We start from the raw sequence: 72,089 nt of genomic DNA, 5'->3' as shown, positions 1-72,089 counted from the left end.
AGTATGTTCTCATCTTTTAAAGAAAATGGAGGATCACATGAAAACATCATTTTTGGTGATAATGGAAAAGGTGAGGTAATGGGTCTAGGTAAAATTGCTATCTCAAGTGATCATTCTATCTCTAATATTTTGTTAGTTAAATCACTTAGTTACAATTTGTTATCTGTGTCATAATTATATGAGATGAGTTATAATTGCATTTTTACTAATGAGGGTGTGACCGTCTCTAGAAGGGATGACGCTTCAATAGCTTTCACCGGTAAGTTAAAGGGTAAACTTTATCTTGTTGATTTTTCAATGACTGAAGTGAGGTCTAAAACTTGCTTGATTGCTAAGTCTAGCATGGGTTGGTTATGACATCGCCGACTAGCCCATGTTGACATGAGGAATTTGTCTAAACTCCTAAAGGGGGAGCACATCCTAGGACTAACAAATGTTTCTTTTGAGAAAGATAGGATTTGCAGTGCTTGTCAAGTGGGAAAATAAATTGGAGCTCCTTACCCCGCCAAAATGTGATGACGACAACTAGGCCATTAGAACTCCTTCACATGGATCTATTTGGACCAATCGTCTACATAAGCATTGACGGTAACAAATATGGCTTAGTAATTGTTGATGATTATTCTTGTTTCACTTGGGTATTCTTTTTGCATGACAAAAGTGAAACACAAGCCATATTCAAGAAGTTTGTGAGGAGAACACAAAATGAATTCGATGTGAAGATCAAGAGAGTGAGAACTGACAATGGAAGCGAACTCAAGAATAGTCAAATTGAGGAATTTCTCGATGAAGAAGGAATAAAGTATGAGTTCTCGGCACCCTACTCGCCTCAACAAAATGGGGTTGTCGAGAGGAAGAATAGGACTCTCATAGAGTCGGCAAGAACCATGCTTGATGAATACAAGATATCATATCAATTTTGGGCGGAGGCCATCAACACCGCTTGCCATGCAATCAATCGTTTGTATCTCCACAAGATCTTGAAGAAGACCGTCTACGAACTCCTAACCAGTAACAAACCAAATGTATCCTACTTTAGAGTTTTTGGTAGCAAATGTTTTATTCTTAATAAGAAGACAAAAAAGTTCTAAATTTGTTCCAAAAGTAGATGAAGGTTTTATGTTTGATTATGGATCAAATTCCTACGCCTATCATGTTTTAGGTGATGATGAAATTCCAAGTGAAGCAATTAAGAAGATGGCAATTGGAGAAACCAAGCCTCAAGAATCACAAGAGCAACATTTGGCAATAATGACCCAAGTCAACCGTCTTCATCAATTCAAGTGAGCCATCGACATCAACTCCTATACAAGATCAAAATCAAGAACAAGGTCAAGATCAAGCTCATAATGATTACAACAAGATTCTTGATGATGAAGGAGAAGACATTCAACCCCAATCACAGGTGCCACACCCAAGAGTTCATCAAAGCATCCAAACACATCACCCTGTGGACAACATACTTTGTGATGTACAAAAGGGGGTAACCACTCATTCTAGAATTGCAAATTTTTATGAATGTTACTCTTTTGTTTCCTCTTTGGAACCATTGAAGGTGGAAGACGCACATGGAGATCCGGATTGGGTGATGGCTATGCAAGAAGAATTAAACAATTTCAAGAGGAATGAAGTTTGGACATTGGTAGAAAGACCAAACCAAAATGTAATTGGCACTAAATGGGTCTTCCGCAACAAACAAGATGAGAACGGGATCGTGACAAGAAACAAAGCAAGGTTGGTTGCTCAAGTCTTCACGCAAATAGAAGGTTTGGATTTTGGTGAGACTTTTGCTCCAATAGCTAGGCTTGAATCAATTCGTATATTACTTACCAATGCTACTCACCATGATTTCAAGCTATATCAAATTGACGTGACAAGCATTTTCCTAAATGGACCAATCTCTGAATTGGTGTACGTAGAGCAACCTGTCGGATTTGAAGATTCCAAATGTCCTCATCATGTGTATAAACTCCATAAGGCGCTCTATAGGCTTAAGCAAGCACCTAGAGTATGGTATGAATGCCTTAGGGATTTTCTCATTAAGAAAGGCTTTGAAATAGGGAAAGCCAATTCTACCCTTTTCACTACAAATGTTGATAATGATTTATTTGTTTACCAAATATATGTCGATGATATTATATTTGGTTCTACTTAAAAGATGTTTTGTGAAGAGTTTAGTAGGATTATGACCAAGAGGTTCAAGATGTCAATGATGGGTGAATTAAAGTTCTTCCTAGGATTTCAAATCAAACAACTCAAGGAAGGAACTTTTATTTGTCAAACGAAGTATATCAAGGATATGCTTAAGAAGTTTGATATGGAAAATGCAAATCCGATCAAGACTCCAATGCAATCAAATGAGCATCTCAACCTAAATGAAGAAGGCAAGGCCGTGGATCAAAAGGTATATCATTCTGTGATTGGTTCTTTACTTTACCTTTGTGCATCTAGGCCCGATATTATGCTTAGTGTCTGCATGTGTGCAAGATTTCAAGCCGCTCCTAAGGAATGCCATTTAATGGCCGTTAAAAAAATTCTTAGATATTTAGCTCATACTCCATACCTTGGCTTATGGTACCCCAAAGGTTCATCCTTCGAACTTATCGGCTATTCGGACTCCGATTATGCCGGTTGTAAATTGGATAGGAAGAGTACATCCGGGACTTGTCGATGCTTGGGTAGATCCTTGGTGTCTTGGTCATTCAAGAAACAAAATTCCGTAGCCCTATCCACCGCCGAAGCCGAGTATGTTGTTGCGGGCGCTAGTTGTGCTCAACTACTTTGGATGAGGCAAACATTGAGAGATTACGGCTACAACATGACCAAAGTCCCACTTTTGTGTGACAATGAGAGTGCCGTCAAAATAGCCAATAACTCCGTACAACACTCAAGAACTAAACACATAGATATACATCACCACTTCTTGAGAGACCACTCAACCAAAGGGGATATCGATATTCGCTATGTGAGAACCGAAAAACAACTAGCCGATATCCTCACAAAGCCATTAGATGAGCAGAGGTTTTGCGAGTTGAGATGTGAGCTCAATATCCTAGATTCTCGCAACGTGGCTTGACATATTGCATACAATTGATTGTTGTAGAATTGTAGTTTTATAGATAGTGTTTTTCAAAACTCTTGTGTGCAATATTTGAAAATTTTGGATTTTTGATCTTTGGATCATAATTTGCTACTTGTGATCATAGTTATGTAGTGATATTTGTTGGCTGATCACAAGTGGTAAATATATATGTCTCAATTGTTCAATAATCTTCCTCCCGTCGAATCTCAGCTCCTAGCTCAATCTGCAAAATCTATAGATCCTGGAATGTCCGAGCTATGCCGGTGTCATACCCGGTTTTAACGGGCAAAACCAAGTGCGGCTTATGTGTGCCTAGGAAGTTCACCACACATAAGGATGTCATAGGTGCCGTAACAAAAGCAATACTTTAACTTACAATCATTAAACTCTTACACAAAATCTTCACCTAAACAACTCTACTAACCAATCTATAACTATTAAACGACGGCAGCGGAATGAAATCATCGGCGACCAAGCACTCCACAGGTACCGACCGGAAGACACACTCCTAGAACATCAGGTCGTCATCTTGAAAGTCTTGAAAGTCTTCCACTGAGCAGCATATGTATTGTGGGAGATAGCAAGGGTGAACACATGGAGTACTCAGCAAGTGTGGGAAAATAATGATATGCAGGCTTTCAACCAGAATAGGCTATCACATGGTATTTTTGCGTAAATGCAAGTAAAGAAAAGATATTTGAACTCAAAAGCATTAAACAGTTATTAAGTGAATGTATCCCATATAACCAACTAACCAACCTACAAAGCTCCCCACCTTGCAAACCACAACCTCCTAGTACTTCTTGCACTAGAACCATAACTATAACCAAACTCATAACCATACCATAACCATTCCACCACCAATTAATCATATGAGGATCCAAATCTCTCATGACCGTGAGCATGGAAAATATATCATATTTTACACTCTACATAGGTTCTACAACTTTCCCACCAGTCATGATTTCATCACCTGCAAGCAGATGACTAAAGTCTCCATGTTGCAATGCCGGCCAAGCACTATACACATGCCAGTGGTGTGTTTCCAGGAGATCACTACGAAGCCTTTACAAAGAATTCTCCCAGTATGTGTCACCAACACTCCAGGTTTCACCGCTAGGTGCTACCACCTAGAAGCCCCCTCTTGTGCCATGTGGTTTCCTGAGAATTTCCTTCCCTCATCCACGCCTCCCATCTGGCCCACACAACACTGGAAGAACCCTAATTAATTGGCTAAGCCTACCCATATCAGTCTCATGTTTGTACGGAACATCTTTGGTTGTCGCTCCACGAACCGGTCCTTACTTAGGTTACTTGAGCAAACACTAAACCAACATCATAACCATGACCACTATCACCAACATCCCTATGCTCAAGGCCTAAGGTTCCATGCTGCTAGACCATTAACACATTAACCACCATTGTTTCATATGTTCATTAGACAAGATTATGACACTTTCCAGTATCCCAAAAGCATGACTAAGCAATCTACCCAACAAAAATACCTAACCATAAACCATCTAGGTTCCAAGGGATGAAAAGGGAAAATCTAGGGAAAACCCTAAAATAGGTGGCTACCCATCATATTGACAGACACTGCATGCATTTTATAAAACAAAACATTTGAAAACATAGGTTCAAGATGATCAAGGATACTTGCCTTCTCCTTGTTGCTGCTCAGTATACTCTAGCTCCTGGTCTTGATGTTCTTCAAACTGATCCAAGAAGTTGACGACTAATCACATAATTATCGGCAAAGTACACAAACAAACATACTAAAAATAGAGCACAAACCATAGAAACAACAAGACAAAACCTATTTAGAAAGATAGAGCTTGGAGAAACGAATCTAACGGTGCAAGAATCACTTAAAACGGAGCTACGATGAAAAAGATATGCTAAAAACAAGATTAGAGTTAATTTTTTAAAAACAACTTAATTGTAATTATCAGAAAGTTTTAGGGACCTTTTTGTAAAAACATAGGACATATTTGTAATTTTCAAAAAAATTAGGGACCTAACTGTAAAAAGACAGGGCTCTTTTGTTATTATAGAAAAGTCTAGGGGTCTTTCTGCAAAATTACCAATTAAATGAATTATTTGGAATTATTTTTGTATTGCAAAACATCTTTTATTGCATGGCAGCTGACTGGGCTCTGACTGGGCATGACACGTGGGAAAAAAGGTGACATGACGGCTGAGGTGGCATGGCTAAGGTGGCGTGGGTGCTGATTGGTTAAGCATATGACACGTGGCGAGTTCTGATTGGACACCGAAGGGGTAAATAGGCGATTTAATCTGGACCGCTCGGCTCGCATCTAATGGCGCAAGGAGATCGGGCGGTCGGGGAAGGAAGAGAGCGGCGGCGCCGAGGGATTCATGGCGGTGCTCCACGACAACGAGTGGCAGAACACGAAGAGATGCTCACGGGAACTCGATTGCGGGCTTACCGAGGTTGATTCGGCACTGGAGAAGCTCGGCGATGACGAGGGGCGGCGGAGGGCTCGGATCTTCGTCGAAGAGGGTGCTTTGGCGATCTATCAGTGACGGTGAGGGTCGGAGAAGCTTCGGGTAGGTCACGCGGCTCCGATGGTGGGCTTCGGAAGGCTCCAGGATGCTCGGGACCGGCGGGGCGGCGAGCTCGAACAGCGGTGGCAGGTATGGCGTCGGCGGCGAGATGAATCTCGGTGAGAGGGCTCGGTTTTGACAAGTTGGCGATGGGAACGGGTCGAGGAGGATCAGGGCTAGATATATAGGTCGGTTCGGGAAGGCAGGGTGCGCTAGGACTCCAGGGCGACGGCGGATCAATTCGGACACGGCGGCGATCGGCCGAGTTCGAGTCGAGGACGACGGGTCTGACAGGTGGGCTCCACACGTCGGCGGCAGAGCGCGAAGGAGGAAACGACCAGGGTGTCTTTAGCGGCGGGCGACAGCATAGCGTGCAGACTGGGTCGGCTCAGCGCACGGGAGTGGCCAGCGTAGAGGAGCTAGACCGAAAGGAGTAGGAGGCGGCCCAGGTAAGATTTTAATCTTTTTCTTTTTTTTTCCTTTTTATACCTATCCTTTCAAATTCTATTTTCTATTTTTTCTGAACATTTGCTAAATCTATTCTCAAGCAAGCAATTCAAACAAGCCAAACAAAAACTGTCACACCCGGTTTTAACGGCCAAAACCAAGTGCGGCTTATGTGTGCCTAGGAAGTTTAACACACATAAGGACGTCATAGGTGAAGTAACAAAAGCAATACTTTATTTAATTAAATGTTCACCTCTTACAGTAAAAGACTTTACCTAAGGAAAAACTCAAAATTTAATCTAAACGACAGCAGCGGAACGAAAGCATTGGCGACCAAAACTCCACAGGCACCGACTGGAAGATACGCTCCTTAGAACACCAGGTCGTCATCTTGGAAATCCTCAAAGTCTTCCACTGAGCAGCATATATTTTTGGTAGGAGAAAGCAAGGGTGAGCACATAATGTACTCAGCGAGTGTGGGAAAAATAATGACATGCAGGCTTATATCAAGGATAGGCTGACACAAGGTATTATTTGCGTAAATGCAAGTAATGAAAACACTTTTGGACTCAAAAATATTAGACATGTATTAAATGAATGTAACCCAATAATCCATCACCTAGTATACAAGGCTCTCCACCCTGCATACCACAACTGTCTTGTACTCCCCGTACCAAGACCAAGACCACAACATCTAATACTCCCTGTACCAGAACCAAAACCACAATCTAATCATGTGAGGATCCAAGTCTCTCATATCCGTGAGCACGGCTGTTATAACAGTTTTACACTCTGCAGAGGTTGTCCAACTTTACCCACGAGTCAGTGAATTTCATGTTGCCGTGTTTGCAAGACACTTAACACACGCCAATGGTGTGCCGCCAAGAATCACTGTATGACACTTTCCACTAACCAGATACTAATCCAGTGCATGTCTGCCCACTAGGTTTCACCGCCAGGTTTTACGCAAGCAAAGCTCCTACCCAGAAGCCCCCTTTTGTGCTGACCCAACGCACACTGGACAGACTCTAATCAGTATGTCACACTTTACCCATATCAGCCTCGTGGTTGGTACATTACTTCTGGGTTGTCGCTCCACGAACCGGTCCTTACTTAGGTTACTTGAGCATCACTAACCCAATGTCATAACCATGACAACCATCACCAACATCCCTATGCTCAAGACCTAAGGTTCCATGTTGCTAAAACATTATCATATTAACCGTCATTACTGCATATGTTCATTAGTCAAAATTATGACACTTCCCAATATCTCAAAAGCAAGGCTAAGCAATCTACCCATAAAAGACTCCTAACCATAAACCATCTAGGTTCCAAGGGATGATAAGGGAATATCTAGGGAAAAACCCTAACATAGGTGACTACCCATCATATTAACAGACATTGCATGCAGTTTTGTAAAACAAAACATTTAAAAATGTAGGTTCAATATGATCAAGGACCCTTGCCTTCTCCTTGCTGCTGCTCAGTGTACTCTTGCTCCTGGTCTTGATGTTCTTCAAATTGATCCGGGACGTTATCGGTTAATCGCACAATCACCGGCAAATAAACAAACAAGATACACTAAGAACAGAGCACAAAACAAAAGAACAATGATGTAAAAACTGGCTAAAAAGAAAGAGCACTGAAAAACGAATCTATCGGCGCAAGAATCGCTTAAATCGGAGTTACGATGAAAAAGTTAGGGCTAAAACAAGTCTAGGGTTAAATCTGGAAAAAGAAAAGGACTTAAATTGAATTATCAAAAAGTCCAGGGACCTTTCTGTAAAAACATAGGGACAAAAATGTAATTATGAAAAAGTATAAGGACCTAACTGTACAAAGACATGGCTCTTTTTGTTATTTCAGAAAAGTTCAGGGGCTAAATAGCAAAATTACCAATTAAAGGAATTATCAAAAATTATTTTTAGATTGAAAAACCTCTTTTATGACGTGGTTGCTGACTGGTTTGACACATAGGCAAGAAGGCTGAGATGGCAGCTGAGGTGGCAGGATGACGTGGCAAAACGGCTGACTGGGTTCAAGTATAAACACGTGGCGCTACGCTATTGGTTGCTGAAGGGGTATGCTCGGATCTAATCTCGGCCGCACAAATCAGATCCGGGGACTCAGAAGAGATCGGGTGGCCGGAGGGGAAGAACAAGGCGGCACCGAGGGGGTTCGCGGCGGCGTACGGCCGAATAACTCGCCGGAATCGGCTAGGGCTCGCCGGCGGCGACGACGAGCGGCGGAAAAGCATCAGGAGGGAGAGGGCATCCCATTTGATGGCTTACCGAGAGCAGATCGACTCTGGAGGAGCTTGGCGTTGACGAGGGGCGGCGGGAGGCTCGGGTCTTCGTCGGGGATGGTGCTCCGGCAGCGCAGGGGTCAAGGCGACGGCGGGGAGAGCTTCGGTGGTCGGCCGCGGCTCCGCTAGGCTGCTCGGGTGAAGCTCAAAGGCGCTAGGACTGCTCGGCGGCGTGCTCAACCGAAGGGCGGCGACAATGGCGACGGTGGGGCTCGAGATCGGCGAATTCGGCTCAGGACTCGGCGGGTTTGGGATGAGATGAGATCGTGGAGGGGGCGGGCACATATATAGGCAGCTCGGAGGGTCGTGGGGCGCTGCAGGACTCCAAGGCGGCGTCGGTTTCTTGCTCGGATTCGGCGGCGCGGCAGAGTCCGTCTCGGAGACGATAGATCTTACTGGCGGGTCCCACATGGCGGTGGCACAGGTGAAGGCGGCGTATGCGTAGGTGTCTTCGGCTGGCGCGCGGGTGCGCGGCGCTGGGCTGGCTCGGGCGCGCGGTGCGGGTGGCTGGGCCGGAACAGGGGCGCGGCCCAGGCGGGAAGGAAAAGCCGGGGCGGCTGGGCCGAGGCCAAGGTGTTGGGCCGAAAAGGAGAAAGACAGCCCAAGAGAGGTTTTAATCTTTTTCTTTTTCGTATGAATTCAAATCCAAATTCAAATTCAAAAACCAGGCAAAAATCTCTTCAAATAAATTCATCAAAAATTCAAATAAAATATTATTTGCCTAATTCAGCATGAATGCAAAATATTCACTTATATCCTATGTCATTTTCTTTTTCTTTCATACAAAATAGGGTTTTCTCTCTTTTAAAATAAAATATTTAAATTCATTTGAACTTTAACAAATATTGAGAAAAATTTTGGAATTAGAAAAATTAGGGTGTTACAAACCTACCCCCTTGGAATGAATCTCGCCCTCGAGATTCACCTGGAACAGAGAAGAGATGAGGAAACTCCGCTTTCAGATCTTCTTCCCTTTCCCAAGTTGGTTCGTCTTCCGAGTGGTGACTCCATTGTACTTTGCACATTGGGATTACCTTGGTTCTGGTTACTCTTTCCAATCTTTCAAGAATCTTCTCAGGGTATTCTATATAGGAGAGATCTTCCTGAACGTCTAATTCTCCCATAGGTAATTGCCCTTCTGGTACTCGAAGACACTTCTTCAACTGGGAGACATGAAAAATATCATGCACATCTGACAGCTGAGGTGGTAATTCTAACTGATAAGCCACTTCTCCCCTTTTATCCAATATCTTGAAAGGTCCGATGAATCTTGGTGACAACTTTTCTTTAACCTTAAATCTACGGAGGCCCCTCATTAGCGAGACCTTAAGATAGACGAAATCCCCAATTTCGAAAACCAATTATCTTCGTCTATTATCCACATAGCTTTTCTGTCTGGACTGTGCAATCCTCAGATTTTTCCCGAATCACCTGGACTTGTTTCTCTGCATCTCGTAGAACTTCTGGTCCAAAAACCTGAGTCTCTCCCGTCTCATTCCAAAACAGCGGTGTTCTACATTTCCTCCCATACAAAGCCTCAAAGGGAGACATTTGGAGGCTTGTCTGATAGCTGTTATTATACGAGAACTCGTCATAAGGTAAACTTTTGTCCCAACTTTTTCCATACTTAAGAGCACATGCTCTCAACATATCTTCTAGTATTTGATTTACCCTTTCGGTTTGTCCATCTGTTTGAGGGTGATAAGCAGAGCTAAAATTCAACTTCGTGTCCATAGACTCATGTAGCTTCTGCCAAAACTTAGAGGTAAACTGAGTTCCTCTATCCGAAACAATCTTCTTTGGTATTCCATGCAGACATACTATTCTTGACATGTACAGCTCTGCTAGTTTCGCTCCACTATACGTGGTTTTTTACCGGGATGAAATGGGCGACCTTTGTCAAGCGATCAATTACCACCCAAATAGAGTCATATCCACTCTGGGTACGGGGCAATCCAACGATAAAATCCATTCCAATTTCTTCCCACTTCCACTCAGGTATTGTCGGAGGGTGAACTCCTGTCGCAGGGATCCCGAGAGATCCCTTTTTAAAGATTCGGCCGGGGGGATGATCCTGAACGAGCTCGTCGGGGAAATAAATGGAAACGGAAATAAATGCAACGGCTGGTGGTGGGGGGTGATCGACCTAGTGCAAAAAAGAAACAGATGCACCGGGGTCTAGACAGGTTCGGGTCGCACGGAAGCGTAACATCCTACTCCTGTGTGAGTGCAATATCTTTCCTTGAAGGGAATTCTTCAAGGATGTGTCTGGCTACAAGGGTGTATTGTCTACAAAGAGCTTGAGGCTCCCGTGTTCTAGCTCTGCTCGAGCTCGTTTGTGATGTTCTTCGTTTCTTGATCTGGGCTTGACTCAGTTGAACTGGATTTCTGCTAGACTTCGCCTTTCTTTTTCTGAACTTTGCCTGTTTTTTGCCTGTCTTTTTTGCCTGTCATCCTTGTGTTCTCCATCCTTTCCTTTTATACACATGCCGACCTCGACTTATCCTGAATGGGAAAGAGGGGGGCGAGTGCCAAGGCGCCACGGAGAAAGGTGTCATCATTCTGTCTTGGCAAAGTGACAGGGGCGGTGGAAAAATGCGGCACGCATCCGACCACCCGCCACTGTGGATGTCCTCTGGTGCCATCGAGAGGGCCCACCGGGCGGCCACAGAGGCGCCTGGCGCGCCCACCCTGTCATGTTCTTCTGTCAGGGTAGGGTGGCAGGCGGAACGCTTCGATCCTGGCAACGTTATCCCGAGGCACCCGGATGATACGGGACGGGACCTGTGCAATTAATGGACCCACGCCCCCCTCCCAGAGCATGGCAGGGACTGACACTAGGGCGTGGGTGGCTGAGAATGTCAGGATGTCAGGACGTCAGGCCGCGCGTGCCCATTAAATGCGGCATTGGACCTTTGACTGGCTGACACCCCGCCGACGGGATCCTTCGGGTTGTCGGGCGATCTTGCGCGAACCTTCGGGGAACCAAGTGCTCGGGGGCGGCCACGTGCAGCCCCGAGCACTCTCTCCCGCGCACTCTTGTAGGACCCTTTGGGGAACCGAGTCCTCGGGGACTGCCACGTGCAGCCCCGAGCACTCTCTCCCGAGTACTTCGGTAGGACCTTCGGGGAACCGAGTCCTCGGGGGCTACCACGTGCAACCCTGAGCATTCTCTCCCGAGCACTTTGATAGGACCTTCGGGGAACCGAGTCCTCGGGGGCTGCCACGTGCAGCCCCGAGCACTCTCTCCCGAGCACTTCGGTAGGACCTTCGGGGAAACGGGTCCTCGGGGGCTGCCACGTGCAGCCCCGAGCACTCTCTCCCGAGCACTTGGCTGTTCGAACCATCGGGGGACTATTGTACTCGTGGGCGAGTGGGAACCCTTCCGAGCACTTTCTTCCCGGTACTTGGTCTCTGCGGGTCATCGGGGAACTGGGGTGCTCGGGGGCCAGAGGCTGTGGCTCCGAGCGCCTTCTCCCGGAACTTAGATTTTTCTTATCCTGCGGGGGGGACCTCGCGGGACGGTGACACGTGGCGGATGGCCGGCCTGGTCTCGGGACTCAGGGACCCCTGGTTCCTGATACACCGACAGGTATCTTCAAGGGTTGCAGTAAACCTGTTGGTCTCTGATGCTCTGCTTTGACCTTTTGACAAGTATCACACAGAGCTACATATTTTGCAACTTCTCTTTTCATTCCATACCACCAATAACGATCCTTAAGATCATGATACATCTTGGTACTCCCAGGGTGAATGGAATAAGCTGATTCGCGAGCTTCTCTCAGAATCATCCTTTTAATATCTTCATGGGGAAGCTGATGCGTCCAAAATACGCATCATATTTCCTATTGATTTTATGAATATCTTTTATAATTATTGTTCAGCTAATCAGTGATTAATTACAAATTGCACGAGATATGTTTTCTTTTTTTATACCCATAGGAAATGGAAGATTTTGCAAATCCATGCAGATAGAATCAGAAGATCTCGCAAAAAGGAAGCCAACCGCACTAACACCACCTCGATTGTAGTTTCTTGGGAGTTTGGAGGTGTACACCCTGAGTTTTACTCTTTTTCATATTGGTAAAAGTTGCTAAAAATTAAACTTTTTAAATAGAACTATATTGCAATTGGTTAGATTAAATTGAGTTGAGTGAATCGACTTCACTTCAAATTTAAAACCTTCCATAAATCAAACAATGCATAAAATAGGTTCATGTTCTTTTCATTTTTATTTGGGTATATTTGGCTCTTTATTTGTTGGATTTAAATTTGAATATAATTTGGCTCTTTATTTCTTGGATTTAAATTTGAATCTAATTCAAATTTAAATATGAGCTCCCACTAAATCTATAGATCCATCTCTAGATTCAAATCCAATTCTTTTCCAAATCCTCCTCGAGTCCTAAGTCTCTTCTCATCTCATCTCGGCCTAACTTCCCTTTTTCCTTTTACCTTTCTTTTCTTCCCATTAGGCCAACCCATCACTGACCGATCCAACTCCACTGCCTCCTCCTCTCACTACCCAACAGCCTCTAGGATATTGTAGCCGATCCCCTACCTCCTGCCACCCCCCCCCCCCCTCTCTCTCTCTCTCTCTCTCTCTCTCTCTCTCTCTCTCTCTCAATCTCCTCGCGTGCACCGCGGTCAAGTCTCAAGAGCATATGCTCCTCCCGTGGCCAACCAGTGCCTACCTCCCGTTTGAGCCAATCCGCGAGCTCATTCAGCCGGCTCTGCTTGAATGCCAACCGCACACGCCCACATCTCCCCTAGGCTTGCGCCACGTGTCGCCCTTAATTCTAGTCAGTAGCTTTGCCTCATTAGCCACCTCAGTGCCACATCAATAGTAGCGATGTTTGTCTATAGCCCATGATTCAGCATATTCCATTCACCCTGGAAGCACGAAGATGTATCAATATCTCAAGTATCGTTATTGGTGGTACGGAATGAAAAGAGATGTTGCATAATACGTAGCCATGTGTGATACTTGCCAGAAGGTCAGAGCAGAACATCAGAGACCTGCAGAATTGCTACAGCCCTTGAAGGTACCTAAGTAGAAATGAGAGGAAATCGCTATGGATTTCATTGTCGGATTACCCTGTACACAAGGAGGATATGATTCTATATGGGTTATAGTTGATCATTTGACTAAAGTCGCTCATTTTATCCCGATTAAGACTACATATAGTGGAGCCAGACTAGCAGCGATGTTTGTCTATAGCCCAAGTTTTGGTAGAAGCTGCACGAGTCTATGGACATGAAGCTGAATTTCAGTTCTGCCTATCATCCTCAAACAGATGGTCAAACTGAGAGAGTAAATCATATACTCGAGGATATCTTAAGAGCTTGTGCTCTAAAGTATGGTAAAAGTTGGGATAAGAGTCTGCCGTATGCAGAGTTCTCGTGCAACAATAGTTATCAGGCAAGTCTCCAAATGTCTACATTTAAAGCCCTGTATGGAAGAAAGTGTAGAACACCACTGTTCCGGAATGAGACTGGAGAAAGTCAAGTTTTTCGTCCAGAAGTTCTACGAGATGCAGAAAAGCAAGTTCAGATAATTCGAGAGAATCTAAGGATTGCACAATTGAGGCAGAAAAGATATGTTGATAACAGACATAGAGAATTGGTTTTTAAAATTGGAAATTTCGTCTATCTCAAGGTTTTGCCCGTAAGAGGTCTTCATAGTTTTAGGGTCAAAGGAAAGTTATCACCAAGATTCATTTGCACCTTTCAAGATATTGGATAAAAGAGGAGAAGTAGCTTATCAGTTGGAGTTGCCACCTCAATTGGCATATGTGCATGATGTCTTTCATGTGTCTCAGTTGAAGAAGTGTCTTCGAGTGCCCGAAGAACAGTTATCAATGGAAGAGTTGGATGTTCAAGAAGATCTCTCCTATACAGAGTATCCATTGAAGATCATTGGAAGATCAAAAAGGGTTACCAGAACCAAAGTGATACCAATGTGCAAAGTGCAGTGGAGTCACCACTCAGAGGGTGAAGCAACATGGGAAAGAGAAGAAGAACTGAAGTTAGAGTTTTCTCATCTTTTCTCCAATTCATCCAAATTTCGAGGGCGAGATTCATTCCAAGGGGGTAGGTTTGTAACACCTTGATTTTCAAATTTATCATTTTATTAAAATTATCCTAGAATTAATTAGGGTTTAAACAAATAGTATAGGATAAAGCCTATTTTCTAAAACCAAATCCAATTTTTCCTTAGGATATATTTTGTTTGAATGCATTCATGCTGGAAATAGGCATGTAGGGTTTATTTGGTTTTTGTTGTCTTTTATTTGGAATTTTTTTGGTTTAGAAAAAGAAAAGGAAAATAGAAGTAGAATAGAAAAGTATTATAAATACAAAAGGAAAAAAAACTCAAAACCTAAACCTAACCCGATCCAACCCTCTCTCCCTCCCTCCCCTCTCTCTCTGGCCCAACTGGCCAACTGGCCCAGCCTTCCCTCATCTCCTCCCTATCCCTTCCCGCCTAGGCTAGGCCCAAGCTGGCCCACTCCCCAGCTCAGTTTGCCTCTATGCCAGCCCGCTCAGCTACCTGCCGAACGCGCCCCGGCCGTTTCTGCCTTCTTTCTCGTGCCCATGCCTTTCATCTCTGAGTCGGACGCTGCTACCGCCGTCGTGTCTAAGACGAACTCCCACCACCGCCCTAGAGTCCAAGCACCCCGAAGCTATTGACCCACCTATATAGGTCCCCGCCCCCTCCCTGATCTCATTTCGTCCCAAAATCGTCGGAATCCGAGCCCACCCGCCGAGTTCCAAGCTCCGCCACTGCCATAGCCGCCGCCCTTAGTCTAGCACGTCACTGAGCCACTCCAGTGCCGCTTTTCCCATCCCGAGCCACCCCTGAGCTCCACCGTCAACTACTGAAGCACATCCCTCCGCCACCTTGGTTCCCTGACCGCCGAAGACCCTTCCTCGTCGAGCTCCCGAGCTCCTCCGCCGACCCGTTTGTCACCAACCCTCTTCCCAAGCCTCACCAACCATGGTAAGCCCTCAATTGAGTTCCCCGTGTCCTTCTCTCTGTGACCTGCCGCTCGTCATTGCATCTTGTGGCCGGCTACGAGGTTCCGATGAATCTCCGGCATCTGTGTCACCGTGTCCCGCTCGATCACCACCGTCCTGGTCCCCTCCAACCGCCCAACCTCCCTCAGCCATCTGTCTAAGATCGTGTAGCCATGATTATATCAAGTAGATACCCCTTTGCTGACCAGTAAGAAGTCACCACGTGTCGCCCTTAATTCCAGTCAGTAGCTTTGCCTCGTCAGCATGCCATGTGTCAGCCACCTCAGCGCCACATCAGCAGTAGCGATGATGTGTCAGCCCAGTCAGTGCCTGCATAGTTAAATAGGTTTTCCAGTATAAAAATAATCCCGATAATCCTAATAATTAATGTAGTTTTGCAGAAAAGCCCCTATCTCATAACTTTTTCGTTGTAGCTCTGTTTTAAGCGATTCTTGCGCTATTAGATTCATTTTTCAAAGATCTATCTTTCTAGATAGGTTTTATCTTGTTTTTATTTTGTTTTATGTACTGTTCTTAGTGTAATTTGTTTGTGTGCTTTTCCGGTAATTGTGCGATTAGATGATAACGTTCCATATCAGTTTAAAGAATATCAAGACCAGGAGCTAGAGTACACTGAGCAACTGCAAGGAGAAGGCAAGTATCCTTGATCATCTTGGACCTATGTTTCAAATGTTTTATTTTACAAAATTGAATGCAATATCTGTCAACTTGATGGCCAGTCACCTATGTTAGGGTTTACCTAGTTCTTGCTTTACCTTCCTTGAAACCTAAGTGGTAGTTGATATGAGTCTCTTAGGTAGAATTGCTTAGCCATACTTTTGGGATGTTGGGGAAGTATCATATACATGTTTAGTGGACATATGCAATGGTGTTGATAAACTTGTTTCAGTAACATGGAATCCTAGGACTTGGGCAAGGAGTTGTTTGATAATTGTGGTTTATGGGGTGGGTTATGGATAGGTTCTAAGAAAAGGTGTTAGGTTTTGTTTGGTTATTTCCCTATTGGATAGCCTAAGTATCACATATAAGGACCAGTTCATGGAGAAACAACCAAAGAAATATCATACCAAACATAAGGCCTATATGGGTAAGGTTTAGCATATCAGTTAGACACCTGGCTGGCATTCGTTAGAGTACCAAGACATAATTAATGGGTCATGCTTCGTAGTGATTCTCCTGGTGGTACACCACTGACGTGTGTTAAGTGTCTTGCAAACACGGCAACATGGGTATCATGACTTGTGGCTAAAAGTTGGACAACCTCTGCAGAGTGTAAAACTATTATAATAGTCGTGCCCACAGTTATGGGAGACGTGGATCCTCATGATTAGTTGGTCATGGTAATAGTTTGGCTATAGGTTGGTGATACGGGTTATGGTTTGTAAGGTGATTAGCCTTGGGTAATGTCTAGTTGTTGGGTTGTTGGGTTATATTCACTTAATAACTGCTTAATACTTTTGAATTACATTACTATTTTCTTTACTTGCATTTTCGATAATATACCTTGTGTTAGCCTATTCTTGTTGTAAGTCTACATATCATTGTCTTTCTTACACTTGCTGACTACTCTATGTGCTCACCCTTGCTATCTCCCATAAAACATATGTTGCTCAATAGAAGACTTTGAAGACTTTCAAGATGACAACCTGGTGTACTAGGAGCGTGTCTTCCAATTGGTGCCTATGAAGTTGGTTGGTCGCCAATGCTTCTGTTCTGCTGCCGTCGTTTAGTTGTTGTCGTTTAGCTAATAGGTTATTTAGGTGAAGTCATTAATGTAAGAGTTAAATGATTGTAAGTTAAAATCATTGCTTTTCTTACTTCACCTGTGATGTCCTTATGTGTGTTGAACTTCTTGGGCACACATAAGCCACACTTAGTTTTATCTGTTAAGACTGGGTGTGACAGCCGCTTCTTCCCTAGAACGAGCATCACAACTATAAAACTAGAGGGACACACTCTCCTCTCACCATGGCTGTACACAGAGAGATCCCCACTTTCTTTCCCAACTCCAGCGAGCGCCGCCGCTAGTGACTGCCATCTCTAGTGAGCTCCTCGCCTCGTTCTTCAAGTCACCGTGAGCCCCTCCTCCACAAGCAGCTAATCGTGCCCTCCTTTTGTGTAATGCCCTACCCTACGGCTAAAGAATAATTTAGCCAACAATTCAAAATTTTGGCAACACCTAATCTATATTTTTAGGTATGAGTTACATATCAACGCATGCATGACAATATAGCATCTAGACAAGATATAAATAGCAACTGAAACTCTTCACGACACCATCTTGCAAAAAAAAACCCTTACATCACAAACGAGAATAACTCTTCTTAAAACAAAGCTTTTATCAAACAAAAACACCATAGCTATCCATGAAGATAGATCCATAGAAGGTGAGATAAAATAGCAGAAGTCAAGAATATGTGCACTCCAATCTCAATGCCAACAAACTGGATCTTGTGTTCTGAAAGCCCGGAGGCTAGGTGGCCGGGCGATGACCAACAGGTTGCCGGTAGTGTCTTCCTGGCATGACTCTTTGATGAACCCATGGCTCCTTCAGATACAATCAATACCACCAATAATCCACAAATCATACAAGGTCCAATTACAGGTGCACGTGCACGACAATTAGACCACCAGGTGAACTCATTTCTCGCTATTCATGTTTCCTTGGATGGATTACTTCTAACTTCTTATGATATTTTATTGCTTAGGAACGTGGGAGAAGCACTACAACCTTACCCGAATGTCACCTCTTGAAGGCCAAGTCTACTCGGACTTGAGGTTGAGCTCTAGTCAAAGTCGTGGACATGGTCAAAGTTGTGGTCGTGGTCGAGTCTCAAGATAGCACGTCAGTAAAATAGGCATAACTCTCTCATACTTAGCTTAGATTAGCTATTTTAGAAATTTTTGACATTTATCGGTTTGTTGAGCCCTAAACTCGAGTACTTCATTAGTAATTAGCAATATTCAGATTGCATCTATATATTCTTGCTTGTGTTCTCGATTTTCTTGCAGGAAAATCCTTCTTGGTAAGGTCAACCACTTCTTGGCACGGTTGATAACCACGGAGTAGTGGTGTAGTGGTTGCGAGGATTCTCGATTTATTCTGTTCGGAGCCTTTGGATCATCAACATCGAAGCTCCACCAATCGACTTATCATATTACCTTTCGGAAGATCAGGCCGTTAGGTAATGTCCGTTATCCCCTTTAATTGCCCGTTAGGTAATGTCAGTTATCCCCTTTATTTAGTTTTGTTCCATTACCTAGAGTCCAGAAAAAATTGCCCACAAAAATATTTAGATCATAGTTTTTCCGCTGTCCAAACCACTTTGAGGTTTTGACAATTTTGTTTTCAGTTTTTGCGTTATCGAGTTTGAGACCATCGTTGGTGTCTTTGTTGCTGGTCGAGTCATCGTGTTCTAGTTTCTAGTGTCGGGTCTTTGTTGTCTTAGTCGTTGTGTATCTCGATTTGCCCTTGTCTGCTTTAGTCGAGATTGTGTCACAGGCCGTGTCGACCACTAGTCAAGTTCAACCATCAACTCGGGTTCAACTACTAGTCGTGTTGGACCACCTACTCCGCTTCAACCACTAGTCGGGTTCGACCATCAACTCAGATTCGACGATTAGTTGTGTTTGATCACCAACTCGAATTCGATAATCTACTCTGGTTCGACCACTAGTCGAGTCAACCATCTACTTGGGTTCGATCACTAGTCACTCCAACCACCCACTCAGGGTTCCGACCAGTTACGCGAACCACCCACTCAGGGTCCGACCAGGTACTCCGACCACCCACTTGGGTCCGACCACCTAGTCACCCTGACCACCTAGTTGGATTTTCCCACCTTCTCGGATCCGACCACCATAGCCAAAACAAAGGTAGCCAAAGTTCAGAGAGAGAGAGAGTGTGTGAGAGTATCTTTTTATTACCTTTATACCCCTACTCTCTGGAAAAAGTTTGTGACCCATATACCTCTTTCGACTTAGAAAAGTCAATAGAAGAGTTTTGATTTTGTATCACATTCGCAAAAACAAGCAAGAAAGAAGCAAAGAGCGCCCAAAAAAAGAAGCAAAGAGTGCAAACAAAAAAGAAGCAAAGAGTGCAAAAAAATAAAGAGAGAGAATTAAAAAAAACAGAGAGAATCAGTTTGCATTGCAAATTTTGTTCCATTGTGCTTGTGTCTGATGTAGTCTTCGACTTGCTTGAGCTAGTTCTAGGAATGTGATCAGCCAGCAACTGTGACGAGTACTGTGGATTTTTATTCAGCTTTGCTAATCTGATTTCTTTAATTGTTATTCCTTTCTACTCAATATTGCCTGTCCAAGCTACACCTTCTCTCGATTAGAACAGTATCTTCCCTTGCAACTACCTCACTCACACCCAATAAGGTATCACGAACCAGCCACCGGTTGTGCCAATTGTGGTGATTGGTAAGAACACTTTCAAGAGCGTGGTAAGATGCTTGAGAGTGTATGACTCCACCTCCACCACCTAGAAGTCGATAGGGATAATTTATCTTTCGTTGTTTTCTATCTTCGACTAACTATGGCAGGAGAAGCATCGAATGCATAAGAGTGTGTTTTGAGGGAAGAACTCATAATGTTATTGGATGATCATCGACAAACTATTAATGACAACATTGACAAGAAGCATGCGGGAACCAATAGCGCATTGCAGCGACTCAATGAAAGCATTGCAATGCTCAATACATACTTTGATCGATTGGTCAATCCACCATTGAACAATGGTCGAGTGGACCCTCATGGTGCAGTCTGTGAACAAGAGGAGTCCATCGCGATGATGAAATTTTGAGGCAAGAACGTGAGGCCTTTGATGACCGACAAAGGAACCGATTGAACTTCAACCGTCAAGGTATGAGAGATAATAATTTTCAGCAACATAACCCACATATTAATGATGATCCTTTTGCCAAGGTTAAGTTTACTATACCATCTTTTGAGGGTGCTTATGATGTTGAAAGGTATTTAGATTGGGAGATGATGGTAGAACATAAGTTTAATGCTCATTTAGTTCCTGAAGTGCATAGAGTTAGATAAACCACTAGTGAATTTAAAAATTTGGCAATTATCTAGTGGAATAGGGTATGCATTGATGGATTAGCGTCTACTACATGGAACGGTTTAAAGGTTGTTATGCCTAACAGATTTGTTCTACCCTCCTTTAAACGTGATTTGCATAAGAAATTGCAGCGCTTAAACCAAGGTGATAGATCCATAGAAGAATATTATCAGGAGCTTCAAATTAGTATGCTATATTGTGATATTATTGAGGATGAAGAGGCTGCACTGGCACGTTTTTATGGAGGGTTAAGGCGTGAAATTCAGGACATAGTTGATTACAAAGAATAAGGTAGTGTTCCTAGATTATTTCAACTTGCGTGTTTGGTAGAAAAAGAATTGTAGGGACGACAACAGAGGTCAAGGAGCAATTTTGGAAGCACAACTATTTCCAAATCAACACTGGGACAAGTCAAAATAGCCCCCACATTCTACATGGTTTGCGACCCCTTCTCAAGTAGGGCGTGTTCAGCAGTACCTGCGACACCGCCACACGCTCCCGAGGAAAGCAAACCCGTAAGTGTGCAGGGTCCAGTGAAGAGCTCTTCTTCGGTTGCCTCGACTTGTCGCACGACTAGGATTATTTGCCACCGATGTAACGGAATGGGCCTTGTCATGAAGGATTTCCCAAGTCAGCACGCGTACATTCTAATAGAAGACGGTGAATATGTAAGTGCTAGTGATGTTGAGGATGAATATGCTCTTACAGCTAACCATGCAGGTGACAAGGACGGATGTGAGATGGATATCGACCATGAGGAAGTGTTCGATGCCACTGCCACGGAGGATTATCGGACCCTCATTGTGCAGCTAGTGTTAAGCACTCAAACGGAGCAACCGAAACAGCTACAACACCACCATTTGTTTCAGATGTTCCTCATAGTTAAAGATTATCATGTTCGAGTCATTATTGATGGATGAAGGTGCAACAACTTGGTAAGTTGAGATATGATCAAGAATCTTGCCCTGCCGACAAGAAACCATCCTCACCCATATCATATTCAATGGTTCAACAATAGTGATAAGTCGAAGGTAATGCAAATAGCTAGGGTACATTTTTCTATTGGTTCATACCATGATTGTGCTGATTTTGATGTAGTTCCCATGCAAGCATGCTTTCTTTTGTTAGAATGACTATGGAAGTTTGATACTGATGCAACACATCATGGTAGAAGTAATAAGTACATCCTTATGCATAAAGGAAAGAAAATAACTTTTTTTCCTTTATCCTACTGAAATTGTGAAATGTGAACAAGAGATAGCTGAAAATAAGATAAAAGAGTCTGAGAATGAATCTGAAAATCAGCAAGTAGCGGAAAACGTTTTTCCACCCAAAAAGGAGAAAGCAACAATAACTCCTAAGTCCGATAGAATTAGACTGAAAGGGTGTGTTATGCTTGCTACTAAATCTGATCTTGCTAAAATTTATACTAATAAGCTGTCATGCTATGCTTTGATATGCAAAGAGGCCTTAGCTTCACTCGAGAATATATCTAGCTCTTTGCCTCCTGCTGTTACTAACCTTTTGCGGGATTTTTTGGATGTATTTCCAGCTGAAGTTCCCCCAGGATTACCACCAATTCGAGGGATTGAACATCAAATTGATTTGATTCCAGGAGCAACTTTGTCAAATAGTGCTACATATAGGACCAACCCAGAAGAGACTAAGGAAATTCAGCGACAAGTCTAAGACCTTTTGGACAGCGGGTATGTCCGAGAATGTCTTAGCCCTTGTGTTGTTCATGTTCTTTTTGTTCCTAAGAAAGATGGTAGTTGGCGTATGTGTGTTGATTGTAGAGCCATCAATAATATTACTATAAGATATCGTCATCCTATACCTAGGTTAGATGATATACTTGATAATTTGAGTGGTTCTATAATTTTCACTAAAATTGACTTGTGAAGTGGATACCAACAAATTAGGATGAAACTTGGAGATGAATGGAAAACTGTGCTTAAAACTAAGTTTGGCTTGTACGAGTGATTAGTAATACCTTTTGGGTTAACTAATGTACCTAGTACTTTCATGCGATTGATGAACGAAGTTTTACGTTCTTTCATTGGAAGATTTGTGGTGGTTTACTTTGATGACATCTTGATTTACAGCAAGTCATATGAACTACACTTTAATCATCTACGTGCTTTTTTTAATGCTTTGAGAGATGCACGTTTGTTCGGTAACCTTAAAAAGTGCATCTTTTGCACGGATCGAGTCTCTTTTCTAAGCTATGTTGTTACTCCACATGGAATAGAAGTGGATGAAGCAAAAATTGAAACCATAAAAAGCTAGCCAACCCCTAATACTTTTACTCAAGTGAGAAGCTTTCATGGTCTTGCGGGTTTCTATTAGCGCTTTGTGCGGGATTTCAGCACCATTGTTGTCCCATTGAATGAATTGATGAAGAAAGGAGTGGTTTTCAAATGGGGACTGACACAAGAAAAAGCATTCAAGTTGTTGAAAGAGAAACTCACCCATGCTCCTTTACTCCAACTCTCTGATTTTGGTAAGACCTTTGAGGTAGAGTGTGATGCTAGCTGGATTGGAATTGGAAGTGTGTTAATTCAAGAAGGTAAATCTGTTGTTTATTTTAGTAAGAAATTAAGCGGGCCAAGTTTAAATTATTCTACCTATGATAAAGAATTGTATGCTTTAGTTCGTGTGCTTGAAACTTGGCAATATTTTCTATGGCCCAAAGAATTTGTTATACATTCTGATCATGAATCGCTGAAACATATTAAGAGTTAAGCTAAATTGAATAAACAACATGCTAAATGGGTCAAATTTATAGAGTCTTTTCCATGTATCATAAAACATAAGAAAGGAAAGGATAATGTGATTGTTGATGCGCTTTCTAGGCATTATACCATGTTATCTCAACTTGATCATAAGATTTTTGGTTTAGATATCATAAGGACTTATATGTTGCTGATTTGGATTTTAAAGAAGTGCTTGAACATTGTAAAGAAAGAAAAATATAGAATAAATATGTGCTGAATGAAATATTGCTCTATCGTGCTAACAAGCTATGCATTCCAGCTAGCTCTGTTCATCTTTTGTTGTTACAGGAGGCGTATGTTGGAGGATTGATGGCACATTTTGGAGCAAAGAAGACTGAAGATATCGAACGCTCCGTGTCCCGATGCAGCACTTGCAATAAAACTAAGTCTCACTTGAATCCACAAGCTCATTATATGCCTCTTCATGTTCCTAGTGCACTATGAGAGGATATTTCTATGGATTTTGTTTTAGGAATACCTAGGACAATGAGGGGGAGGGATAGCATATTTGTAGTTGTGGATAGATTTTCTAACATAGCGTATTTTATACCTTGTCACAAGAGCAATGATGCTACAAACATAGCTGATTTGTTTTTCAGGAAAATCATTCAACTATATGGAGTGTCTAATACTATCGTCTCGGATTGTGACACAAAGTTTTTGAGTCACTTTTGAAGATCACTTTAGAATAAATTGGGGACGAAGCTGCTGTTTTCTACTACGTGTCATCCCCAGACCGATGGTCAAACAGAGGTTGTCAACCGTACATTATCGACCATGTTACGGGCTGTTCTAAACAAAAATTTGAGGATTTGGGAAGAGTGTTTACCGTATATTGAATTTGCTTACAATAGGTCGGTACACTGCACCACAAAGGTAAGTCCATTACAGGTAGTGTATGGATTTAATCCTCGTGCTCCTATTGATTTACTAAATTTGCCTATTTTTGAAAGACTTAATTTAGATGCTAAGAAACGTGCTAAATTTATTCTTAAGTTGCATGAAACAACTAAAAAGAATATAGAGAGTATGACTGAAAAGTATATGATTGCTGGAAGTAAAGGTAGGAAGGAAATAAAATTTGAACTGGGTAATTTAGTTTGGTTGCATTTGAGGAATGATAGGTTTCCAGAACTAAGAAAATCAAAGTTGAAGTCTAGAGCTGATGGACCATTTAAGATAATTGAGATAATCAATGACAATGCATACAAATTGGACCTACCTATAGATTTTGGGGTTAGTCCCATATTTAACATTTCAGATTTGAAGCCTTACTTGGGAGAAGAAGACGAACTTGAGTCGAGGATGACTCCAATTCAGAGGGGGAGGCTGATAAACCCATGGCTCCTTCTGATACGATCAATACCACCAATAATCGTTAAATCATACAAGATCCAATTACAAGAGCATGTGCACGAGGTGAACTCGTTTCTCGCTGTTCATGTTTCCTTGAATAGATTACTACTAAATCCTTATGATATTTTATTACTTAGGAACGTGGGAGAAGCACTGCAACCTTACCCGAACATCACCCTCGAAGGCCAAGTCTACTCAGACTCGAGGCTGAGCTCTAGTCAAAGTCATGGTCGTGGTCGAGTCTCAAGACAGCACGTTAGTAAAACGGGGATAACTTTATCATACGAAGTCCGTTTTAGGCGTTCTTGGACTTACTGGAAAGCTTATGTCGAGCCCTTTCCAATGGATCAATGATCAACCAAATATTCTTTATAGTTTAGTCAGAGTTAAAGGAATAAGGTGTTGCGTCACCGTTCTGGACCTTATCGGGTTTTGTAATCGTGTCAAGGTCGGAGTCCAGGTTGTGCACGCCTCTTTCTACGCCTGACAACCCTAGGTTGACCCCCTCATGTCCCCCTATAAATATACGGTAGTCATCATAATTTAGGCTCGGGTTTAGCTTAGATTATTCTGTTTTACACAGTTTCGCCGTTTAATTGTTTATTGAACCTTCATTAGTAATTAGCAATATTCAGATTGCATCTACCTGTTTTTGCTTGTGTTCTCGATTCGCTTGCAGGAAAAGACTTCTTGGCGAGGTCAACCGCGTCTTGGCATGGTTGATAACCACGAAGTAGTGGTGTAGTGATTGCGAGAATTTTGATATGTTCTGTTCAGAACCTTTGGATCATCAACGTTGAAGCTCCACCAATCGACTTATCATATTACCTTTCGGAAGATCGGGCAAACACGCATAACTCCTGGTGGCGGCCCGCTGGGCTGATGCCATACAATGGTGACCGACGATACTGGTGGATTGGGAGGCGACACTAGTGGGCGAGGAGGCGGCGACCGATGGCAGTTGGGCAACGTGGAGGCGAGTGATTTGCAAATTTACCACTCTTAACATCAAGTGGTAGCCAATTTACCATCCGGACCCAGTTGCATGGACTCAGCCGGACCCACATGTCAGCCTCATTGGACAATTAGTATTTGTTAAGAATGGCAAATCAGCAATTTTTCTTGAAGACGGTGTGAGAGGCGACAAAGCCTAAAGCGGTGGGAGGCAGCTCGGCTCGGTTGGGAGGAATCTGGACCCAATACATCCGGCCTTTTATTATTTTTTATTTCATTTTTGTTAATGACATAGATTTATTTGGCTCGCCACTGATTCACCAGGTATCAAAAGAGACATGTAAATAGTCAAATGGATTCATCCCGACGAGATCTGCATATCCGTGGTCTCCAATCATTTATCCGAACAACGGTTTTAAGAAGTCAAATTTCTTACTCGGGGAAGTCATGTGGTCAATGCCTTGTTTTTATTTGCGAACACTTGGGGTATCACATTTGGCTCGGAAAGTAGAGAAGGAGCGAGCGGGAGATTGGAGCTCAAACACAAGCCGGTCGTCGCAATTTTCACGGCCGATCTCCATCTCTGGTGAACTTCCTTGACCGCCTCTTCCACCATCTAACTCGCCTCGCCATGTTCTAAGTAGTGCTATCCCCATCTCGTAGCAAGGACCTCCGGATCACAAACGCCTGTTTTTGGATGTCGCTCGGAATGCCACCGTCGGGCACACCTTCATCTTCCTCGACTCTGGCAGCCGCGCTTCCCGTCCGATGCCTTAGTGATCAGCGCATGCCTCTACTCCACCTTCCTCTGTTAGAGTTAGGCTCTCGCTCAAACACTCGATCTGAAACTAAAATGGCTACTGAATTCCACTCTCACTCAGCTAGAAGAACTCTCAACTCTGCCTGAAGGCTATGTATTTTGGTGCCACAAGACTGAGCGACTTTTCCATTGATTTGCGCAGCAATTTAAAAAGGGATTACATGCTAACAAACTGGCCCTGGTGGCCGAACTAACAGCGACACGAAAGATGATCGTGTGACATCCCACACGGCCATGAATTCCTATCCTGCCGCCACTAGCTAAATGTGACAAAATAAAAGCAACTGACTAACAGACTTTGACTGACGTGCTCTAAAAGAGCTCAACTAGATGAACATGCAAGTATAATTAAAAAAAACTCCCCCTAATCTTGCAGTGTTCACTTGACATTGATGACGCCAATCCTTTCACGTAGCTCCACAAATCTGATGCGCCCAAGAGACTTGTTCATGAGATCAGCTAGCTATTCTTCAGTCCTGGAAAATTCAACATTGATCTTCCCTATGTCAATGCAACCCCGAATGAAGTGAAACCTTGTATCAATGTGTTTTCTATGGTCATGGAAAACGGGGTCCTGACACAAGGATAGGGTTGTCTTGTTGTCAATCTTCAGCTTTGGAGTGTTTGGTTCAACACCAACAACATCAGCCAGGAGCCGAAATAACCATGTGCCCTGGCAAGCTGCAGTTGTTGCAGCAATATACTTGGCTTCGCATGATGAAAGAGCAATTACTTTCTGCTTTTGGGATTGCCAAGTAATTGGGCTCCCCCCAAGAAAGAACAGAACACATGAGGTACTCTTTCAGTCATCCACATCTCCTGTCATGTTACTATCACTAAATCCAAGCAATTCGGGCAGTACATTTTCTCCCTTTTCAAAGTGAAGACCAAATGTACTAGTACCTGCAACATACCTCAGTATATGCTTTACGGCAAAGAGATGATCAAGCCTTGGATCCTCCATGAATTGGCTGACATAGCTAACTAAATAGGCTAAGTCATGGCGTGAGTGCACTAGATAGCGAAGGTTGACAACCACACTTCAAAATTCAGTCACATCTACTACTGGTTCTAAACTTTTGTTGCTTAACTTTAGCCTAGCTTCCATTGGGACATGGCATGAGTTGCATTCGGCCACACTCGCCTTCTCTAGTAGCTTGAGAGCATAAGCCATCTGATAGATAGTGATGTCATTCGGCCCTTAATGTACCTCCAGGAAAAGGTAATAAGATAGTAAACCGAGATCACTCATCTGGAAAATCTCTTTCATCTCAAACTTGAACTTAAGGATCTCTTTAGAATTTGATCCAGTGATCACCAAATTGTTGACGTACACCCCAACCACCAACTGAGTTGTGTCGGTGTCACGCGTGTAGATGGTGTGTTCTGTTTTACTTTTTCTGAAGCCTAGTGCAAGTAAACCTTCATTCAGCTTGACATTCCATGCTCGTGGGGCTTGCCAAAGACCGTAGAGTGCCTTTCTATAGCTTGAGTACTTTGTGCCTATGCCTGCTATCGATGAAGCATTGGGGTTGCGCGACAAAGACATCCTCCTTGAGTTCTCCATTGAGGAAGGTGGACTTAACATCCATGTGGTGTACTTCCCATCCATTGTGCGTCGCGATGGCCAGGAGTAGTCGAACAGTCTCGATGCACGCCATCGGAACAAATACTTCATCAAAGCCAATCCCTGCATGCTGGACATAGCCTTTTGCGAAAATCCGTGCCTTGTATTTAACAATGGTGCCATTCTCGTCATGCTTGACTCAGTACACCCACTTGACACCAATTGGACGATGGCCTAATGGCTTGACGAGTTCCCAGTTTTGTTCCCCTCGATCGAGCTCATTTCCTCCATCATTGCTCTGCTCCAGCACCAATGTTGTTGTTCCTCATCGAAAGAGGCCAGTTCTTCGCCGGTGGATAGGTGCAGCTAGGTAGAGTCTGGGTCAAGTTCTCAGGGCATGAAACCATGCGAATTGGCCGAGTCAAGAACATCGTTGTTGGAGCGAAGTTGGAGTGGGGCGTCATCGTGGTCTGCATCCAACACTAGGATCGGACTGCACGTTTGCAATGCGGGTTGATCTTGATTCAGCATTCTGTTCATCGAGGGAGCACGTGACTCTGTGAGATCAGTACCCTCGCTGCTTGGTCTACTTGTCCCTATGATGAACTCAGTAGAGTACTCAACGGTAAAGGGCTCCCCCCATCCGGCATACCTTTGTCGCCTTGGGCACCCCAGCTCCATTTAGAGTCCTCTTCGAAGATGACATCACGGGACATGTGAACACGATCAATAGCAAGATCATATAGAAGATACGCCTTGCCGCTGGGTTCGTAGCCGAGCAGGATCATTGGGACAACTCAATCCTCCAATTTCTTCAGGTGTGGCCGATTGTTTTTGAGATAGGCCAAGCACCTGAATGTATGGACAAAGTGTACCGCCAATTGCTCGCAGTGCCAAGCTTCATATGGTGTATTGTCGTTGAGGTTCTTTGTCAGTGATCTATTGAGGACGAACACCACCGTCGTGATGGCTTCCCCCCAAAATCTTCCAGGCACTTCACTGGCTTTCATCATGGATCGGGCTGCGTCAATGATCATTTGATTACGGGGCTCAACTACTCCATTTTGCTGTGGGGAGTAGGGAGCAGTAAGCTATCGATGAACACCGTGATCCATGAAATATTCATTGAATTGCATGGGTGTGAACTCCCCGCCGTGGTTGGTGCACAACACACGAAGCTTCCTTCATGCTTCAGCTTCTGTGCGCGCCTAAAATTGTGCAATGGTCGTTGGAGCTTGATCCTTTGTCTTGATCACAGTCACCCACATGTAGCGGCTCATATTTGTTGATGAGCAGCAAGAAGTAGGCATTGTCTGTTGCGGTGGCTGGCGCCACTGGACTGCAGAGGTCGTTGTGGACTAGGTCAAGTCAATCCTTGGTGCGGAATTTGGCTTGAAGAGGGAATGGGGAACGCCTTTGCTTGCCAATCAGACAGCTGTCGCAGACCTGATTGATTCGATCAAGCTGGGGAAGGCCTCGGACCATCTTCTGTCATGCCAGCTACTGGAGAGCCTTCAAATTTAGATGTGCATACCTCGCATGCCAGCGTCATGCTTGCTCTGAGCTGCGAACTGAAAGGCAGATGGGTTTGGCGATGGTGAGATCAAGCATGTAGAGCCGATTTGGTGACCTCCTGACGTTCGCCAGCAGATCACCATGTTGGTCATGAATGAGTAGTACTGCATTGTCGATGACCACCTTGCAACCAGTTTCGTCGAGTTGGGCGAGACTAATGATATAAGCCGTCAGCTTTGGCATAAAGTATACTCTAGTGAGGGCGTGACACTCTCCTATCTTGCATGAAAAGAGCATGGTTCCACGTCCCTCGATCTCAACCACGAACCCATCTCCATATTTCATAGTTCCGGTGATGCTCGTGTTGAGTTCGGCAAAGGTGGGCCTCAAACTAGTCGTGTTATTAGTGGCTCCAGTGTCCAGGACCCACCATTGGTGTTCTTCCTACTCCTTTGGTCCATGGTGCAAGAAGACTTTGTCTTCGATCATGGCCACGTCTTTTGTTGGTGGAGGAGGTGGAGATGCTTGCTGTTGTGGTGACTCTGATTTTGGGCATGGTCTTGTAGTGGCCACCAACAATGTTGGCTCGTTGTCATTGCCGTCGATGTGGTGCGTCTGGTCGTGCCTTGGCTTGGAACAGCACTCCTTCACCCAGTGGTTGTACTTCCGGCAGTTTTGGCATTGATTCAACGGGTTGACACACCCACTGCCCTGAGAACCGCTGTCGGTACCAGTGTTTTGTGGCCCAGTGTCCCATCCTCATCTATGTCGCCCTCTTCCTTGATGAAGTCCTGAGCTCAAGCCATCATTGTCATCGCTCTTGTGCAGCCTAGCCTTCCACTCTTCTTCTGTGAGAAGAAGGTGGTTGTTTGTGTCACTAGATTGCTGGTGCTTGAACTTGAACCGACCTTGTACTGCGCAAAGCCAGCCAATGCACTCTTTGATGCTCAGGGTATTGACGTCCAACAAGGTTTCGATGGAGATGGCCACCTGCGAGAGATGATCAGGCACGACCTATAGGAGCTTCTTAACAACATCTGTTTCAGAGATGACATCACCGAGGACAAGAAGGTTGTCCGCGGTGCTTGAGATTCTCATCACGAAGTTGTCAATTGACTCACCGTCCTTGAACGCAATGTCATTGAGCTCTCAGACCCACTCGACGCCAACGCACATAATCTTTATGGTGTCCTAGGCTTCCTTAGCGGTCTTTGATGGTGAGTGACGAGAGCATGACTGTGGCACTACGTGAAGAATAGCTGGCAGTGTCAACTGATCTTCTCAGAAGTCGCCATCGCCGTGCTGGATGATGTCCCAGAGACCTTGAGCCTGCAAGTTTACACGCATCACCAAGGCCTAGTCAGTGTAATTGGACCTTGTGAGAGTCGGATACACTATGGATCTTGCAACCTCTTTGACGACGCGCTGCTGCACAACCATTTTGCAGCCACCGGCGTCCCAGTATCATGGTCGACGTGGTGTAGGTGATGGAGATCCGTGGCGGCTCTGGCATGGAGGCATTCGAGAGCGCGTGTCCATTGGAATTATGGGCACCTTTAGGATCGATCAAGGAGCCTCTTATGCCAATTGTTGGAGTTAGGCTCTCGCTCAAACACTTGATGTGAAACTGGGAGAACTCTGAATGTTTTTGAACGGGTTGTAGTAGACTAACAAAGTTCGAACTCTGAAATCTGCCTGAAGACTATGTATTTTGGTGCCACAAGACTAAGCGGCCTTTACATTGATTTGAGGAGCAATTTCAAAAAGGGATTACATGCTAACAAACTGGCCCTAGTGTTCGAACTAACATCGGCACGAAAGATGATCGTGTGCCATCCCACACGGCCATGAATTCCTATCCTGGCGCCGCAGGCAGAATGTGCGAAAATAAAAGTAACTGAGTAATAGAATTTGATTGACGTGCTCTAAAAGAGGTCAACTAGCTGAACACGCAAGTATTATTCAACATCCTCTAGCCTCAGTCCGCTCTTCCAAAGCCTGCACGAGCTCCCCATCGAAGGGTCCCCGCTGCTGCCACTTTTCCTCCACCGCCAGCCTATGCCCTCATGGCCGAGCCACTGCTCAGAAGACTCCCCATGCCGTGCGCAACCCATTCCAAGACACATCGTAGTGGCAAGGCTCTGCACACGCCTATCTGTGTTTTACCATCGCCGTTCCTTCTCTGGCACCGTTCTAGTAGACTGGCAGTCTATTAGTAATGTTGACGTGAAAAGTTGTCACGCCAAACATTGAGCACCTCATGTGCAATCCTTAGCAACACGCACATAGCATATAGCAGTAGAGATAATTATTGCGTTTTCACGGTAACGAGTGACTGATTTACGAGAAAATTGGCAAAGAATAACTAATCTGGTGAGCACCTGGGAAGCCCAGTCTGGTACTGCGATGATAGATCTTTATCAGCAAATCACACCCGAGAGGGACCTGTCAGGGCATGATAAGCCAGTGGCTTGTCCTTGGTCATTGAGATCAAGAATGAGTAGCAGCAGGAGGAAGAAGAAAAAGAGATAGGACCACAGGAGCTAGGTAAAAAGATAGATGCGATTGTATTTTGATCGATTGGTTGATATTTTAATTGGTCATGACCCTCTTATATTTAAAGGGTGGCATGTCTTAGCTATAAGATATCAGTACTCCTAATTCAAACCGAACAAGACTTACATATATGATTAGGCTATACCTTTTGATCTCCAAACTTTCTATAACTAATATTTTTTTCCTAATCGACCACGTAAACTCCTATATATCTACCCGAGTATTCTTTATTACAACTCAGCCTTCTTGGATTCAACTACATGCTTGATGTATCCATGTGCTTGAATCCGATCAGCTCTTCCACCTGTCTGGAGACCAACCGTTGAAACAAAATATGGTCACTGATCGCCTCACTAGTCGTGAAAACTGATCATAGTCACTGGTTGTGGTTCACCATGGTCAGAACATTGTTCATCATGGTCGAAGCACTTTTTATAGCGGTGGAAGCATTGTTCATCAGTGGATGTGCTAATCGTTGGTGTCCCATTAAGCTAGTAATTGTTGCAATGACCACTATAAATTCCAAATCTAATCATCAACACATGCCATCCTGTTTTTTGATAAATCTTGCATAGTGAAAAACACTTTCATGCGCAATAATCATGAACAACTTATTATCTATTTTCAGCCATAACTTAGGACGATGATAAACGATGTGCTAACTATGTATGCTCTTAGGGCGATGATAAATAAACATCAGCCATATATCTTATGTTCTCCTAAGCATGTTTCTAATACGGTTGTAACAGCCGATCCTATGTTCCTTGTCTTGGTAATGCCTAACTAAACTATGAAGATTAATAAAACGGCATCCAGGTGTAACACCTAATTTTTCAAATTTTGCCAATTTATAAATTTTGCTAGAATTTACTTTTGAGCTTAAATGATTTCAAAACAGAAAATGCTATTTTCATAAAAAGATAATCTAATTTTGACATAGGAAATATTTGTTTCAGTGCATTCATGCTGTTAGTAAGCATTTACGGTTTATTTGGTTTGTTTGGATTTGATTTTGTGGCTTGAATTTGAAACTCTCTGCTTTGGATTTGAATTCAAAAGCATTTAGAAAAGAAATGAAAAAGAAAAACATTAAAACCCCTTCGAGCCGCCCTCTCCTCCGTTCTGCCCACTCCCTCCCGTGCCGACCCGGTCTTCCCTACCTCCCGCCGCTTCTCTGGGCCGCGCCACGCTCCCGAGCTAGCCCGTTAGCCGCATGCGCCCACTCGCCCGAGAAAACGCCCGGTCAAACCCCTCCTTCACATCGTGTGGCTGACCAGTGGGGCCTGTCTGTCAGCTTCATCGTCCCCGAGCCGGACTCGGCCACACCGACGTGTCCAAGTCGGATTTTCTCCACCGCCAAGGAGTCCCGATCCGCCCCGATGCATCTCCTAGGTGCCTATATAAACCTCGTGACCCCCTCGATCTTTCCCCAACCCAATCTCACCGAGTTCCGAGTAAACTACCGAGATCCACAGCTCCTCGCCGCCGCCGCCATTGCCACTCGGTGAAGCTCACCGCCGCGCCGCTATGAAGCTTGTCACCGCCATTCGAAGCCTCCATCGGAACCGTGTGCCCACATTAAAGCCTCTCCGCTGCTCGCCATCGTCGTTTGGTCACCGGAGCTTCGCCACCTACGAGATCCCATGAGCTCCGCCGCCCTTCTTCATCGCTGACCGCATTCCGATGTCTTCCCCCCTCGATAAGACTTCCATTGTGTTCCACGTGTGTCTAGCCGTGTTTCGCCGCTCGCCAGAGCACCTAGATTGCCAGAGCGCCATTCCGGTGAGTTCCCGGCGAGTACGCCGTCGCGGAGCCCTCGGTGCCACCGTTCCCCGCTCCTCCCCGGCCGTCGTTCACCTTGTGCCGTTACATCTAGATCCTACGGCCCAGATTAGATCTAAAACATATTGGTTCAGCACCCAATCAGAAGTCGACGCGTGTCCTCTTTAACCCAGAGCCCAGTCAGTCGTCCACATGTGCGCCACCTCAGCGCCTTTTGCCGATGTGTCAACCATGTGCCATCCAATCAGTATGCCACGCAATAAATAAAGATTTATAATACAAAAATAAATATGATAATTTCCAAAAATTAGTAACTTTGCAATCTAGCCCAGAACTTCTCTATAATTAAAAAAGAGTCTTGTCTTTTTACACTTAGGTCCTCGAATTTTTCTAAAATTACATTTAGAATTTTTCTAAAATTACATTTAGGCCATTTTGTTTTATAAAAAGGTCCCTAGACTTTCTATTAATTACAAATAAGTCCTTTCTTTTTCAAGATAAACCCTAATTTTGTTTTTAGCATATCTTTTTTATCGTAGCTCCGTTTTAAGCGATTCTTGCGTCATTAGATTAATTTTTCAGAGCTCTATCTTTATAGATAGGTTTTATCTTGTTGTTCTTTTGTTTTATATTTTGTTCTTAGTGTATTTTGTTTGTGTACTTTGTTGGTAATTGTACGATTAGTCGACAACGCCCCGGATCAATTTGAGGAACATCAAGACCAAGAGCAAGAATACACTGAGCAACAGCAAGGAGAAGGCAAGTGTCCTTGATCATCTTATACTTATATTTTTAAATGTTTTGTTTTACTAAATTGAATGTAGTATCTGTCTATTTGATGGGTAGTCACCTATGTTAGGGTTTTCCCTAAATTTTCCCTTACCATCCTTTGGAACCTAGATGTTTTATGGTTAGGTGTCTTTGTTGAGTAGATTGCTTAGCCATGCTTTTGGGGATACAGGGAAGTGTCATAATCTTGACTAATGAACCTATGCAACAATGATGGTTAGTTTTTAATGGTGTAGCAACATGGAACCTTAGGCCTTGAGCAAAGTGGTTTTGATGGTTGTCATGGTTATGATATTGGTTTAGTATTTGCTCAAGTAACCTAAGTAAGGACCTGTTCGTAGAGCGATAACCCAAGAAGTAACGTATCAACCACGAGGCTGATATGGGTAAGGCATGACATACTAGTTAGAGTCTATCCAGTGTGTGTTGTGTCAGCACAAAAGGGGGCTTCTGGGTAGGAGTTGAACTCGCGTAAATCCTGGCGGTGAAACCTAGTGGGCAGACGTATACTGGATTAGTCTCTGGTTAGTGGAAAAATGTCATTCGGTGATTTCTTGGCGGCACACCACTGGCGTGTGTTAAGTGTTTCGCGAACACGGTAACATGGAATTCACTGACTCGTAGGGAAAGCTGGACAACCTCTGCAGAGTGTAAAAACTATTATAGCAGACATGCTCACGGTTATGAGAGACTTGGATCCTCACATAATTAGTGGGTTGTGGTTATGGGTTTGGTCATTATTTTGGTTATAATACAGAGAGTACTAGACAGTTGTAGTCTGCAAGGTGGGGAGCCTTATATTCTGGGTGTTAGACTATTTGGTTACATTCACTTAATAATTGTTTAATGTTTTTTGAGTCCAAATATGTTTTTATTACTCGCATTTACGCAAATATACCATATGTTAGCCTATTCTTGATATAAGCATGCATATCATTACTTTCCCACACTTGATGAGTACTTATGTGCTCACCATTGCTATCTCCTACAAAATATATGCTACTCAGTGGAAGACTTTGGAGATTTCCAAGATGACGACCTGGCGTTCTAGGAGCGTGTCTTCTGGTTGGTACCTGTGGAGTGCTTGGTCGATGATGCTTTTGTCCCACTGTCGTCGTTTACATGCTGTCGTTTAGCTTTTGAAGTTGTTTAGGTGAAGTCTTCTTTGTAAGAAGTGAATGATTATAAGTTAAAATATTGTTTTTGTTACTTCACCTATGACGTCCTTATGTGTGTTAAACTTCTTGGGCACACATAAGTCACACTTGGTTTTATCCGTTAAAACCGGGTGTGACACTAAGGATCACACCAAAACCATGGAGAATAACCTAATGTACCTGGGCATAGTTTCCACGATGAGGACATTGGTGGAATAGGTAATGAACATAGATGATGTGGATGACAATGGTTTTGATGATCGTATGCAAACCTGTAATTTTTTGGTTGTTTCCTGGATCCCTTCGCTTTCGAATTTGCCTCAAGTGTAGTTCTAGAAATGGATGCTAGAACACTACCCTTAGTCTGAACTTGTGTGCTACCTTTAGGAACCCACATATTATTCTTGTAATTAACCACATCAAGGCCATGCTTTCGATTAGTCACATCAATTGCCTTCTCACTTTCTTGCTTTGAACCTGAACTAGAACACACGCATTTGACTCCATCATTTACCATTGAGCTGTTGCGCCTTTCCTTTTTGCTAAGCCTGACATCAATAATAATTCTTATATGTTATGCTTTTCCTTGTCACATACTAATGCAGGAGCCCGAACCACATGTGTGTTTAGCTTGATCACATGAATCATGTGCATGTTTATCAGTTACCGACATAGCTCCTTCAAGTGAATTTACACTTATCAACTCCTTGGGTATAATAATAATTTTCTCATCTCTTGAAGGCAAATTTGAACTTTTATCCTTGTTACCATCCCTTTCAACACAAAAAACTTGTTTGATCACTTTACTCTTTCTTTGATCTCTGGACCAATTCCCTTGATCAAAACGGTCATCTCTAGGATGAGATAGTCTATCAAACACTAGCGGCCTAGGTGTTGTCCGCCCTGGATGGAATGACTCAAAGGACGTCGGAGGTGGTATCCATGGACCAGGAGGAAATATAATAAGAAGAGACCCCCATGACATGGGCATTGATGGTCCAAAAGGAGGATACGACACTGCTGCATGAAGACCTTCCCATTGTCGTTTCCGACCAACAAACTCATGCTTTGGAGGTGATCTTGGTTGCTTAAAACTACCAAACCAACCAGTAGTTGTAGCGAAAATGGCCCTATTAGGCCATGATTGTGATTTTGGTGATTAATGACAATATAGTCATTGGGACTAATATATTTGTCAAGAATATATGTTAGTAGGTCTCATAGATACAATACATCAAGAAGTCATCGCAGTCGGGACAAAGTTTGATTCAATTGGAGAAGTTATAGGAGAATTGACCTCACCGGAAGGTCCAGTGCAAAAGAGTTTGCACTCACCAAAGCAATGTGCACAGAGGCTGATAGCCTCATCGAATAGTCCAGTGCTCTGTGTGTTGAACTCACCGGAGTATTTGTGACAAAGGGGAGAGGGATGGGGACCTCACTGGATAGTCCAGTGATCTGCATAAGGTAACACTGAGCATTTCTTGCAGAGAAGAATGCAAGTGCTGAAGAATGAAGATCAACTCACCGGATAGTCTAGTGATCATAGAGATAGTTGCACCAGAGTATTTTTAGAGAAAATAAGAGAATATTTAACTCATCGGATGGACTCTTGTGAATTGCACCGTATGAATACACTGAAGCCTTTTACACAAAGAGGCTGCAAAGGTTCGGCTGGCTCAAGATAACTCACCGGAAGGTCCGATGATGGATTTAAAGGCACACTACAGTGTCCGGTGTTCACAGAGACTTTGAGTAAAAGTCCAACAGCTAGTTTCTGAGTACTACTGTTCTCACCGGATCATTCGGTGTTAACAGCTTTTCTGAGATTCTGGGAAAAATAGCTAGTTGGCTGGTTTGAGGCTATAAATACTCCTCCACTCAGTCATTTGAGGTGTGGCATGCTAATGGAGTCAAGAGGAAGCTCATATATACTTGAGAAGAAATCCAAGATACCAAATGCTTAAAGTGATCATTCAAGGCAATTAAGCATAAGATTATAGAGTATTTTGTGCTTATAAGCCTAGAGTGAGTTGTAGCTAGGTGCTGCAGCTTGAAGAAGAGATCAATGAGTGATCCTAGCTTGTACTGAGTGGTACGTCAGGACCTTAGAGTCTTGGTGACTCACCGATATCTTGGACCTTAGTGGCTCAAACTTATTGACCCTTCGAGTTGGTGTGGAGTAGCTCCAACACACATGTACAAGAACATGGAGACCCTTGTCTTTGTGGCTCAAGCGCCAAAGTGATCACGGCGGCAAGTGACCGGAAGAGAGGATAGTGGTGAGACCTTACCCTGATGGCTTGGTGGCTCATCGTGCTTGAGACCATGTCTTGGTGACTTGGTAGCTCAAGAGTCATGACCGGGAGAGACTTGGCGACCAGGAGCATATCCTTTATAGAGCTCCAACGTGGATTAGGGCTGGCATTTATGCCATCGATGCCACGAGATAAAAATCTCTTGTACCGAGTTTGTCTCTCTACCTTATTTATGTTTCCGTATTTACATATTTACAATTTATCTTACCAGTGTAGGTTGTAATCCTTTTGAGCGAGAGAGTAGACACACTAGTTAAACCTAGAGTACATTTAGATAGAAATTGATATAGGTTTATCTTGTGAAGTTTTTAGAACTAGTTTGTTTTAGGTTTCTAAGTGTCCTAATTTACACCCTTCTTAGGATGTCATTGTTCCTCACAATTGGTAATTTTTTTAAGAGCTAGATTATACAATCCTTTAAACTATATATTTTTTAGAATGTTTCTATTTATTTTAATAGTATTTTGAATTTAAGGGCATTGGAATCTTTTTTTAAGCGGTCATTCATTGGGAGTGTCACATGCTTATTTTTTACAAGATGTTGTAAGCATGACAAGAAAATTTTCAAATGGACATGGATTTTTGCATTTTTTTGGTTTTCAAAATATAAAAATAAAAAATTCCTAGATAAGCAGTGGGCCTACGGCCTAAGTTCATCCCCTTAGCAGTCTAAGCCATCACGGCCCATTTGTGCCCCCTCCTTTGAACGGGCCCATGACCGAAAGCCCACCTACATATCCTAGCCGTTAAAATAAAATCTAGATTAGAATATTCTATAGAATATCCTGTCCTTTTTATTTTCTAGAATTAATTTCCGGATCAATCTACTGAAGGCCATAAATCCTTCTTTTCAACTCTGATTCTAGTGATTCTTTTATCGGTATTCATTTAATATCATAATCTATTGATCTGTCATAGTTTGGTAATTTTTGAAGTTCATTTGGTGTTCTAATTAGATTTAGTTTAGTTTGAGTAGATTTTGCCATAAGTAGTAGATAAACCTAAGATTGTTTCTTAATAACATTTTTAGGGCAGATTAATTTGTTTAATCATGTTTAGGCTTAAATGTAATCCTATTAGGTTTTCGTAACAGTTTAGTTAGTATTTAATTATCTAGATGATTAAGGTCGATAACTCTAATTAGGATGTTAACTCTAATTTGTTAATAACCGTTTAGTAGCTCCCATAACCCTAGTTATAATGATTTGATCAAGTTTTCTCTTAAGGTTTGCATAGCAGTGTAAAATAATAGCTTGGTTGGGCTTTTTAACAGATAGTAGCTATGTGAGGAACCGTCCAAACAATATTCTAATTAATCATCAGGAGGATCATTATTCATAATCCAATCTCGACGATTAACCATAATCCTGTTCCGGTAGTCCCGGCACGTGTTTTGTGCCTAAAGATCGGAACACATGCCTCCAACATAGTACATCACAACATAGCTTAATAAAAAGTAAGTAATAAACATTTATAATAAAAAATTAAGCATGCAACTGATTCCAATAATTTATAACAAAAGCGAGCTAGGAGGAGAAAAAAACTCCTCAACTCCTAACTATCGAAAGATCTACGTAGCGGAAAGAATAAACTAGACAACAAAATAGAGTGGAGCCACATGCCCTTAGGCTCCACTCCAAAAGCTCGAGCTTCGGAGTAGGATGCACTACTCTTACCTGTCACCTTGATCGGCAGGCACAAAGTAGCCGAACACCGCCCCTTCCTCAGCAGCCGGAGTACCTGCATTAACTTAAAGGCAGCACCCTGAGTACGAAGGTACTCGCATGACTTACACAATATGGGTATATAATATCCCGACTCCAAGGATTATGCATTGAGCTGTTAGCAAGAATATAAACATGCGATTAAGTTAATTAGAGCGGTAAGCAACCTAGACATATGTGTGAGCAACTAACTTAACCAACATATATGAAATTACCCTGCAACTACCAACTGATCATATGAAATTGTAACCATAATAGTATCAATGTATAACAAGTGGCATCTCAATCACCTCCCACATATCCGAACCATCATCCACAAACGAGAACTCTACGACCGATACAAATGAAACCATAGCATTCTTATGACCGAGAGTGCGGCAGTTCAAACTATTTTTACACCCTACAGGGGATACTTCTGGACCCACACGACTCGGGGACCATACGGCTTGTGCCACCCGCTAAAGTGGACATAAGGGGTGCTCGTTTCAACCTTTCCCAACCAGCCCCAACCGTGTGCGGCATGCATCGCTCGGTGCGGCGGTACTAGAACTACTCCCAGAGCAAACTAGTACTACTTACAAGCCCGTCCGTTCACACCGTCGATGTTCAGGCCCCACAAAACCACAACTGTGAAGGTATTCGGCTCGCCTTACCATTAGATCGGCAAGTGGTGAGTAAGGTAAGTGGTAAAGCCAACTGTACCGACGGACAGCCTTAAACGATGCAAGAGCCCTACGGTGTCTGGGTTCCATTCCTAAACTGCTCCGGACTTTCCTTGAGTACAGATGACACCCCTAACACCGGCCACATCTCATCTCATACTCACTACTCAACCAACCATAACAACCTCAACCATGTATTTATACGACAAAAGTAGATCCTATGCTCGCGAACAACGGAAAATGCCGTGGTTCGACTTCTACCAAAAGACTTAAGCATGGCTAAGCATATAAGTCGAACTTGTACCTAGACATAACATCATCTCAAAGCTACAAGGAACATGGATGAACAAGTCATCAAGGTAGAAGAATGCAATTAGCGTAAGTTCTACCCATTTGTTCCCGACATCGACTCCCTATACATGCAAACATATACATAAGCATAATTTATCAATATTTAAACTTCATTCAATTCAACTGACAGGGTGCAATATGTTAGATGCTTGCCTTGTTATTCAGGTGGCTGCCCAAAGTTTCTCTCGTTCTCCTGGATCACCGGCTAAAATGCAACAATGCTTAACAACATTCTAGACGTATAAGATATGCGAATCAATGCAATACTAAACGATCTAAATGAAAACCAGAAAATAACAGTCATCCAGAGTATCTGGACTGGTTTGGAGTATCTGGGCTCGGACCCTCCAGGTGACCCTCTAGAAGAGGTGCTCGGTTACTACTTTTTATTTGGCTGGCCCGGAGTATCCGAGTGAATCCGAATTATCTGGGTTCCGGAGTATCCGGGAAAGGCTCTCGGTTAGTATTATTTTAACTTGACTCGGAACCTCCGGGTTGGTCCGGACTATCTAGGATATACCAGATACTCCGAGTGAGGTTCTGAACGAAGCTCTCAGCTACACGATCATATAACTACCCGGAGTCTCCGAATTTGTCCGAATAATCCGAGCGATAAAGACTGTTCTTGAGTAGCTCAGATTCGACTAAAACTCCATTTTTGCTCCAAAAAGCTCAAGAAATGCCAATAATTTCAAGAACTACTCGATTCTTCCATAAAAACAAAAATAGATTGGATAGATGAGTAGCTTATGAGCTAGAGAATGCAATGGTACTACATGCATACATTGAATCCTCCACTTGAGCTCCGATTTTGGGAAGGAAGGGAGAGAGAGAGCTTGAGCTTGAGTGAGAGAGAGAAGGAGAGCTGCAACTGTGTGCTGCACTTCGTGAGGACGTGGTGGAGTGAGGGAGGAGAGAGACATGGCAGGTGGGGTGTTGCCCACTTGAGAGAGGGAGTGGGTGAGGAGTGGGGCCACATGTGGGGCCCACATGCTAGAGAGAATAAGTATTTTCAATGCATTTTTTATTATTTCTTCCCCTCAACTTGCTCTCTTATCCAAATGATTATTAATGAAGTGCATTAGCACTCCGGATTACTATTACGTAAAATTTAAACATAATGCTTAAGAAGCATAATTTTACTTAAATACGTGATTAAGAAATTAGGATATGACAAGCTAGGAGTAGAGTCTACCCCTCTATAACCCAATGCCTGAACCATTTAGCTAGTCTCTGTGTTCCTTCTTTGTTTTGGTGTTTATTTGGTTTTCTTTTGGCTTTGTGTTAGTTTTATTTCTTTATTTGTCTGTGATAGATTGTACAATCTAGAAGAAGCATTTGGAGTGAAAGGAACTGAAGGGTAGAAGTTGTTCGAGGAGAAACTTGGACTACGAGAAATGTCGACACAAGGAGGACCTTGACAAAGACTTTGGAGAAAGGCAAGTTCTAATTCTTAATCATATTGAACCGATGTTTCCTTAAACATTTAAATGCCTGCAATAGTTATATCCTAAATGATTAAGCCATACTTTGGCAATTGAAATGACACATGCTATAATAATTTACGATAATTCAACATTAAATATAATAACGCTTAGTTGTTACCATGATACTACTGGTAAGTACATGCAAATTTATTCTTCAAGGGCAAGATCTATCTACATTTGGGAAGAATCCCCTGATAAGGAAGTGAGTGCCCCAGATACTCGAGGGATACCGATTAAGTTGACTATGCTTAAGACTTCGAGTAAGACATGACCCCTCTATACACGACTATATAAACTATGGTAGAGGATACCACCAACACAATCCAATCTTAATAGAACACAAGTCAACTTAACTCCAAATAAGACAAGTCAATTCAAACCCTAAATAGCTTTAGATCTGACACCATACATTGTAACCCTTTTCTTGAGTTAATACAAGGATCAAGACAACAAACATGACATAGAGTTATTATCCTCCAAAAGATCCGAATCTTTCTACATCACATCTCTCTTTTTGATCAACAGTCGACAATGCAAGCTAGGTGATCTCTACCCATACAAATATTATATTATCGTTTTTACTAATCCTCGACACTACCCATCCAACATTTGCCACTCCTATCTCTGCTTCTTTTGTAACCAACACATCAACAGGTGCATGATAAATTTCTCCATATAAATCATAATATGTATCAAATAGATCCAAACATAAATCAGCAAGTGCGGATTGTAATGAAGATTCAATTAAGTCATTTATTTGAATTCTGTTTGAAAATAAAATAATCTGAAAAGAGTGGTAGAAAGAAGTTGTCCCATCACTCCTTGAAACTTCTTCTAAAACTATCAATATATGTATTGTAAGATCATTGGTGGCCAGCATGCTTGTCTTTCTCACTCATCTCTAGCGCTGGAAGAATCAAGACAACAGTGTCTGCCGGAAGGAAGATCAACAAGGTCGGCAAAGGGGGCTAGCTTTAACGCAGTTAGACCATCTTCAATCATATTTCTTTTATTTTATTTCTTTTTTGATTTCTCTCTTTATTTTCATGTTCTTTATTTTCCATCTTCTTGAACAGTTTTCTTTTGAAAGAATTTATGAATGAAGTAGGAGAGAAAATCCTTCATCAATTTATAGAAGGAATCTGTTGGAGCGTTAAAGAAAACGATAATTTTTTCATAAAGTGTACCAGAGATTTAGTACACGGGTCAATTTAGACCTTACAAGCTGGTTTAAGTGGACGGAAGGGTAAATTTCAAAGTGGAGCAAAACTTTTGGTTGTAATATTCTGAACTCTGACTTTTAATTGGATGGAAACTTTCAGCGGCATTATCTACATTTCTAAAGGGGATGGACATTCCGATGATACAGATATAATTTTCGAATTAAAAACCCTCTCAGCCCCACCGGCGAGCCCCGTCCAACCACCGGCTGGTGCGGTGCAGCCACGCCACCACACCAACCTCTTTGTTGCTTCTTGTCCTCGTCTTCCTTACTCGTCGATCTTAAACCCCCACCGCCCGGTGACGGCACCACCCCTCCGCTCCAAGCCTCCAACCGCAGCAGCACGTCCATTTCCCGTGCCCCTTCGTCCCTCCCTTCCCCTTCCCCCACGCCACCTCCCAGCGCCGCCCACCTCCTCGCCGCACGCCCGCCGGCGATGGCGACGACGGAGGGCCTGGTGCCCATCACGCGGGCTTACCTCGCTCGCTACTACGACAAGTACCCGCTGGCCCCGCTCCCCGACGCCGCCGTCGACCTCGCCGCCCGCCTACGCGCCCTCACTGCCGACCTCGCCGCCGTCGTCCCAATCACCCTCGGTGAGCGCCGTCTCTCACCTCGCCTGTGATCCGCTACTCGCTTGCTCCGCCCTCCGCCGCGTCGGGCTTTGATCTCTCCGCGATTCGATTTCGGGGGTACTAGAAAGATTGCGCAGCGTTGCTGCGCCCCCTGTGTTTGTTACGCGTGTGCCAACTCAGGGTGGTGGCTCGATAGTTTTTTACTCTAAATAATAATTTTGAGTCTTGTGTAAAACAATATGAACCTTATTTTGCTCTAAATAAAATTCAAGGAGGAAAATAAATTGATTCTGATCAACAAAAATTGTACTTATAATAAGTTTCTGTAGAAAACATCATAAAGCAAGTTTGACTGATAAAGAATGGACATAGAACATATGAAATTCATGAGTTGATTTATGTCAATGTTGCAGGCTTGCACCTAAAAATGAGGGCATATGATCCACTTATGAGATAGTGAGATATAAAACCATGCTTTTAAAAAAAAAATCATAAGATGCCAGTGTTGCACAACATATTTCCATGGAGATGGAGTTTAAACTTTTACTTTAGACAGTTTCAGTGACAAGGCATAATTGGCCAGTTCCTCAAGAGTAGACTTAACAATGGAGGTACATTCTATCAGGCCATAACACCAGGCAAGCATATATTTCATATAAAAAGCATAATTGATCTCCTTGGTACTATTTGAAGTCATAATATCTATAGTATGCATGTTGTAATAGAAAATTTTAATTCGATATAGCACTTAAGCACTTACCTATTGTAGAAGGAAATGAAATAGGAAAAAGAATAATTTTACCATTAAGTCACACAGGATGTCGACGTTGTTTGATACAAAATTACCATGATGGCATAGCTATATGTCATGTTTATGGACCACCTGACCTATTTATAACATTTATATGTAATCCTAGATGGCCTGAAATTATAGAGACATTAGAATCTGGTGAAGAACCAAATGATCGACCTAATATAATAGTACGAGTATTTTATACAATCTGGTATAGTATTTGGCCGTACAAATGCAATTTTATATTCCATGACAATCATTCCTATGTATATATACATTACTATTACGTCGTCTGTATATCATAAAACCATTGTTATCAATCCTTGTTTCATCATTGAATTCTTTAGGATAAAATGTTGAGAACATATGAAATTCATGAGTTGATTTAGAGGTAAAAACTCAAATAAGAAAAAAAGAGTGTATCCACTAGTCAGGTGAGCCTGCATGTCAATGTTGCAGGCTTGCACCTAAAACGGAGGGCATGTGATCTACTTATGAGATAGTGAAATATAAAAGCATGCTTTAAAAAAACCATTATATGCTAATAACTTTCAATATTAGACTAAAGGTTAGCCATAAATCATGGTATTCACTTATTTAACTTGTAAAATCAGATGGCTATGACATCGGTAGCCTAGATTGCAATTCGTTGGCATGGTATTAGTACTGTCCATGGTAGAGGCAACAGGTAACATGACAATTCTTTAAATCTGCTGCCTAGACATGGTATTACCTAAAAACTTATCGGTCTTATAAATCCATTCTGGCTTGCCACAACATTTGCTAAGTTACCTTTTAAACAATAATAGAAGGGTTCCCTGGAGCAATTTCCTTATGTTCTACTCTTAATTATCATTCTTTTATTTGTTTTTTTCCACTATCCTTTTTTTCTCTAACATTATCTTCTTCGCTGCTCTAAACTTGCCCCATTGTTTCATGGTAGCTCCAAAAACCTGAAAGGAGACCCTGCTACTTGCAATGTCCTAAAATACTTTATTTGAGTAACAAAATCTTCCAACATTACATACGAAGACAGAAATTCTACAGTATCTAATTTGAAAACAGCTCAACCTAATGGATTTTACATCAGTCAACTGATGACCTTAAGTCTTCTTGGACAATAAATCACTTGGTGAAAAACAAACTGCAAGCAAGGAAAATGGGCCTTCTCAGTGGGATGTCCTAAATATCTAATATTGGATATTAATTATAAACAATACACCAGACTAAAACTGCATCAAATTGTGAAGCGAACAAGGCTTTAAGTTGGGGAATGGAGATGAATAGTATAGACATATGAATCATTTCTGTTCCTTTCTGAAATTCTTTAGGATACAATTAAGGGCTGCTCTGCTCCGAATTAGCTCACTCTAATGGAACATTTTCAAGTATTTTATGCAGCTCCTGGTTGATTTCATACTACTCATGTCAAAATGCTGAGATTGATCCGCCACAAATAGTAAATGAAGATTACGCTACAGATGAATAGCAAATATAGAACTCAAATATCATATTAAGCTAATATTGAACATTGTACCTCTCAATTGACTCTATGCTGGTTGCCATCGAGACGGGCAGCAGATTAAGCTCCCAGAGCACGTAAACTGCGTCACCCAAGCAGCCTTAGAGCACATGAACGGCGACGGTGTGTCGCCTTCTCTTCTTCTCTTGTTTCTGGGCCTGCTAGCCCGGCTCACTGGGCTTTATAAAGAAGCCACTGATTGTGTAGTTCTAGCACTTATTTTCCCTAGCAAAATGTTGGTAGCTGAAATTAAACTACCCTGCAACCTGTTGACCACAATTGTCAACTTTGTGGTGTTTTCATGCGCAAATCAACTTTGTGGCGTCTGCATGTGCGAACCATTTGTATTCTCCCCTGTAGTTAAATCACTTCTCTCAAATCCCCAAGAGATAAAGCTTATGTATCAAAGGAAAACAAAAGATAAACCTTATAAATGAGATTTCTTATAAATGAAATTCAGTCCAATATATACTCATTGTTCATATCAAATAAAGATATCAAGAGAAGTCCACAAACCACCATCCACGTATATATAAAAAAAAACGAGGCCCTGTCTACGAAGGGCTTATTAGCTTCTACCAAAAGCTTTCGTCTTGATTAGTAGATCTTAAGATTCATACAAAAGAAGAGACGGTTGGTAGGAAATCTGACGTCGGCACAACCACCATGCTAATCAGGTTGGTTGGTTAAAACAGTAAGAAAGGGTAAGGCATTAATGCAAATTGACGATCATATGAACTCAAAATATCCTGGCATGTCTACTATTTGATGAAAATTGATCACGAAAGATATAAACTGAAAAAATTAATTGGACTAAGGATTAGACCTAGTTTAATGTTTGTCGTTGGAATTTCATAAGTAAAAGGAATACTTTCAGAATCATTTAACAAAAGGAGCTAACTATTACACTATCTTTAATGTTTATTATATCGACAATATTGACAAATCATTTAAAAGGAAAATCTGAGGTCAAAGTTGCTTCAAAAGTTCCACACGGTTATCTGTCGGCAAGTAGACATCATCGGCAAATTATTAAAGCATAAATATATTTCATTTAAGCTCACAACAGGTGAAGTTGCAAGCATAACTCCTTTTCACTAAAGCTAGACTATTGATGTAAATTGGATCCATCGATTTGAATCTTGTTTGTTTACCTCCAAAATTCAGATATAGGGGGTCTATTAGAACCGCAATAGCACGAGACGAGAGCGCGTGCAACTTGCGTGTGTGCAACGGGGTGGGGTCGTGTGGGAGCCTATTGATAGGGCTGCGTGGTAGAGCCTACAGTTGATCTGCAAGTTCATCTCGCTGGTTTAGAGATTGTGGAGCCTCCACGGTGGGGTCGTCTGAGAGCACCGCATGCACTATCGCCGACCTAACCTCTAGATGCACACGCACAAAAACAGAGGCAGACAAAACATATCCAAATCCATCAGATCAAAACTCACCTCCACCCAAAACCTAACCAAAATGATTTGATCAGGGGCCCAGAGAGCGAGAGGTGCCGAACCTTCTGCTGGAGAGCTTATGAGCGGACCACCTGTGCGGACGAATGGAAAACACAAGGCTATGGTAGGAGGTGGAGGAGGCGTTTTCGATCGGAGGTGGCGTCGAGCATGGGGACACAGAAGAGTCCAGAGAAGAAATTGGGAGTAGAAGAATGATGAAGCTCGATCTCATCGGGAGGAGAAGAATCGGGAGAATCGTCCAATCCGACGTTGTGCATTTGCTTGTCCTTTGAACCGATAGCTGACGACGATGGTGTCGACTTGGCTCAACCATGGGGTGAGAAATCAACGCGATTTAGTATAGAAAGATAGTTCAAAATCACCATAAATATAAGATCCCTCCAAATTTAGACAAGTTTGGGTACTGCACATGGGATAGATTTTACAAAGCTGTTAACTGTTAACCCAAAATATGAACCTATGAGAATGGACATTTTGTGCATATCATTACCACAAAATATCTATAAACTACCTTTTCTTCCACAAACATGAAGCTACAAACAATATTCAATCAAAATATATAGTGGATCAGCACCTGAAAGTTATTCTTGATAGCTAGAGCTATGGACAACAAATATAAACTATACTACTAAACTTGTCATTCACAAGCATCAATGGATAGTTGAAATGTTTGTGTACACCAAATCCCCTTTTCCCTTTCTCACCAGCAAGATTCGAAGCAACTCACATCACTTGGCGCTCTACTGCATCAACGACGATGGGCAGCTGTGGCGTTTTCCCGAGCAGGCATGCGCCACCGCTGTACACCAAGCTGACAAGCAGGAAGAGGAAGAGGTACTCTCGATGCTCTGGAAGATCTCGAACCCGACCCCGCCGCCCTTGGAGGGCGCGAAGGAATGCGCGAGCAGGTCGGGAAAGATGAGCAGCACGTCGAGCACGATGGCCTACATGGCGTTGAAGCGGACGAAGCGGGAGAATGCCTGTTGGTTGTGCACGACTGCGATGTAGAGCGTGAGGAAGAGGAAGGGTGTGAGCGGCGAGGAGCAGAAGAGGCGCGTGGCGTGGGCCAGCGGGCAGAGGAGCACGTTGAAGAAGGGGAATTGCGCAAGGAGGAAGCGGCCGTGGTGGGCGTCGTCGAGGAATGGGTAGAGTTAGGCGACCGCAGCCATGAAGTGGTCAGGCACCTCCACCGCGCCGCTGTTGTTGTTGGAGGCGCGCGGCATGGTGCTAAGGGGCGGGGGGTCGCGGTGGGGCCGGTGAGGGAGACCCGCCGGTGCGGGGTGCAGAGGAGGTGGGATGGGCTCGCGTGGTGGAGCGGGCACATGGACGAGAGGAGCAGCGAAATGGCGGATGCCATGGGGGGGGGGCGTTCCTCTAGGAATACTTGTGAAGACAACTCATAGTTCATGATCCGACGGTTCTCCTCCCTCGACGGCTTGATCCGACGGTCCGTCCTTTTCTGCTTACGTGGCTCAACGATGTCTCGAGAAACCGACGCAGTTTAGATATAAAAGATGGGAACTGTTCAGGGGGGGGGGGGGTTTCAGTTTCTCGCATTAGCTGCTTGGTCTGTTCTGGGATTACGAGGCCTGCTTCTGTGGGAGGTGTTGCTTTCGGGAATCCGATGGGAATTAGGGAGAACTGTATGCTGAGGCAGCTGTAAGCCGATACAGATTGGTTCTTGATGAAGCGCAAGGATGTGGGAAAAGCTCCTCTGCAGTATTTTGTGATTTTTTCGTATGGTTTGCAGAGTTTGGTCCGAACTAATGAAGTTGTTAGCTCGAATTGATTACTAGATGACTCCAAATGTATATTTTTGAAGCTGAGACTGTTGACAAGCTGTGATCCTGTGTACCTGTTACTGAGTTGATTATTTGCTCGACTATCTATTTCGTTTTTACGTATTGTGCCTTAATGAGATCCACCTGTTGCTAGAAATTTTTAAGTTGTCACAACTTATTTGAAGTTCTAGTTTGGTCGATCACACTACTGTTGCTGTTGCTATTGGTTAGAAGCAGAATTGCATGCGAAGTTGTGGCATCCTTATGGTTGCAGTTGCAGTTGCAGTTGTGTCCTTTGGCTGGACAGCTCAGACTGCGGTTATATCTGGTCCAAACTACATTTTCAAATTTAACTTGCACACTGTTCTGGGCCTTCTTCTAGTGATTGGGCTACTCACAGCTGAGTTTACATGTTAACGGCCATACTCCTCCCTGTTTCCCCATATAGGTCTGCCACCCTTATGCCCATCCAAGGTTGGCAGTGCTGCTTCTTGTGCTGCTCCCAACTGCTTATGACCTTCCCACATAAATACCTAGTTTATCTCATGGGTTGGGTGGATGCCCTAAAAACTCGATGCTTTCTGGAACTACATGAAAAGTGGAATTGTGACTAGGGCACTAGGCCCATAATGGTTTTAAGAAGCTTGGTCCGGATCACATTATTCTACTACAATAGTTAGTATTTCTTGCAGCTGTACCAATTCACCCCAGAAAAACTTTCTACCCTGATAGTTGCCTGCGAGTTCTTTGTGCATCAGCATATATTATATGCAATTTACTGAGTTATTGTGTTACTATTTAACCAAACATTTATGGATTAAGAAAAAGGCTTGCCAGAAGATTTAAGGGACAATTCAAAAGTGAACATATACTTTTTGATTTTGGCAAAAACAAACAAATGAAGAAAATACATGACAAGAAAGATGAAGACAAATAATTATTTCTAGAAGCTGGGTGCTGGGAGCAGGGATTTTGTGAACACTCTCATACTTACATTTCTAAATAGTAAAAAAAAATGCCTGGCAGCATAATCAGAGGCAGTTCTCTGGAGCTTTAAAGATTCTGTTATCTTTTTAAAAAGACATGTTTTTGATGCAATTATTCCAACCATTTTGCATGTGAAAGATGAGGAACTCTTGGAACAAGAAGCAGCTGGCATACCTGCACATAAAATTGATGAGAATTTGTGGAAGAACAGAGAACAAATGGAAGAAGTTCTGTTTTTGCTCAATAAATCACGTCATTCTGTTGCAGTAAGTTTAGCATTTTACCTACATATATGTATGAGTTCTGCCTGTGCTTTGTTGGAAGTTAACATTTGTCATTTGTCATCTACATGCAAGCAGCTTCAACAGAAGTCCACCCCAGAAGACACTGAGATAGTTTCTATACTTGATGACATTGAAACTAAATTGAAGGACATGTTGAAGAAGTTAGAACAATTTCAGTTGAAAAATGCAGACAATATTTTTAATACAGGTTGATTTTCTTTACTTTGTTTTTTAATTTCCTGTGATGCATTGCATAATAGCAAAGATAAATGTGACTACCTATTGATGAATCTTACATATCATGACTAAGCAATTGAATATAGTATTCTGATTAAGTAGTTGATGGTTTTGTGGTGATTCTCTTCCTGAATTGAGTTCCAATATTGATTTGTTTGGATTTCTTCTGATAAATTGCTGGATTGATCCACATTAGTTCTGCAATGCATTTGGGATTCTTACCATGATGTTCCCATGTGTCCTTACTTCAAATCATGATATGATATGCTTCATATATTACTTAAATCTTGAAAATGAATCCTTGCCATGTGGCTTTCTGCTAATGCTATTTTGAGGCATTGGATGTTTTGTGATATCAGGGCGGAAAAATTGATTAACTTCTATAGTTCATCCTTCAAATTTACATTTGCCATTTTGGGTACAAGTTACAACTTAGGTGCATTCTTTATAATTGACACATCTATAATATATATGCAGTTATGACATACATGCCCCAAGATTTTCGGGGTACTCTAATCAGGCAACAGCGAGAACGCTCAGAAAGAAATAAGCAAGCCGAGGTAGATGCTTTAGTCAGTGCTGGCGGAAGTATTCATGATCGATACGTATTGCTATGGAAACAGCAAATGGAAAGGTTGCTTACTTGTCATCTTTTCAGTTATCAGTCTACATGTATTTGTTATGTAGATCTATAATCCTTTTCTTTTCCATAATGTCAATCTGTAGGCGGGTGCAATTAGCACATCTTGGTTCCGCAACAGGTGTATATAAGACTCTTGTTAGGTATTTGGTTGGTGTTCCACAGGTTAGTGAAATTAATGGAGTTATATTCACCGTCTTGACCATGCAATTGTTCTTTTTATTTGCTACAGATTGATGTTTTTTTATTAAATTAGATTGCTGAAATGTTCTTTATTTTTATATATCTTTATCAAAATGAGATACTTAAATATTTAATATGCCTTTTATCATGCTATTTTAAACAATCACATATTTTGACATCCAGTTTCTTCTACCTCAGGTTTTATTGGACTTTATTCGACAAATAAATGATGACAATGGGTATGTGCATGTCTTTTCATTGAAGTTTGAAATGAACATTAGCTTGTAGTGCCCATAGTTATTACAGCGGTAAGGCGAGGCGCCTGACTACCTTCACACCTTCTAGGCGAGTATGGTGTGAGGCAAGGCGACGCCATACTCACTTAACATGAAAAGAAAACATGTTCAGTAGTAGACAACAATACACGAGTAAATAAGTAGCAAGCAGTACAAACAGTCAAGCAGTACCAGTACACTAGCAGGCACTAATAGCAAGCAGTAGCAGACTAGCAGGCAGGCAGTCCATCACAAGCTAGCAGACTAGCAGGCAGTCCATCACAAGATCAGTAGCTCACACTAGCAGGCAGTCCATCACTAATAGCAAGCAGTAGCAGACGGTCGATTTTCGAAGAAGAAGGGCCCAGTAGATGGAGGAGTCCACGGAGCAGTGGGTGAGCAGAGGATAGATCCGGTGGACCGCGCCACCACAAACTAAGCAGAGGAGGGCACGGCAGGAGGCGATGGCGCAATGGTGGACTGGCGGACTCAGCATAGGTGGGCAGGAGGTGACAGCGGTGGACCGGTGTGCTGAACTGGGGACATGGGTAGGCGATGACGGTGGATCTTCTGGAGAGATGGCGGCACATGCGTATGGTGTCTGGTCTACCCTCGTGTGCTCAGCCTCTCTGTTTTCTTTTCCCCCGCACGCTCTCTCTCTCTTCTTTCCTGCTCGTGCTTTGCTACTCTGTTATTTCCCTCCACATGCTCTCCTTCGACGTCGTGGCGCCCGCCTTGTATGATACGTCGTCAAGGCGCGCTAAGGCGACGCCACATTGGGCAAGGTGGATGCCACATCACAATCAGGCGAGTAGATGGCTGCAGCGAGCACCAGCGACCGCCTCGACACCTAATCGTCGATTAGGCGGCGCCTAAGTGGCACCTTAATAACTATGGTAGTGCCCTGCATATTTGATATGCTATACGAGAAGTAAATGAATGCATGATTTTGATTATGCAATTGCCTATCTTTAAATCTTAAATTTCTTTTCAGACCTATGGAAGAGCAAAGAGAACGTTACGGCCCAGCACTGTACACCCTTACCAAACTGGTGCTCGCAATTCGGTTGTATCTTCATGTCTCTTTGGCACGATATGGTCAAAGGAAAATGTAAGAAGTTCTGCCTGAATTCACTCAGACTGTTTCCTTAAGAGCTTTAGGAAATATTGCTGGGACCAACTCTGTTTTTGTCTACAAAATTATACTTCTGATTCGTAATTATCATCATATTAAATTTTACAGAGAGAAGGATGACATTGGTGTGTTGCAGCAAGCTGTGGTTGTCTATACCGAGGAATTGGAGAAATTCACTGAATTTATAGGGTAATTATAATTTCAGCATTGAACTTAATCTAATTTTGTTCATCATTCATAGCATATTGATAAGCTGTGTTCCTATGATCATGCTCCAGAGCTTCACAACTTGTACATTTGAAACTTAATGCCAATGTTTTTGGCAAAGAAGTATGTCATATTATATACTCCATTGATTTTTTTTTTCTTGAACCAGAAGGAGAGCTGTTTGTCATTATATTTAGAAGAGAGAACAACAAAACAAAACAAGATGTCCACACAACACCCAAAGAAAACAAAAAAGAAAACTAAGGAAAAGGACCATCCGGTCTAGCAAGCTAAGAACACCCAAACGCCATCAACATGGAGAGCCCAACTAGCACAGAAAAAAACTACACTAATAGCTTCGACAAACCCTTGGCGCCCGTCGAGACCCAAAGAGCAGCCTCCACCCAGATGTCATCTACCAACTTTCTCACGTCCGACCCTGCATCCTCGAACACATTCGTTGCGATGTTTCGAAATCATCCAAGTAGCAAGGATCATAAGCGAGTTAAGACCATTCTTACGCTCCTTGGGCACTCTACCAACAACATGTCGCCACCACTCACTGAAACAAACGTCTGATGGTTGTGGGGAAACTGAGGAAGGCCCACTCGGTTTAGAATGCTGAACCACACTTGGCGAGAGAAGACACAAGAGGTGAGCGAGAGAAGACACAAGAGGTGAGCAAGTGCTGCACCGTCTCATCATCTTGATCGCAACGAGGGCAACGTTCCGGATGCGACAAACCATGTCGAGCTAGGTGATTCGCCGTCCAACATCGGTTCTGAACTGCCAACCACAAGAAAAACTTACACCGCAGCGGAGTCCAAGTCTTCCACAAGCGCTTCCAAGGTTCAAACTCGATTTCGCCCAGGAAGAAATATTGATATGCCAATTGCGCAGAATATTGACTTGAGGCCAAATGAGACCAAGAATGTATATCCCGCACACCAGGGTGTAAAATGAACCCATCCACCAAATCCCAAACCTGCAGATACTCAAAAATCGCCTCAACCGAGAGCGAGCCCCTGATGTCCTGAACCGAGCGATGATCCAGCAACGCCTCCGCCACTGAGCGCCTAATGACAGCCCGCTTATTAGCTGTTGCCACTAGGTTTGGCGCAATCTCCATCAATGCCCTTCCATGCAGCTAACGATCAACCCAAAACATTGTATGTTGGTCATTCCCAACATTAGAGATGATCGAGATCGAGAAAAGGGCCCGTGCATTGTGATGGACCTGTAGACCGAAGGAAGCCCATGGCTTGTCTGGTTGAGTTTTTTGCAACCACAACCACCTCATGCGAAGAGCCATGTCATCGTTTTTTTTAAGATTGTGAATACCAAGCCCACCGAGCTCCAAAAGATGACAAACCTTACTCCAAGCGATAACGCAATGCCCACCATTGATGTTGGCCTTTCCTTTCCACAAGAAGGCATGTCTGAGTTTATCAATCGCCCTAATAGCCCACTTCGGAATATCAATGGCGAAAAGCTGATAAATCGGAATGAAGGTCAAGACAGTACAAACAAGAATTAGACGGCTAGCCAGATGCAACAACACTGCCTTCCAACCTGGGAGCTTGTCCGCAAGTCTATCCAACAAAGGTTGCAGCTGTGCCTTAGTCAATTTACGGACCAAGAGAGGTAGTCCCAAATATGTGCACGAAAAGTCCCTTACGGCACATGTTAGAGAATTTTGGACCACAACCAGATCATCCTCATTACACTGTGGCTTCCCCAAAGAGCTCTAGCAACGCCTTGATCAGCTCCAGATCAGTCTCAACAGGCCGAACAAACAAAACCACATCATCCGTATAGAGAGAAAGCCGATGATTCAGCGACCGATGCACCAAAGGCTGTAGCAACCCCTCATCACTAGTCCTCTAAATTAGAGCATTTAGAGCATCCATCACAGGAATAAATAACATAGGGGATAAAGGATGGCCTTGTTGCAAACCCCGCTGATGCCTCATTGAATCCCCTGGCTCCCCATTCAGAAGCACTCGAGTGGAGGTAGTGGACAAGAGATTACAAAGAATGTTGCGCCGCCGTAAACCAAATCCCAATTGTGAAAGGATTTCGAGCAAGAAAGGCCAACTGACTGAGTCAAATGCCTTGGAAATGTCAAGTTTGAGCAATATACGAGCCTTCTTTTGCTGATGAAGGAAACAAGTTGTTTGCTGCACCAAGAGGAAATTATCCTGAATGCAAGACCCCGGATGAAGGTACTCTGATTTGCAGACACAAGAGAAGACAACCTCGGCGCTAGACGATTGGCCAAAAGCTTGGCCACCAACTTTGCAAAATTGTGAATTAAACTAATTAGTTTATAATCAAGAACTTGGATTGCATCAACCTACTTGGGCAACAAAGTAAGAAAAGCAGAATTAAGCAATCCCAACTTCCAACTATCACCACCATGAACTTCAAGCAATGCTACCATGAGTTCCGTACAAATGATATTCCAACAAGAACGATAGAAGCGACCTGTGAACTCGTCCGACTCGGGTGCCTTGTTTGGTGGCAATTGCTTGATTGTCACCCGGACCTCATCCTACGAGAACGGTTCATCCAATGCAACCATGTCATGAGACGACAACCGAAGTGCCTGAAGATCCAATGATCGGTCATGATCCCCCGCCGAACAAGCAGCCGAGAATAAAAGTCTAATACCGCCTTATGCTTGTCAGCTTGCCCAGTAAAAATGCGATCATCCACCATAAGCTAACCAATAAAATTCTTCCGCTTTCGATGCCTGACATGGAAAAATGACGTGATTGCATCCCCCTCCCCGAGCTAGGTGACCCTCGACCTGAGACGGGCAATGGTCCACTCTAGGGAGGCCAAACCAAAATAACATTTCTTCAAATTCCGGTGCAGCCAAGCCTCATCTCCTAAGAGCTGCCGAGAATCTTGGGCAATCTCAAGCCGATGACCGATCCAGATCAAAAACTATGCATGTAGGCTCTGATACTACTATTGGGAGATGAGTAGGCTACGCTAGCCTAAAACAAATTTTTTCTATCACATTCACCTAGGAAATCATGCAAGTAAAAGATCATAGATTATTACCACTGGACGCGCAGTGCAGCGAAAAAAGAGTTTGAGTAGACCGATCCAACGTCGTGTACGTCAAACTCTTCGAACAGCTTCTTGATCAGGTCCACGACCAGCCCCGCGCAAGTGGTCACGTTCCTCGACCAACTCTGAGCAGGTGGTCGTGCTCTTCGAACACTTCCTCGATCAGCCACCGAGCAGATATATCGCGTCTTCGACCAGCTCCGAGTGGTTGCGTTATGCACCGCGACCAGAGCTGAGCAAGTATGTCGACCAGCCGAGCAGCAGTGTTAAGATCTACACGTCGAGGAGATCAGCGCCGTAATAGCAACAACGCCTCTATGGTATCCACACGTACTGGGCGGAATCGCCGAACACCGATCTGCTAGCATCGCACGCGTGGCTAGGGTTTTAGGAGATCGTGTGGAGGGTTGCGGCTAGGTTTCGGAGTGGCTCTTACGCTTCACGTTCCTCCCACGCCTCTCCTCATAAAGAGCTCGGCCCTTTAAGACTCAAACATCTCATGGATCACAATCCAAGCAAACCCATATACGAATTCAATTCGTATGTTTTGTTCCAACCCATTCAGTGTGTGACCCGTTAGATTTATGTACAAACGGCTACGACTCGAAAACCCTTTTCAAACTAAAATCAATAGTGGTCCCTAACAGGATATGTTGACTTTCGAGTATACATAAAGATCATATCGGTTGAATCTTGATATACACTTGCACTGATCCCTTTGCCTCACGATACCAGTAAAACTCAAGGCGAGATGTGTCATTCTTGTGATAGCTCGATCATTCACTCAATCAAGTAGTGGATTTATCATGATTAACTCTTTAATCATATTAGTATGGTTATGCATTTTCTCAATCCAGCTACCTCGAGGATCCCAAATATATCTCTCTCGTTATCAAAGAGAGGCAAATTCTATCTTGATTGCTTATACCTCACGACATATTTCATGATAAATCCGAAAGCTATCTTTATGACTAACCAGTTACGGAGTAACGTTTGGTAACTCTAAAGTATATCACTACACATTCTGAGAATCAATAACGATCTCAGGTCTCCTGCAGGTACACCATTTGAGATAACAATTGATAGCATATAAAAATAACAATCCTAACAGTATCTTAAAGTGGGTTTAGCTAACATCATGTCTCTAACATGAATGTCCACATTATTGATTCGGTATCTCTATATTTATGATTTGTGAAACGTGATCATCAATCAATACATGTGCTAATCTTATGAATCATCACAATGATATGTGACCAAGGATCAAATTAGAATAATATCATGATATAAAGAAAGAGTTTCACAAACAAGTCACATACTTGCTAATCAATGTAAATGATAGTCATTCTTGGAATAACACATTATTTAGAAGTAAATGAATATAGATGTGTGATACAATTATCTCTATAATTGTCTTTAGGGTGGCTATGGATGTGCTGGAGGGCGTCGGGAGAGGAAGGGTGAGAAGGAGGGGAAGGGTCAGCCATTTGAACCAATTTCTAGAGTATTCTAACCAAAGCTCAACCAGCATACGAGGAACTAGGTGACATTGTAAATAAGAAGAAATAGACACCCAATTTCGAGTCGAAGATGAAGACCATTAATTAATTTTTTTTGCCACTTCGTGGAGCTCTATCACGGTAGTATTCCCCCTTCCTACCATTGCAAAATACCCCTTTCCTCTTTTGCCACTGGTCCGCCCATGTTTGTTTCTTCTTTGCCACCTTTGTTCTCTGAAAATCGCTTGACTATTAAGAAAACTCATAGAAAGTCTATAACAATCAAGAAAAATAACATAAAGCTGTAGATTTAAAAAATCTAGAAAAAGCTAGAAAATTAGTACATTTAAGGTATAACTTTTGAACAATAAATTTAAATGAGATTTTGCTCAAGGAAATTGTGCAAATGTAGTATAAAAAACTATCAAAGACTGAAATATTTCCCCAAGCGTTATCCTCATCCAGTTTATATTTTTGATAAAATTTTAAAACTATTTGTCAAAGATGAACTATTTACCTTGTTTCTTGAACTTTCCTTTGATCAAAAAATATTTTGCAAAGGTGCATTTTGCCATCGTAGAAAGGAGATTAGAGCTCAAACTAGTGAAACAACATTTCTTTCATTATAAAAATCAATTATTAGTTTAACAATTATATTTTCGGTGACCTGGAAGTAAGACCAATGGATTCTTCTCTACAGAGCATAACAAGTCAAATCTTGCCTTACATTTTCGAACAGAGTGATTTTTATCCTGTGGGTCTCAAAGAAAAAAAAAACAATTTGTAGTTCCTGCCTTTCTTTCCCACAGATTTGGCATGTAATTAACTATATTAACGTACTTATTTTCTCTTTCTTTGGAGATTTTTAGTTTGAGATGTTATTTAACATAATACCTGCATTTTGAGGATATTCATCACATGATTTCATGTTAAGCATCATTATTATATATTTAACATCGTAGCTATTAATTTTGTTTTCTTGAGTTATCCAATGATATTGAATACAGCTAATTTCAGTCTCAGCCGAGTAACCTTGTAACGTGTAAATAACATACCATGTCTAGTCTTCAGTTTGTTGTTTGCCTTTTAGTCCTGTACTATATGTTAAGTAATTGGACGTGGGATGCCTATGTGATGCAGGTTCATCTTGCCTAACGCTTTAAATATATGTTATACAGAAATTTTATTATTTATGTTCATGATTTTTTTAACTGATGAGTCAATACTCTGCAGTGAGGTCTTTGTGAATGCACCATTCTTTATATCTGCTGAGGATGCAGGTGCCGCAGGTGCAAGGTACTTTCCCCATGTAGCAGTGATCTCATGCACTTTTTAGCTTAGTACCAAGAAATATTAGAGAAGTTTGTTGAACTGAAATACCTTTTTTCCCCACACTTTTGGTAGGAAAAATGATGAATACAAAGAAACTATTATTCCAGCTGGAAAGACACACGAGGTACGAATTTTGTTGGTAAATAAGATAATTTGCTTCCTGTCTCATGTTGACACATCCCTATCATTTTCTATTATTAAGTCTTGGAGCAGTGATTTGAAATGTTTAATAGTTGATGATTTATTGCTTGGATGGTCTCAATGTGCTTAAGCATTCATATTGTTTCAGGTTATTTTGAGTGTTGAAGCTGTAAACTCATACATTGCATGGGAGTTTTCCTTGCAACAAGGGGCCCTCAACATGGTGCTGGTACTAAGCTGATTCCCACTCTCCAAAACAGAAGATTCGTACTATGTATTTATTTTTCTAACTGTACCAGGCATATCCTTTTTATTATTGAGAAGGCTTCAGTGTGTAGTTATTACTTATGAGCGCAGTCCATGTCAATTGCATCGCTATATTTGTGCTCTATTTTTGAGAGATCACTTATAAGAAATGATATATTCAGCTGAAATGAAAAGAAACGCTAAAGCCATGGATATTGAAATTTTTGGTCGAATGGTATCTCTGTGACCACTGTCCTTATTATAACCTTAGATGATAATACATGATCGTGTCTTTTAGCTACCAAATAGAAATGCTTCAGACTACTGTGGATATGAACTGTTAACGAATGTTTCATGTTTCCTGAATCGAAGAAGCACAATACCTAGTATCTCACCAAAAGGCTACACAGCTCTTGCAATGATTCGGTAGTGGATGGAGTGTTTCACAATTCTTTAAGTGACAAATTTGATCTGGGCAGGACATTGGCTTTCATGTGGAGTACATTAGCCCTTCAGGAGAGAAAACTGTAAGTTTCTTGTTCATTGGGACGATTTGACTACGTACTCTGGTTGTAAATGAAACTAAGATATCCTGAAGACATCTTCTCTATTGTGTTGGCGTTGATAGGATTAATCCATTTTAGTAGCACCATGTATAGTTTTGTGGTTTTGCAAAAATGGGTTTGGTTGTTACAAGGAGTCCAAAACTTTTTTTTCAATAGTTTGACCAGATACTAGCAATAATTGTTTCGGTGGTATGTCTTATTCTTTTCTTTGCGATTAAAATTTTGCTCATCCTTTTTGCCAACCTACATTAAATGCGTGTTTGTTTCTGACATTCTGTTGTATTTCCATCAGTTAGGTCATGGAGCTAAAATAACCATTTTGTCCCTCTAAAGACTGCCCTGACCTACTATTCTCTCATTTCTGTAAGCCTCTACCAAAGAGCCGACAATGGCATTGGCTCAAAACATCTTATCAGGTTCCAGTTGCAGAGCCCCATGGGTTTTTTTCCTTTATTCCTGAAATCTGACATGTCCAATCTATTCAACCATGTTTGGCTAGATGCTAACTTATAGTATAAGGGAAAACGATTTACATTGTAACAGAAGAGCAGTCAAAACAAACAGAGCAAAATTTCGGTATAAAGTGAGCCAATCTGTTAGTGGCAAAAAGCGAAGAACAAAATTTTCTAATCATTCCCTATACTACTCCACCCAAAAGTATTTGAAATTGCCTTCTATTGGGGTATGTTTTACTTGATGGACGTTGTGTTTACTCTCTGGTCTGTGTTGTTCCACACAACTGGCGTAGTGGTGTGGCTATTAACAATGTTTTTACGTCGACAAGTCAAATCAAATTGCTGGCTACCACGTAATCAATTTGGACGACTAATCGTCGATTAGTCATGACTAGTCGATGGCTAGATGCTAGTCGATGCTACTCGGTGTAGGTGCTAGTCGATGCTACTCGGTGTAGGTCTGTACCGACCAGGCCATGTATACTAGGTTTTCTCGGTAACCGCTCGGTTTTCTCGGTAACCGCTCGGTGTAGGTCTGTACCGACCAGGCCATGATTTCCAAAATTCGATGTTACCGAGAAAAAATTGCAATAACCGGCCATCTCGGTCCGGCTCAGTTTCAGAAACCGAACGGTAACCGAATTGAATTCAAAAAATTCGAAAAAATAAAAAATTCAAAAAAAATCTTTAAAAAAAACTAGACACAATTCTAAAGACCTTTTGTGAAAAAACAATTTAAAAAATAATGTCGTTTGCATCATATTCTACAGGGAGGAAGTTTGAAAAAAATGAAAAAAGTTGAAGCGTGCGGCTCAGTTATTAATTCATGTTATGGAAAAGTTTAACATGCAAACACATATTTTTCTTGTGTAGAACGTATCTTAAGAGGATCTTTAAAATTGATTTCACTTTATTTAGAGTTTCATTAATTTCTCTATGATTTTTACAAAGTTCACAAGCATAAAGTGAATATGTTAAGAAACAACACTGTAATTAACTTTTTCATGTCTACTATTATTTTTCATATGTAAATTATAGTATAAATAAACTAATAAAAGTGGTGTCATTAATTTTTGACGTGTGATGGATCAGTTATGAATTAATCTAGTAGCAACACATTTACACAATTATGCATGGTATAATAACTAATTCATGAGTTTCATGATTTTTGGATTAGCAAAGAATAAACTATGCATTTAACTTGGTGTATATTTTTTTTGCAATTTCAAAACAATGCTGGACAAGCAACTAGCAAGTAGCAGACTAGCATAGCACAAGTAGCAAGTAGCGTATTGCCCATAAGGGGTAGCAGACTAGTACTAGCACATGTGTAGAGCACAAATCGCACACGAGTAATGATCAAATTGCACACAAGTAGCAGACAGCAGTAACCCAATGGAACACTCACCGAGGAGGAGGAGGAGGATCTGCTCATCTTTGTGCTTGGCGGCAGCAGCAGATCGGCAGACTGCAACAGTAGAGAGCAGCAGAGGGCGGTGAGCTGTAGAGGGCACTGGCCGACCGGGTGAGGGAGGAGAGGATCAGGGGACCAGAGGAGGGAGAAGCACCAGAGCCGGACCACCGGAGGTCTACCGGCCCGGGAGGCTGAGCTTGGGCGGGAGGAAATTTTCCCCTCCCGCTCGTGCTCTCTGCTATAGGCAGCTGGTGAATTATGAAATTTGGGCTAGGGTTACAGCTTGGTACCAGTTATATAGGAGGCATGTTAGTGGGCTGGGCTACAACGCTTCAGTGGGCTCAAAATGACCCAAGTGCTGCCTGACTTGGACGACTAATCGCGATTAGACGACGATTTGATGATGCGTAGTCCGACTAGGCTGCCAGTCGAGTCGAGGTAGCTAGTTGGAGCTCATATACCGAGTGGACGACTAATCGCCGACTAATCATCGATTACTCGACGACTTGAAAACATTGGCTAGTAATCAACTAGTTGCTTTTTTTTTTCATCTAACACGCAAGAGAGCTATGTGTCATTTCATTAAAAGAGATGAAACCAAAGTACAACAACACAACCATACGCAAAAAAAAAAAACACAGACAAAACACAAGGAAAAAACAAACGAACAAAACCAGCACTAGAAAATAAGGCCCAGAAAGAGTAAATACACCAGGAGAACCTGAAGAACCTAAGACCCAGGCAAAAGGACCTCCCTGGAGGCCCTTGGCACCAGCAGCACACCAAAGCGACCCTTGCATAGCCACAGCCTGTTTCGAAGCAGGGGAAGCTCCATGGAACACACAATTGTTTCGAAGCTTCCAAATTTCCCAAGCAACTAGAATGATGAGAATTTAGGCCCTTCCTGTCCTGTTTATCCATTTGCTTTAAAGGATGGCACCATCAGCTTGAAAACAGAGACCAGTCCGGCTGAGGAGTTACAGCATGCACCAGCTTGAAAACGCAAACCAGTCTGGCTTCAAAGCATGGCACCACCAGCTTCAAACCTTATTGTCTTTATTAGTTTATCTATTAGATGTCCACAATTCTTTAGATGAGATGATCTTTTCTTTTCTTAGATATCTACAGCTCAGGAGATGTCATGATCTCTTCTTTTCTGATGGCTGCTTCTCAAAAAGCATTTCGTTTGCTCATTTTTTATCAACTGTTTTCTAATGGAACTGTATGCATTGCAGTTAATTCTTCCCTACCGACGGTATGAAGCTGACCAAGTAGGTTTACTTTACAGCTTGTGGCATTCTTTTTGGGGTCAGATATCCTATTTTCCTATGTGTCATGTACAGAAAGGGATTGGCATGCATGGATTGAGTCTTGCATATTCTTGTGACATCCAAAATAGCTTCAATAGACAATGTTTAAATTGGTGGGATTAATAAGGATTTCGTAGGATTGAGCCAAAAGCTCTTATTCTGACATCAGAGTTTTTATGACTAGTTGACTACTTTTGTCATTTCATTTCTAGTCTTGTAGAAGGATGACATACATAGCAGATACTACCGACACAAAATGATACATATAAAAATTCAGAAATATTTGGTTCTGTTTAGTAACTTTCAAGTCATCCAAATAGTCGACTAGGAAATAATGAGGTTAACCATCACTATCTTTGTCTTTTTATTGAGACATACACTAGTTGCTAGTGACTTAAAACAAATTGCATGGTTTTAAGTTTTAGTTTTATTCTTAACCCCCTAAAGTAAAATCTTTCTACTCAAGATTATTCTTGATTGAGCCTTTAGTAGCAGCTATAATGTGACAGTTGAACTCTGCGCCACTTCTAATGTTTCACATGCATTTGGTTTGTCCTACACAGGGTAACTTTTGCACTGTTTCAGCAGGATCATACAAACTTGTATGGGATAACTCATATTCGTCATTCTTCAAAAAGGTACTTCACAAATGATATCCTACATATATTATTGCACGCTGTTAAGGTCATGTTTAAGATTTCCTTTTCAACAACCTCATGGGTTAGGGTATTTCATATTTTCTGCACTGTCCTGCAAAACGATGAATCTAATGACCCCTCATGCCGAGGAAGCATCTTCTATGTCCCATTGTCTACCAGACTCTAGTGTTTCTACTTGAATCTATAAACAAAGTCAACATTTGCTTGATAATGATCACACCGTGTGTAACCCGTAGTCAATGTATCTCATGTCATGACTAAACACGCATTCAACAAACATCAGTCGGTACTGCAGGTCCTCATTCAATTGCTTAGTCATGCTATCAATTCTGTTATAGTGATGATTCATCTAATTTTGCCTCTTTACAGAGCCTCCGGTACAAGGTGGATGCCGTGCCACCGGTTGTTGAGCCGGCCGTGCCCGCCGTGGAGCCCTTATGAGGCTTGTCTTAATGTAATGCGACGATCCCTATGCCAGCGATGGAGTAGCTGTCCAGATGCATTAGAAGCCCCACACTGTGTTGTAACCAATTCTTTTGTCTGACTGCGATACATTGTTCTAGTCGCAGGGTTCCACCGAATACATACACATACCTCACTGTCTGTGAGCCCAAGATATGTACTTTGTGTGCACATGTTTACGGCTACTTCCTAATGATGAATGCCAACTATACGAGAAAATTGTACTATATCGACGAAGTCAAGCTGTCTGATTCAAAGTTATGGAGCTGTCCATTGTGCACCTTAGGACATTTACGTCTTGATTGGCTGCCAATAGTTGAATTTAATTTATGACATTAGACTGAAATTTATATTCTGGTGAAATTTGATTTCGAGTTATCAGTTTGGATGTAGCTTTGAATTGAAAATAATTTTTCCACGGGAACTCAACGTTGTGACAATTGCATCAACAAAAAACTCCATAAAGTTTCAAGAAACTGATACAAATTTGTTACAGATAATTTTGGGTGGTGTGAAGTTTTTGTCTTTTCAAACCGGCGTGCCTAGCCGTACAAATGGGTCACATGGCAATGTTTGGTTTTGGAATTTAAACCTCAAGTTACACTATAAAACTTGCATGAAATCGGCTCTAATTGGTTGGAAATGGATTAGTTATTTTGTGCAAATTGGTGTGCGGAGGTCAATTTGTGCTTCATGGCAAAGCCCAGCTTTTTAAATTTCAACATCAAACTTCCGTGAAATCGGCTGAACTTCGTTGGAAAGGATTATGTAAGATGAGTGGTTGGTGTCAAGTGGCAGTGTCAAGGGGCTACATTCCTACAACGTCGACGAGGTCAATGACAAGGTAAGAGCAGCGAGTTGCCTCTGGTTCTACAATGCCTCTTGGAATTGCCCATGGATCACCAATTCCAATTCTTATGGCATGCAAACAACCAAATTCTAGTTCCATAATTCCATGGCCAATTCATGAGGCATCTCCAGTCATCCAGTGTGCGAAAGGCGACTCAGCCTCTGCACCAGTGCAAATCCCGTCAATGTTTAGATCTTTCAATTTCAATAGCCTCTAAGGTAGAACCTACAAATGAATAAGCTAAAGACGAAGTTCTTACCCCATTCCAATCAACTCCCTTTATCAGATCACTCTGCACTTATGTCCCGTTTAGAATGTAGGAATTATACAATTTCTGATGAAATCCTCAGAAATTCCTATGAAATTGCTGCGTTCCAAATTCTGTCTTAATAGTTATCAAGGTTTGGAGGCTCACTAGCTTAGCTGAGGTCATCACTTCCCACGCAATGTTGAGATGGTCTATGCTATCCCATCCCTTCATAGAGGATTTTTCCTCCGCGCGCTGAAGATAGAGCCAAACTTATAGGATGCCAAAGTTATCACGATGAAGTAACGATTCAGGTGCTGCAGTCATTGGCGAAGCGTTGCCGTTTTATTTTATCGCGCCACCTAAACTTCAATCATCTGAAATTAGTTCTTTCAGCTGACGCCAGCAACATTAGCCCTGGGGATTAGTTTTGTTGGACTGTGATTCGAATTCTTGTTGGACCATATAAAGGACGTTTTCGGTCTATATTTCGGAACAATTCATATTAGACTCGAGCCGTATGTGTCCACTATAAATATATCTTGTAAGATGCAAGGAGAGCTGAGATACTCATTGTAATCCTCTGTATTGTACACATCCCTGATATAGTGAAGATCGTCGATTGACGCCTGTGGTTTTTTCCCACAAGAATTTTTCACATAAAAATTGTATCTCATGTTCGATCCTGTCATGTTTTATTTCTAACAATCGAAGCCGGATTGAATCTACACGAGAAAAAAATAAATTGGTTCGCCTTCGTCTCGCTGAATCCGCCGCCCTTCGTCGCTGCGTCAAGATCTGTCGCCGTAGCGCACCACCAGGTCTAGCGGATTTCGCGCCACACCTCTCGCTCGGTTCTTCTGCGGCTCCGTTGCGCGCGCTCATACGTGAGCCGCCGGGATCCAGCCGTTGCCGGTCTCTGTCGCGCCGTACGACTTCGCCAAGGCCGGATCACCTCCTCCCCTACTGCATATCACCGGATTTTCTACACTCAAGCTTTGGGAGCTACACCGTACTACGTGCTGCGTGCTCACGTCTAGAGGTGCCACAGATCTGCCACCAAGCCAGGCCACCAATCAGCCAGGGCCCACGCTCTCTCACGTGAAGAGAAGGAAGCTGATCCCGTGCTCTGTCAAGTGAAAAAAAGAAAAATCAAATTTTGCTAGTGCACCCAAGGAAAGGTACCAGAGATTAGTTTCTGGTTTTATTGCTGCACGCACATGAAGTGTACCAAGACCTCTATAGTTTATTGCTTGGTGCACACAGGCTATTTTTTGTTGCTGATTATTCTTCGTCATGGGTTCTTTGAAATATGATATTCCGCTGTTAGATCGTGATACAAGATTTTCTCAATGGCAAGTAAAGATACGGGCTATTCTTGCGCATACTGATGATACGCTTGATAATTTTGGGAGTAAAGATCAAAAGACTTGGTCTGATGAAGAAAAGAGAAATGATTGTCAGGCTTTGTCACAAATTCATCTTCATTTATCAAACAATATTTTGTATGAGGTTTTGCATGAGAAAATCGCTACTGCTTTATGGCTAAAGCTGGAATTGATCTGCATGTCCAATGATCTAACCAGTAAAAAGCATCTGAAGATGAAGTTGTTCACGCACAAATTACAGGAGGGTGGTTCTGTGTTGAATCATCTTTCGATCTTTAAGGATATTGATGCTGACCTATAGTCTATGGAGGTAAAATATGATGATGAGTTTTGAGTCTTATTCTTTTGTGCTCATTACCTAGTTTTTTTTGCAAACTTCAGAGATACCATATTATACAGTCATAATACACTAATTTTGAAAGAAGTTTATGAGGCCTTAAGGAAAAGATGAAACAAATGATGTCTACTAATGGCTCTACTTCCAATGGAGAAGGTTTGATTGTGCGTGGCAGGACAAAGGAGAAGAATTTGCATAATAGCTAAAGAGATAAAAGTTCGAACGGTTACAAGGGTCGTTCAAAGTCCAGAGGCAAAGAAAAATTCTGCAGGTATTGCAAGAAAAATAATCATGACATATCTGAATGTTACAAGTTGAAGAATAAAGAAAAGAAGAAAGGTAAATCAGGTAAAGCATCTGTTGCTGCTTCCAATAATAGTTCTGATGGAGAGACTCTCGTTGCTTTTGCTGGATGTGCTAGTAGTGGTGATGAATGGATTATTGACTTTGCTACGTCTTTTCATATATGTATACATAGAGATTGGTTCACCACTTATAATTCTGTTCAAGATGCTAGTTCTGTTTAGATGGGTGATGACAACCCATGTCCAATTATTGGAATTTGATCAATTATGATAAAGATGGATGATGGCATTGTTAGAACTTTGACAAATGTGAGGCATGTTCCAGGTATGAAAAGGAACCTTATTTATTTGAGTACTGTTGATAATAAAGGGTATGATTGGTCAGGTGGAGATGGTGTCTTGAAGGTGAAAAAAAGTTCTCTTATTGTAATGAAAGGTGATTTGAAATCTACCAATTTATATCATCACCGAGGCATTACAATCACAGGTGATGCCGCTGTAAGTTCACATTCATTATCAGATACTTATGCTACCATCTTTGGCATATGCGTCTTGGATATGAGTGAACTTGGTTTGGCAGAATTGAGCAAGAGAGGTCTTCTTGATGGACATAGTATCGGCAAGCTAAAATTTTGTGAGCATTGTATTTTTGGCAAGCATAAGAAGGTAAAATTCAACACTTCGGTTCATACAACAGAAGGTATTCTTGATTATGCACATTTTAATTTATGGGGACTATCTCGTAGGTCTTCACTAGGTGGTTCTCGTTATATGTTAACTATTATTGATAATTACTTTAGGAGAGTTTGGCCTTATTTCTTGAAGCATAAATCAGAAGCATTTAAAATATTTAAAGAGTGGAAGGTTATGGTTGAAAGGCAAACTAAAAAGAAGGTAAAAAAACTTCGCATTGATAATGGGATGGAATTTGTTCTGATGAATTTGATTCATATTGTAAGTCTGAAGGCATTGTGAGGCACTACACTGTTCCTGATACTCCACAACAAAACAGTGTAGCTGAACGTTTGAACAAAACTATCATCTTGAGGGCCCGTTGCATGTTGTCTAATGTAGGTATGCATAGATGTTTTTGGGCTGAAGCCGCTTCCACTACTTGCTATCTTATTAATCGATCACCCAACATTGTCACTGATAAGAAAACTCCAATTGAGGTATAGTCTAGTTCTCCACCTGATTATTCAGAATTGAGAGTTTTTGGTTGTCCTGCTTATGCTCACGTTGATAATGGTAAATTGGAGCCTAGAGCTGTTAAGTGCATCTTTCTTGATTATAAATCTGATGTTAAAGGTTATAAATTGTGGAATCTTGCAACACAAAAGGTGGTGATTAGCAGGAATGTTGTCTTTAATGAATCTGCTATGTTGCCAAATGCTCCTGTTCAGAGTTAGCAGAGTTCTAGCATACAGGTGGAGCATTTTATTAATGCAGAAAGTACACCAGATGCCATTATCCAAGATACACCTATTGCTGAAAATTTATTTATTGATCACGATTCATCTAGTGCTCCACATTCTTCATCCGTTGTGTAGCCTACACAACATTCTATTGCACTTGATAGGCCTAGAAGACAAATTAATCTGCCCAAGAGGTTAATTGAGGAGTGTAATATTGCTGCTTATGCTCTGAGTTGTGCAGAAGTAGTTGAAGGTAATGCTGAACCTTCTAATTACAATGAGGCTATTACTTCTGCTGATTGCAATAATTGGATGAGTACAATGCAAGATGAGATGGAGTCACTTGAAAAGAATGATACTTAGGATTTAGTCAAATTTCCAAAAGAGAAGAAGCCGGTTCGTTGCAAGTGGATTTTCAAAAGAAAGGAGGGTATTTCTCCTAATGAAGCAGCAAGATACAAAGCAAGGTTGGTTGCTAAAGGCTATAGCCAGATTCTAGGTATTGATTATAATGATGCCTTCTCCCCTATTGTGAAGCATAGTTCTATTCGCATTTTACTCAGTATTGTTGCTATGCATGATTATGAACTTGAGAAATTAGATGTTAAAACTGTATTTTTATATGGGGAGTTAGATGAAGACATTTATATGGATCAACCTGAAGGTTTTGTTATTCCTGGAAAAAAAGACTTTGTCTGTGTTGGGACCGAAATCCCAGACAAGGTGGACCTTCGGTTATAGGGATATCGAAGGGTCCTCAGAGTGATACGTGCCAGAGGTGGAATAGTTTTTCAATGTCTCTTCCGGGTACAGTGTGGCCCTATTTATAGCCTGTACTCGGCCACCACAGGTGCGGTTTATAAATCCTACCCCTTCACCTGCTACATTCTCGGAATATCCGGAGGCATTATGGTACAAATGAGCATAATTACATAATTACAACCCTGCCCCGAACGGCCAAAAACGGGCCCATTGTCCCGCAGTGATCTCTACCTCCGAAGATGTAACGAAGCCCTCTCCACTCTGATGTCCGTCAGATGGCCTTTGGCCCTCGAGCGAAGGTCCGCTCGTATCTTCGCCCGCCGTGATCACTCAGGACCGCGGGCATGGACTTCTCGTCTTCGCTGGCACGAGAGATCGAAGATGCGGGCGCGCCTACACCCTTCGACCGATGGTGCTTCGTGATCTTTGCCACTTGCAGATGAAGTCCCTGAAACAAAGCTGCAGTGGTAAGCATGCGATATTTTCAGTAGACTTCGAGGTACCCTCCGAAGAGTTGGGGGGGGGGATCATCCTCAACAGTAGCCCCCTACTGGTAAGGTTTATCTTCGATAGGCCGAACCTGTAGTCTGCAAGATGTCTCCACGCCGTCCCCTTCAGCCTGTCGAAGTCTGTTGTAGCAAATGCATGTCGTTGAAAATTGTTATCATTATTATTTTTTTGTCATAGGTTGGCAAACGGTTCTTTGGTAACTACCAAACGGTTCCTTGGTAACTGCATGCATTTAATGTTCTTGATGTACACCGAAGCATAGTTTTTCCAGCTGATTCAAGTTTCGATGCGAGCAGTTTTAACCGGGATTGCCCTACAGTATAAATATCACGCCGCGTAAATTGTTTTTACCGCGCCTTTGCTGAAGCTGTCGCTCTCGTACGAAGCCCCTTACGGTTTTCCGAGCCTTTCTCGGAGGAAGCCCCGCTTTTGAGCTCTTCGCGTAATTTTCTGTTCAAGTCACCCTCTTTGAGCCGAATGGCATCGAAGGTCCGATCTTCTCGCCCGAAGACATACTGGATCGGGCAATCCAAGGTGGATAACGAAGTGCTAGCCAGCCTTGTGAAGGAAGGGTTGATTGGTGATGTTTTGAAGGTTTGGCTCCCCGGTCAGCAGGAGACACCGGAGCCTGTCGATGACGAAGCGGTTGTATTTGTCCATTACTTCTGAGCTGGTCTTCGCCTACCATGTGATGACATGGTTATTAAAATACTGAAGTTATTCGAAGTATATCTCCACCATCTGACGCCCAATGCAATAGTGAGGATGGGGCTCTTTGCCTGGGCCACTTGGTCAGAGGGAGCGAAGGCATCCACTAGGGCCTTCGCTGCCGCACATAGGCTTCATCATCAACCCAAATCGGTTTTCGCCCATGGAGTTCAGAGCGAGGCTCACTACGGCTGTTTGAACTTCGCGTACCGCGCTGGGCTAACTACGCCCGTTGTTGTGTACAAGAATAAATGTCCTAGTGACTGGACTCAATGGTGGTTCTACCACAAGGTGGATGCCAAAGAATTTCTCGTGTCGAAATGCGAAGAGATTAAGGGAAACCGCATGCCAAAGGTGCGGTTGAAAGTGTGCCAATAGACAGCTCTCAAGGCCTTCGCTAGCTGCGCGAAATATCTATCTACCCATGACCTGGTGGAGGAGTTTATAGCTGCTGGGGTTTGGCCCCTCAGCCGGGATTGGATTATCCCAGAATTTGGGGAAAAAGAGCTCGAGGGGCTTTGCCGACCCCACCCTCCTATGCACGGCTTCACGGGTACGTGATTTCCTGTAAAACATTCATATATAATTTATATCTTCAGCCTTATTTGCTTACTGGTTTTGATATTTTCCAGATTTGTTGGTGGCCGAAGTGGAGGCCAGAGCTGTGATGCTTGTTGGCAAGTTTACACTGGGCGAAGCACAGTTGTACGTCGAACAAGGCCTCGTTCGAAGACTCAATCGAGTCTTGGAATAC

The 72,089-nt window shown here is 42.5% G+C and overlaps 1 protein-coding gene and 1 pseudogene across 4 annotated transcripts; one reads left to right on the top strand and one right to left on the bottom strand.

Moving 5' to 3' along the window:
- Positions 1 to 43,834: 43,834 nt before the first annotated feature.
- LOC133885617 (uncharacterized) lies at positions 43,835 to 65,074 on the top strand. 4 transcript variants are annotated; one of them, XM_062325346.1, is made up of 15 exons: positions 43,836 to 44,156; positions 50,826 to 50,953; positions 51,047 to 51,179; positions 51,686 to 51,842; positions 51,935 to 52,013; positions 52,230 to 52,270; positions 53,301 to 53,417; positions 53,550 to 53,630; positions 59,462 to 59,524; positions 59,633 to 59,684; positions 59,850 to 59,930; positions 60,427 to 60,474; positions 63,618 to 63,653; positions 64,256 to 64,330; positions 64,721 to 65,074. In XM_062325346.1, the coding sequence occupies exons 1-15, from the start codon at positions 43,997 to 43,999 to the stop codon at positions 64,790 to 64,792; spliced, it is 1,323 nt and encodes a 440-aa protein (XP_062181330.1). In that variant the 5' UTR covers positions 43,836 to 43,996; the 3' UTR covers positions 64,793 to 65,074. The 4 variants fall into 4 exon arrangements, with proteins under 4 accessions (XP_062181332.1, XP_062181331.1, XP_062181330.1 ...); XM_062325349.1 differs by lacking the exon at positions 43,836 to 44,156 and adding an exon at positions 44,692 to 44,773; XM_062325348.1 differs by lacking the exons at positions 53,301 to 53,417; positions 53,550 to 53,630 and having other exon boundaries at positions 43,835 to 44,156.
- LOC133885618 (protein TIC 20-v, chloroplastic-like) lies at positions 48,643 to 49,276 on the bottom strand (annotated as a pseudogene).
- Positions 65,075 to 72,089: the final 7,015 nt, after the last annotated feature.

Source organism: Phragmites australis, chromosome 11 (genome assembly GCF_958298935.1).
Source record: "Phragmites australis chromosome 11, lpPhrAust1.1, whole genome shotgun sequence".
NCBI classification, from domain to species: Eukaryota; Viridiplantae; Streptophyta; class Magnoliopsida; order Poales; family Poaceae; genus Phragmites; species Phragmites australis.
Note: the sequence above shows the minus strand (reverse complement) of the source record. Positions and strands in the feature narration are given on the sequence as shown.

What these genes read in the sequence shown, in the direction of transcription:
- LOC133885617 (XM_062325346.1), top strand. Translation starts at nt 43,997, where the DNA reads ATGGCGACGACGGAGGGCCTGGTGCCCATCACGCGGGCTTACCTCGCT. An exon ending in ATTTGGTTGGTGTTCCACAG is followed by an intron (nt 52,014 to 52,229) that starts GTTAGTGAAATT and finishes CTTCTACCTCAG; the next exon opens with GTTTTATTGGACTTTATTCG. An exon ending in CAGCTGGAAAGACACACGAG is followed by an intron (nt 59,685 to 59,849) that starts GTACGAATTTTG and finishes ATATTGTTTCAG; the next exon opens with GTTATTTTGAGTGTTGAAGC.